The sequence below is a fragment of the Cornus florida genome, unplaced genomic scaffold (assembly GCF_030987335.1).
Source record: "Cornus florida cultivar Cherokee Brave unplaced genomic scaffold, ASM3098733v1 CherokeeBrave_3.0.0_Hap2_Chr02, whole genome shotgun sequence".
Lineage (NCBI taxonomy): Eukaryota > Viridiplantae > Streptophyta > Magnoliopsida > Cornales > Cornaceae > Cornus > Cornus florida.
Window position 1 is genome coordinate 63,065,728 of NW_026775572.1, and position 60,723 is coordinate 63,126,450.

General features: G+C 35.8%; 3 protein-coding genes and 1 pseudogene across 8 annotated transcripts; 3 read left to right on the forward strand and 1 right to left on the reverse strand.

The window, feature by feature from the left end:
- Positions 1–9,452: 9,452 nt before the first annotated feature.
- On the forward strand, positions 9,453–21,583 carry LOC132295141 (uncharacterized). 3 transcript variants are annotated; one of them, XM_059793265.1, is made up of 6 exons: positions 9,453–10,154; positions 10,284–10,412; positions 14,459–14,613; positions 14,808–15,186; positions 15,564–16,459; positions 20,814–21,583. In XM_059793265.1, the coding sequence occupies exons 1-4, from the start codon at positions 10,134–10,136 to the stop codon at positions 14,968–14,970; spliced, it is 468 nt and encodes a 155-aa protein (XP_059649248.1). In that variant the 5' UTR covers positions 9,453–10,133; the 3' UTR covers positions 14,971–15,186; positions 15,564–16,459; positions 20,814–21,583. The 3 variants fall into 3 exon arrangements, with proteins under 3 accessions (XP_059649248.1, XP_059649247.1, XP_059649246.1); XM_059793264.1 differs by having other exon boundaries at positions 15,564–15,674; XM_059793263.1 differs by having other exon boundaries at positions 15,564–21,583.
- A 1,552-nt stretch (positions 21,584–23,135) lies between these two features.
- On the forward strand, positions 23,136–27,310 carry LOC132295142 (protein WHAT'S THIS FACTOR 9, mitochondrial-like). Of its 3 annotated transcripts, XM_059793267.1 has the most exons (3): positions 23,142–24,814; positions 25,990–26,262; positions 27,187–27,310. In XM_059793267.1, the coding sequence occupies exon 1, from the start codon at positions 23,442–23,444 to the stop codon at positions 24,744–24,746; it is 1,305 nt and encodes a 434-aa protein (XP_059649250.1). In that variant the 5' UTR covers positions 23,142–23,441; the 3' UTR covers positions 24,747–24,814; positions 25,990–26,262; positions 27,187–27,310. The 3 variants fall into 3 exon arrangements, with proteins under 3 accessions (XP_059649252.1, XP_059649250.1, XP_059649249.1); XM_059793269.1 differs by lacking the exon at positions 25,990–26,262 and having other exon boundaries at positions 23,136–24,814; positions 27,187–27,299; XM_059793266.1 differs by lacking the exon at positions 27,187–27,310 and having other exon boundaries at positions 25,990–26,542.
- On the forward strand, positions 25,828–30,423 carry LOC132296328 (uncharacterized; annotated as a pseudogene).
- Positions 30,424–33,855: 3,432 nt separating this feature from the next.
- LOC132295143 (flowering time control protein FY) lies at positions 33,856–52,779 on the reverse strand. 2 transcript variants are annotated; one of them, XM_059793271.1, is made up of 18 exons: positions 52,305–52,779; positions 50,625–50,707; positions 47,161–47,229; positions 46,582–46,686; positions 45,383–45,478; positions 45,214–45,296; positions 45,035–45,106; positions 44,829–44,926; positions 42,137–42,196; positions 41,989–42,049; positions 41,816–41,903; positions 41,665–41,728; positions 40,418–40,496; positions 39,733–39,822; positions 36,266–36,354; positions 35,393–35,928; positions 34,587–34,835; positions 33,856–34,130 (listed from the first exon to the last, which is right to left on the reverse strand). In XM_059793271.1, the coding sequence occupies exons 1-18, from the start codon at positions 52,549–52,551 to the stop codon at positions 34,014–34,016; spliced, it is 2,286 nt and encodes a 761-aa protein (XP_059649254.1). In that variant the 5' UTR covers positions 52,552–52,779; the 3' UTR covers positions 33,856–34,013. The 2 variants fall into 2 exon arrangements, with proteins under 2 accessions (XP_059649254.1, XP_059649253.1); XM_059793270.1 differs by having other exon boundaries at positions 50,625–50,716; positions 52,305–52,778.
- Positions 52,780–60,723: the final 7,944 nt, after the last annotated feature.

Here is a 60,723-nt window from a genome sequence, read left to right on the forward strand (position 1 = left end):
TTTAAACCTGTAATTCATCCTGGAACCATTGAGTATGCAAAGAACACGAGTATAAGGGAGAGAGTAAGGTTAGAACTTGCCTTTTGAGATTTTTGTTAAAATCTCTACGTTGTCTTCTACAATCTCCGGCGACTCCCACTGCAACTTCCTCTGTTCCTCGTTTCTAATTCCACAGACGTGTTTTGGTTGTATTATTCTGTTCCCTAAGCAGACTTATCTTCCCTAATAAAAGTCTTACACTAAATGAAAGTAAAATAAAAGATAAAACCCAAATCCAAGATCTGGAAAGAACCCTACATCTTCGGTAGAATGGAAGATCGTCTCTGCTCAGCACGAACAAGCTCAAGCCTGGAACTGACGTACACCTGAAAAAAATAGGAGTGGGTCAGGCCCACGAACAAGTTCTAACCTACTACAATCCAAGCAGAGACTCGATACGCATGTACATACTAAATAGTTCAACAATAACTAATAATCCGTACATAAATATATCCACACTACTGGACTCTCGCTAGGCCATGAAGGGGGTCTCAACCTGGATAGAAGGCATCACACAATACGCACCTGAGTGGGTATGAGTACCTAAACCTAAACAGGGTATACCTCAACCTTCACAGTCAGCTACACATCCAACTGCATATACGCACCCTAACCGTCGACACTGAGACTCAAGCTCATGACACGGTAACATAAAAATATATCTAAACTCCGTTTCTATCCATCCACAAGAAATCCAGTAAGTCACTCGGCGTAGTCAACCGTACCGACTTATATATATAAGGGGGATTGTAGTTTATAATCCGTGCCCTTACTCCAAAATAGGTAGGACTTAGCAATTTGAGCTAATCCAAACCCAGTATGTCACCGTCCCATACCGGTACATACAATCCAATCCGTCCAATAGTTGATAAAGCATCGATAATTATAACAGCAATATCAACAATTCCATACTAAACATAAGAGAATGCATTAGCAACCATTCTTAAAAATACCAATAATTGATTCACATTGAAAATATAAATATCAATGTCAACTACTCCTTACTATGCATATTGACATAGATAACCAACCTGCTTATTTACATTCACAGTTGCCAAAATAATAACCATATAAATGTCAATACCCACAGTTCCAAACTAAACATGTTAGAAAAGATTAACAAACATGCTTAAATAAGCCAATTCAGAATCCATAATTTGATCATACAGGGCTTTATTTATAATGATGACCTATTCCCAGTTTCCATAGAATTAACAGAGCCTAAATAGATATTTTTCCACTCACATCTATCGCATGCAGAATAAATATAAGTAATCTATTATACTTATAGTTTCCTGTCCAACCACTTGCCGCACTAACCGTTAAATTTAATCATCAACTAATTTTCAGTGAAATATAAATTTTTAGCATAGTTTCTATTGTCATGAACATATAATTCGAGTGGACAAGCTCTCACAGAAAATTTCTAATATAATTAAGAAATTAGAAACTCCAAATCTACACAGTCTACAAGACCTTCGTAATTAACTCCATGTAATCCTAATGGTTAACGCTTTGTGTCCAATTTTATATAATCTGGTCTTTGCATATTTATGTTTACCCTAGACCACTCCTAAATCACCCATTACAGTATTCATTCACCAATAAACACATTAACACAATCACTAGGAAGCCTAATCACTGAAAAAATTTGGAAAAACAACCCACAGAATCAAAACTCACGCATAAACAACCGGGAGCCGGCTCCAGAATATTGGAGCCGCCTCCAATGGCCCTGGAGCCGGCTCCTAGACCATTGGAGCCGCCTCCAGTCCAAGGGGAGCCGGCTCCAATCCAATAGGAGCCGGCTCTCCCCCTCCTCTTCTTCGTGTTCTCCTCTCCGGTCGCCGTTTACGCCTCCGACACTTCACAGTAGAAGGTTTCAGAGAGTTTCAATTAATCCTAGAAGATTCCAGTCCTTAACTCAGTCCTTATTATGCTACTAATATGGATTAAACCAAGAATTAAATAAGACAGTTCAAAGTTAAACAGTTTACAAGTTTTAAACCAAATTCAGTTTCAGTTACACTCTAAGCATGACACAGACAACGTCTTTTATTTTTAAACCTGTAATTCATCCTGGAACCATTGAGTATGCAAAGAACACGAGTATAAGGGAGAGAGTAAGGTTAGAACTTGCCTTTTGAGATTTTTGTTAAAATCTCTACGTTGTCTTCTACAATCTCCGGCGACTCCCACTGCAACTTCCTCTGTTCCTCGTTTCTAATTCCACAGACGTGTTTTGGTTGTATTATTCTGTTCCCTAAGCAGACTTATCTTCCCTAATAAAAGTCTTACACTAAATGAAAGTAAAATAAAAGATAAAACCCAAATCCAAGATCTGGAAAGAACCCTACATCTTCGGTAGAATGGAAGATCGTCTCTGCTCAGCACGAACAAGCTCAAGCCTGGAACTGACGTACACCTGAAAAAAATAGGAGTGGGTCAGGCCCACGAACAAGTTCTAACCTACTACAATCCAAGCAGAGACTCGATACGCATGTACATACTAAATAGTTCAACAATAACTAATAATCCGTACATAAATATATCCACACTACTGGACTCTCGCTAGGCCATGAAGGGGGTCTCAACCTGGATAGAAGGCATCACACAATACGCACCTGAGTGGGTATGAGTACCTAAACCTAAACAGGGTATACCTCAACCTTCACAGTCAGCTACACATCCAACTGCATATACGCACCCTAACCGTCGACACTGAGACTCAAGCTCATGACACGGTAACATAAAAATATATCTAAACTCCGTTTCTATCCATCCACAAGAAATCCAGTAAGTCACTCGGCGTAGTCAACCGTACCGACTTATATATATAAGGGGGATTGTAGTTTATAATCCGTGCCCTTACTCCAAAATAGGTAGGACTTAGCAATTTGAGCTAATCCAAACCCAGTATGTCACCGTCCCATACCGGTACATACAATCCAATCCGTCCAATAGTTGATAAAGCATCGATAATTATAACAGCAATATCAACAATTCCATACTAAACATAAGAGAATGCATTAGCAACCATTCTTAAAAATACCAATAATTGATTCACATTGAAAATATAAATATCAATGTCAACTACTCCTTACTATGCATATTGACATAGATAACCAACCTGCTTATTTACATTCACAGTTGCCAAAATAATAACCATATAAATGTCAATACCCACAGTTCCAAACTAAACATGTTAGAAAAGATTAACAAACATGCTTAAATAAGCCAATTCAGAATCCATAATTTGATCATACAGGGCTTTATTTATAATGATGACCTATTCCCAGTTTCCATAGAATTAACAGAGCCTAAATAGATATTTTTCCACTCACATCTATCGCATGCAGAATAAATATAAGTAATCTATTATACTTATAGTTTCCTGTCCAACCACTTGCCGCACTAACCGTTAAATTTAATCATCAACTAATTTTCAGTGAAATATAAATTTTTAGCATAGTTTCTATTGTCATGAACATATAATTCGAGTGGACAAGCTCTCACAGAAAATTTCTAATATAATTAAGAAATTAGAAACTCCAAATCTACACAGTCTACAAGACCTTCGTAATTAACTCCATGTAATCCTAATGGTTAACGCTTTGTGTCCAATTTTATATAATCTGGTCTTTGCATATTTATGTTTACCCTAGACCACTCCTAAATCACCCATTACAGTATTCATTCACCAATAAACACATTAACACAATCACTAGGAAGCCTAATCACTGAAAAAATTTGGAAAAACAACCCACAGAATCAAAACTCACGCATAAACAACTGGGAGCCGGCTCCAGAATATTGGAGCCGCCTCCAATGGCCCTGGAGCCGGCTCCTAGACCATTGGAGCCGCCTCCAGTCCAAGGGGAGCCGGCTCCAATCCAATAGGAGCCGGCTCTCCCCCTCCTCTTCGTCGTGTTCTCCTCTCCGGTCGCCGTTTACGCCTCCGACACTTCACAGTAGAAGGTTTCAGAGAGTTTCAATTAATCCTAGAAGATTCCAGTCCTTAACTCAGTCCTTATTATGCTACTAATATGGATTAAACCAAGAATTAAATAAGACAGTTCAAAGTTAAACAGTTTACAAGTTTTAAACCAAATTCAGTTTCAGTTACACTCTAAGCATGACACAGACAACGTCTTTTATTTTTAAACCTGTAATTCATCCTGGAACCATTGAGTATGCAAAGAACACGAGTATAAGGGAGAGAGTAAGGTTAAAACTTGCCTTTTGAGATTTTTGTTAAAATCTCTACGTTGTCTTCTACAATCTCCGGCGACTCCCACTGCAACTTCCTCTGTTCCTCGTTTCTAATTCCACAGACGTGTTTTGGTTGTATTATTCTGTTCCCTAAGCAGACTTATCTTATATATTTATAGGCAACCAAAACCCTAAGTCCAATTATACCTAAAGTCTGAAACGCGGCCCATAAACACAACCTATTTTATTTTAAACCCTGTCGGCTCATTAAATTAAACCTAGACAGAACTGAAACCCTAACCACACTTTTATACCTAGGCACAAATTAAAACATGTAATTACTAATTCAACAATAAAAATTCCAAGTTACTAATTCAATTAAAGAAACAATAAAAAAATTCCAAGTTAACTGTAAAACAGAAAATAACATACGATTTAGCCAAATAAATAATTAAAACAATTAACTTAAATAATCACAATAATTCAAATAATTAATTAAACCAAAGAAAACACATAAACTAACTAATTAATTCAAGTAACACAAATAAGTCAAGTAAATCAAATAACATATGAAAACATAATTCAAAACAATTAATGAATAAAAACCAAATAACATACGATTTAGCCAAATAAATAATTAAAACAATTAACTTAAATAATCACAATAATTCAAATAATTAATTAAACCAAAGAAAACACATAAACTAACTAATTAATTCAAGTAACACAAATAAGTCAAGTAAATCAAATAACATATGAAAACATAATTCAAAACAATTAATGAATAAAAACCAATTAATGAACAGAAAACAATTAAACAAAATACCGAGACTATCCGTTTGAAAATTAGGGGTATTACAAAATTTGAGGTTTGATAGGTCGTATTTTGTATTGGGCATATTTGGGGCCGTAGGTCATTGTCGCACGCTTAAAAACACCTATTACGTTTGCGTACATGTTCACTTTGCACAAAATTTCACAATTGTATGAAATGAACACTTGGAGAGAGTCACATGCATTTTAAGGTTTTATGCAAAATCTGATCTAAGGAACATTTTGGGTATTTCACTTGAACAATAAAAACTTCTGTTGACATGGTCACTTAGAAAATGTGATTTTGGAGGGGTCACTTCATAAACTTTTTCCAAAAAAGTCCATCTTGGTCCTCAAGACAGTGTTTTTCTCTAGCATTTTCTGGCTGTCAGACCCATCTAATCGGTTAGATGAACTATCTAATTGATTAGATGAGGTCATCTGATCGATCAGATGGAGCATCTAATCGATTAGATGGTCTCTTACATTTTTCTAACTCTTTGTTTTGTCATCTAATCGATTAGATGGTCATGTGTTGCTCCTTTTGACCATTTTTCTTGATTTGATCATAACTTTGTCATCCAGACTTCGAATCAAATGATTCTTGAGTCAAAATTTATTAATTTTTCATTTTCTATCCAATGGTGTACCCTGTAGCACCCACTTTTTATTTTAAAATGACCATTTTACCCCTAGTGTTGCATTTGTCTCTTTTTAAAACGTCGCTTCTGCATCTTGTTATCTTTTGAGTTTTGTAGCTTCGTGGGAAGTTAAGTTGGCATCTTAGGGATGACGTGCATCCCTAGAGACTTTGTTTCTGGGTAAAAAGACCATTTTGTCCTTGGGGCCTTACTTGTTCTATTTTTAACCCTAGCTTCTATTCTCGTCCCCGTTGAGTTGCGTGACCACATGGAAGGTCATTTTAGCATCTTAGAGATGTGTTATATCTCAAGAGACATTGGTTTTGTCTTTCGCTTCCGCATTTGGCTTGTAAAACCAGGGCTGTTACAGGAATGGTGAGGGGAAGTGGTGCAAGGCAAGGTCTAAGCCTAGGGTTTTAAGCTTCACAATGGTGGCAAGAGATGAAAGGTGAGGAAGAATGTGAAGTTAGTGAAAAATCTAGAGATTTTCCACTAACTAAGGCATTTGTTGGCCAATAACACACACACACTATCACAACCTATGACACACACACTATCTACTCCCTCCACTTGTCAAAATCTCTCACACCCTCATAAGATGCAATCCTAAGCTTACACTTGTCACAATCTTAGGCCTCATCACAAGACCACATCTAAGCCTTACACTTGCCCTCATCTTAAGCCAACAAGTGTACCAATCATAGGCCATCAAGTGGGTGAATCTTCACCCTACACATGTCACCATCCAATGGTTTCTCACAAGGTTAAATCTCAAGCCTACACTTGTCATTATCCTAAGCCTCCAAGTGCTTCACCCAAAATATGACGAGTGTCCCCAAAGAAAATGTGACACTTGTCACATATTTTCAAAAATTGTAACTCAATCTTTCCTCTAAATAACGTCCAAAAATATTTGTAAAATGGTCCTTCTCCAAAATAATTTGCAAAATGATCCCTAAGACAAAAATATTTAAAAAGCATAATTACACAAAGCACCCCCAAAAGTGAAAATGTTTCCGAAGAAACTATGCATTGAAAAGTAAACAAGTAGCATGCTTTTATACAAAAGTAAAGCTACATTTCATTAAAATAGCATAAGATGTATACACGTGATGCCGGAAATCAAATCCAAACTTAAAACCCTAAGGTTATGCAAAAAAGAAATAACCAAATAATTAAATAATAAAAAAATGAATGATGGAAAATCGGAAAAGGAAAAAAGAAGACACAGTCTTCACAATAATAATAATAATAATAATAATAATAAAACTATTACTAATATCCATATATATATATATATATATATATAAACCAATGCCCGTGGGTTATTATCCATACTCCTTTAGGTTTTCCTATCCAAGTAGTTCATGTGACCCATTTGGTTGGTCCATTACTACTATCTAAATACAATCCTTTAAAAATAAAACAATAAAATAAAACAAATAAATTATTTAATCCTAGCAATTAAATATAAATCGGTACACAACATTTAAACAAACAATCATACAAAATCAATTAATTAAAACACACAATTAATCCAAACAAATTAAATGAACACATAAATAATTAGCCACGAAATCAAATAATCAATTAAAAATGCAATAAAACAAATAATTAAATCTCAATTATATCATTTGAAAATTTGGGGTATTACAAGAGAGATTTTGGCTACCGATTATGGGGGTTGGGGTGGTGGTGGTAGTGGCGCCGATATGGGGTGGTGGTGGTGGCCCCGTCAACTATGATTTTGATGGTTTCAACGACGATTTGGGTTTGTTTGTGGGAATAGTTGTTTAAGATAAAACCTTGTCAAATCATTGCTGATCTTCGTCATTTCTGGAGTAGTCACTAGTCGTCACCAGAGTAATTTGCTCATCCTCGTCGTCCGCTGTTGCTCTTCGTCATTGTTGTTGGAAGGCCCGCCGAGCCTAGATATATTTATATACATACCGGTATATTTTAGAGAGAGAGAAACTACATATTTTAGAGAGAAAAACAAATGGGTGTGACTTTGTCTTTTTATATTATTGATATTTTGGCTTAAAAAGTATTTAAAAAATGAAGGTAATATTGCTTTTTCGCACATTTTTAAAGGTGTTATTGACAAAAAAAGTAAAATTAGACCTACGTGATAGTAATTTTTGAAAGATAATTTCAATGTAATATTTGATTAAACATGAAAAGGTGTCAATGAAATTAATAAAAAAAAAAATTTAAATATTCAATCTGAGAAGAGATGGTGTGTATGATATAATAGGATTGAGGAATAGAGTCTATGTAGCTAACCCATACATTTGAAAAAAATGTAAGAATGGTGATCATCCCGACTGACTCAAAGTAAAAGAGATTAAAAATAATAATTTAATTGAACATTTTAATAAGAATTCAATTATTGATAGGTGTATTTTTAAAATTAAGACTATTTTTTCTATTGGAATTTGTGTAGAAGATATATACTATTTATAAGCGAAGTCGAGAAAAAATGTTATGCCCATTAAAGAAAGAAAGAAAGGGGGTAAGAAAGGATTAGACACTGATCTTAAATTCACCTAAAGAAAAAAAAAATGAGATTTTCGGGAGGTCCGAATTGATTCAGTCCTTTAAAAATATTATCCACAGAGATTGGCAAGTAAACATTATACAATTGATAATATGCACGAAAAATAATTAAAAAAAAATAAAAACATTATTAACTCTATATTTAATGATAAGTTAACGCTAAAGGATTAAACTTAAAGTGGGTAAGAACCTGATGTCTTAAAAAAAAAATAGATCTAACATTAGACTCTTTTTAAGGACAAACAATTCGGTGAGAGAGTTACGTGTATCAATGTAATAAGAGATATGATTTTGATCCTTAAAATTGCTAGAGGGATGAAGCAATTAGAAGTACTCGTATCATATGTGTATGGCGTTTTGGATAATTTTTTTTTTAAAAAAAGATTAATGTTTAGAGAGAGAGAGGGCAGAGTACGTGGGGTAGAAAATTTTTGGTCATTAAACATGGTTTTATGAACCGAAAACAAAAGTGTCCACCGATTTAGTTGTTGGACTTTGGAGGTTAAGTAAGTTCAAGTTTAGGGTTTGAATTTCGTTAAGTGTTTTTTGTGGCTAATATTTATTGTCCATACAATGACTTACTTGGCCCAGGTGAAGGGGTGCCCTTCCGAGTTTTAGAAAATTAGTCGGATTATTGAAGGGCTCAAAGGGTTCGTACCATTCCGAATATCCGGGTTAACTAAAAAAAAAAACAAAAGCCATATTACCACAACTTCCCAAAAATAAAAAAATGAATTTAAAAAAAAAAAAAAATTCAAATGAAGTTCAGTGAACACAGAGTAGTTATTAGTATAATAAAAAACTGCCCGAGCTGTTTACTTGGTTAAAAGTCTAGGTGATATTAGTAGAGGAATATAGAGAGAGAGGAGTCCATTAGAGTATATATTTTGGTATTAACTAGGGAAAAGTTGTGAGCGTCTGAAAAAGGGTTTTACACGTCGCCAACAGACCCCTGACTTCTTTATCAAACGGAGTCGTTTGGTTGGTCCAGAAACTTCTTCCCAACGAAAAGGGAAATCTTGTCAGGGTTTACGTGTAGTACGTGCCAGCTATATGACGGAACAGTAGTGCAGGTTACCCAAAATCGTGAGCAATAAGGCTGTAACCGGAGGCACCAAAACGATAGTTGCTCGCAAGGTATTCGACAATATCACCAAACGAGAAAGTTTTTCAACTTTTTCTTCTCCAAGAAGCCAAACGATGAAGCCAAGAGCTGCTGATCAAGTTGTGGATTCTTCTTCTTCTTCAATGATTAGGAACGAATTGAATCCAGCATTCAAGGCGCGTGGAGATCACAAAGAATATCTGATGATGGTCAAAGAGGTATGCAATAGACATGATCGTTCTGGACTGGCTTATCGTGTTCAAGCTTCGGTGTACTTGTATATCGCGTCCAAACTCGACGACGACGACAGTACCAGCAGATTCGAGAAAGAAGCAGCGATGGGGAATGCAATTGAGTTGGCTAAGCGAGCAGTCTCACTGTCAAAGAATTCGTTTCTGTTCGCTCTTCTCTACGCAAGAATTCTTTACGCTACTGAATAATATGAGGAAGTTGTAGTAGAGTGTGAAAGGGCATTGGCCATTGAAGATCCAATTGATCCGCTCAATGATACTGTACGAGGAGAGGGTTCTTGCTGGACAAGTGCTGAAGAACGACTAGAATATTCCAGGAAGGAGTTTCAGAAACTTATAGCCAACTCAAAGACTGATTCTGAGAAGAAGAAGAAGATTAAGCAGGAAGAGGGAATATTCAGTTTAGGTAGTACTTCACTTGATGGAAATAAAATTGACGAAGGAATTGCTTATATTGGGGAATCATCTGGTCATGATAATCGGTATCCATATGAGGATACAATTCAAAAGAAAATGGATTGGCTCTCTACACAGGTTATTACTTGATTTAATATTGTAAATTCAGTTATATTGTTTATTTTTCCAGCAGTGATTTATCATGAATCCTCCTGAAATTTGTAATTCCCGGCCTAGATGCTTGTCTCATTGTGTGAAGTCTTGCAGCGTAGTAAAATCGATGCTTTGATCTTGGAGGGAATTGCTGATATGAGGCAGCTAAAGAATGAACTTGCTCAAGCATCTGCTCATGACTATCGGTCCATTATGTTGCCCGTGTTGAGTACATTTGGCCAGGTTCGTGTTGTTCTGTTTTTTTAGTCAAAACCAAGATAGTTGATTTTATATGAGTTATAGTGATTTATTAGATTTTATGGTGAAAATGCAACTTTTGATTTCCTCATCAGTGGGAATAGTGCTCAGCATGCTGAGCATGTCTTTACTGATGCTTTTGGTAATGAAGGGGCAAGAGCAGTTATACCTAGGTAAGAATGTGAGTCATTTCCAATGAGATTCTTGAAATAGAAGATGAACTCATGTTTAATTAGTTGAGGATCTTGAGTGGAGGATCCATCACTAGTTGAGATATGAGTGAGTCTTTTCCTATTTAATCTGTTCTTAATAGATTTGTGTAAAAACTTGGTGTTCTGATCTCCTTCACCTAGCCAGTGTACTATGGATTTTTGTTTGACTAGGCTTTCTTAGTTTCTTCAATCTTGCTTAGGCTAGTGTATATCTTAATGAGTTCACCCTCCCTTTTTCTGAGTTCTGAGTTACTGGGATCTGAGTCAAGGTCTGTTTGGCAGCAATGGAGGTCTGATTTGGCAAATTGGACTTTCTCTGCCAAATTTCCAGAAGGTTTCTTTGTTTAGTGTCTTCAGTGCTTCCTTAAGCAGCTTCGGTTTAGTCACAATTCTGAATTTGGAAATTCCAGATATCTGAGTGCTCCAAATTCTAGATACAATGGCATGAAACTTAGGGTGATCACACCAGAAATTGAAAATTTTGAAGGATATTGCCTTCTTCAGCTTACTATTCCCAAATTGTAGCTTCCCTAGAGAGTGATCAGATATGTGGGGTGGAAGAAAAAGGAAAGAAGAGTAGGGAAAGTTGGACAACCAATTGTTGTTTACCACCACTCTGTTTAGTTTTTTTGAGATGTTTCCACTTTCAGGAGTTTTGTTAGACCAAGTATGCAACAATCCAGAGAATTTAAGATCTTCAAGGTTAGCTTCCATTAGGTATGCTCCTAGGTCATCCATGGTAGGAGTCCATTGGTCAGTGCCACTATGTCTCTCATTAGGGATTATCACAGCAATAAAAACTCCTAGTAAGATCCAAGGGTTACGGGAGATTGAAGAAGAGAGGTTGGCAATGTCTTCCCATAGAGATTTCCTTTCCTCAGCACAGTTAGACTTATAGATGAATGTTACAAAAAAGCTAGGTATGCTAGTATCAAAATAAGAATCTTTATGTTCAATTCTGCAGATGGTTTTGGGAGTTCAGTCAGAATTGTAAGGCGTCCAGATTGACATTCCTGTTATTTGGGGAATTTGGCAAGAAAGAAATTAAAGACTTCACAGTGGGGTCATGAGACATGCCTCTATGGTGGCTACATCTATTTTGTTGATGTTCTTGATGTTGCTTCTATGTCTTCGCTTGGATTGCTGGAGTGAGGCAGTTTCTCTTTTTGATGTCTTGGAAGTGGGCTTACTCACTTCATTGTTTATTTTTGTTTATGTATTAGAGTTGTTGATCAGAGGCCATTGAGAAATAGCTTCATGCACTGCCTTTTCATTCTGACTTCTATTTTTTGTTTCCAGCAAACTAAAAAAATCCAATTGATTTTCCTGAATCTCTTACTTGGAAGGGGTTTGTAAGTCAGCAAAGAACCTTGCAATGGTTTCCTTCTTGGCTTGCATGGTTTCCCTCGGGGCCTCTTTTAATTCTTTTGCTGGCTATCTTCATTGTTAGTATGTCACTCCATGAATTTGAATAAACTTGATTGTCAGCAGATTTTTGCTGGCTATCTTCATTGTTGGTATGTCACTCCATGAATTTGAATCCACTTGATTGTCAGCAGAGATTTTCTCTGGCAGTTGAAGTTTTCTTCAACATAATTCTTTTTTTTGGACTTGATCATTGGCCTTAAGAACCTGTACATCTTGAGATACTTCCCACTACCTCGCTGTTGATTTCTTCGTCATCTTCAAGATTAGATAGTACTTTGAATCTGTTGGTGGATTGGGAAGAGTGGGAGCTTTCTCTGTCTTGTGGTGAACATGGTGGAAGGACTACTCGAAGTTTGAATTTGTTGACATAAGTGAATGTGATAGTTTTTGTTTGAGATGCTTGGTCAGGGAGGTTATTGCAGAAGGTTTTGGTGTTTGGGGTTGGGTTTTCAGTTGGATCATTGGGTTTTTTTTGGTCATGTCATGGTGGTATCAGGTTGATGGGTCTGGGGGGTGTGTTTGTGGGTTGGGTGGAGTTGGCTTTGGGAAGCTTGGTGAGTAGGAGATAGAGAGTGTTTTCCCTTGATCTACTGGATGTCCATTCCAATTGCTCTTGATTGGTGAATGGTTGAGCAGTTTTATCCTTCGGTTTGATCACCCAGGTTTTGTTGTTCTCACTACAGTTCTTGTCAGAATGACCAAAGCATTTTCATGTGTGGCTTCCATTTGTACTCATCCCTGATAGTTACAAACTCATTCTCACCAATTTTTAGTTTGAAAGATTGAAGAAACTCTTTTGAGGCATCAACTTCAACACAAATTCTAGAAAAGGATATTTTCTTTTTGTTTTCAGTCAACTCATCAGCAAATAGAGGTAGTCCAGCGGCACTTGCAATGATGCTCAAACCCTTGCTATTAAAGAATTCGAGAGGAATGTTGTAGAATTTGATCCACAGGGCTATGGTAATGCAGGTGTTCTCATTAAACTGTAGTTTAGGGTGCCATTTCCTTAGCATAATAGGTCTGTTTGAGAACATCCACAGTCCTCCTTCAGTTATTCTGTTGCACTTCCTTTCAGTATGTTCATTCCCCAAAACTTGAGAGAGGCCCTTATGTGACAATACTTTTTTGGCAACGGATGAGACCATTCCAAATGGAATTTTCTTCTGGATGAGAATCCAATAAGGCTGGGTTTCCATTCACCGCAGCCGTCTGTGCTGCTGCATGGAGGTGGGTCAACAATTACAACACCTTCACTTTTGGATGGTTCAAGGAATTTAAAGTTCGTTCTTGGTCCTGTTCTTTGTGCTGTGGTTGACCAAAGTAGTGTTTGGCTATTCTGTGGTTATGTAGGACTAGGTTGGTTGTTTGGTTGGGTTGAAATGTTGGTGTTGGTGTTGCTTTTTTGGTTAGCTGGATGTGAACTAGGTTGGTAGGCTGTGAGAATTTGGGTGGAGTTCGTCAGATAATGTAGGATGGGAAAGTTCTGTTGGTTGACAGCTAGGGGATGTGACTCTATGTTTTGGTTCTTTTTTGGTGAAGTCAGCTTGGGAATTAGAGGGATGGGAAAGGTGACTTCACCCATTGCCTTTTGGGCATAGTTGAAATTCAAATTACTGGGGTAATTTGAGGAGACTTACTTGCGCCTGGCGTGTGGGTTGAGCTTTGAGAGGTTACTGGGACAATCCTCTGGTCCTCCACGGGCTTGTCTGAGCTTCGAAGCTTGAGGTCCCTTGGTACTGTAGTGCTTGTGGATGTAGTAGAGTGGTTAGGGACCTTTCACTTTTTTGTTTCATCCGTGCTTGAGTTTCTTCTCTTCTAAGAAGATTTATGCCCTCCTGGATTATGGATTGGCTTACACCTTTGTACTTCGCCAGTTCCCTCTTCAAGAATTTGATTTCCTTCCTCAGGTACATAGTGACTTCTTCTTGAGTTCATTCCCATATGATCAAGTGCAGGGTTGATTTGTTTCCTCAAGAGTGTATTATCCCTGTAGAGCAAATCTACCACCCGCTGGATGGCCGAGAGTTCTCTAGCCAGTACATTTTGGGCTATGTTGTGTTGGATAGCCTGGGTGATTTCCTTATATTATTCTTCATCATCATTGATATCTGTTTCCTCCTTGTTGGTTGTGGATGTTGCAAGGAGTTATGGTTGGATGGTTAGGTTGTGGTTGGTTGTGGGTAGTTGGGGTGACATGGGAGAATAGGAAGCTTGAGGTGGTGTGGTGGTGGTGGTGGTGGGAGAGGAGGAGGAGGGGAGGGAGGAGAGAGCAATGGAGGGAGGAAGATCCATTTTGAGTGCTAGAAACTAAACAATTCTCTGTTTTTCTTTTATATTCTCCAACTTAAATGGACTAAATTTGACAATGTCAGTGTTTCTCCCTTCCAGGCAATAATGGAAGATCTTGTGGCCAGAGATGCATTTGAGAAGGCAAAGGCTGGAGGAGAAGCACTTTTAGCAGAGCTTACAACACTTGATACAGAGAAGAATAATAAAGGTGGCAATCCAACAAAACATACACAGGAGAAGGTTAGAGAACAAGCGTAAGTCTTCCTTTTGCTTCCACCAGCAGATTTATACCTAATTTATTTTAGACTTTCTTTTCCTTTTTTGCTATTTATTACTAGCCGTGTGTAGAGTTAATGTTATTTTGACTTTTGTCTTCATCCACTCACTTCCCTGTCACCTATCATGGTGATTATTCAAATGCTGACAGTGATATTCTTGTAAATGCCAGTATATTAAAACAATGGAAGGAACTTGAGCATATAATTAAGGTTGAAGCAGAGCTCAAAGACGCTTTTGAGTATCTCAGCCAACAGAAGCAGCTTGCGGAGAATATAAATGGAAGTGGAAATATAACAGCAAAGGAGCAGAGACCTCAACAACTAGCACTTTGACAGGGCCTATTGTTACCTCAGAACATAGTAGTGGTGGTGGTACCAGAATAGATAAAGCTTTAGAATTGGATTGCTATTTTCCATATATAATTTTTTTGTATAGTTCTGTTGTTGCAAACTTTTTACCAAACTATGGTTTGTAATGTGAAGGTTTCCATACTCCAAGGACTCCTGAGTATAGTGCTTTGCCATCTGTTCAACAGACTGGTCTTCAAGGTAAGTGGCTGAACAGCTTTTGCGATCACTCATGGAGCCTTTGCAGTTGTTTCTTTACATATGCTTTGAACCATTAAACCTGCTTTAATATATCAAGATATTCGTCAGATTGTTTATCTTTCTTGTATCTTCCCCTTCGGTAGAGTTAACATTTATGGAATCTATATAATTGTGAAAAAATGACTCATATTCGTACAATAACGGCCACATGATGTTATTAGCAAATTATAGATCCTATTCAAATTTGCTTTTATAATCCATCATTCCCTAACCCCACGCGACTTCAGATGAAATGAGTTGACATTAATGGGAAGACACTAAATGTTGAAACTACTAGGGGATTCACACTCACCTTTTGGTTTGGTTACTTTTTTCAGAGACGTCACAAGCACAGGAGAACTTCCCCTCCACAGTTAAGAAAATAATGGATCAAAAGGTTTCCTCTAAAGAAGATGTCGGGGTCATATCAGATGATGCTAGAGCCAAAGGTATGAATCCATTAGATGTATCTCATCAGGACTGACAATTTCCCTTCTCTCCTATCTTCCTTCAACCAAAGTATTTCTTTTATTTTTAACTCAAAATCTTTCACCTAACTTGTACACAACATTGAAATTACTAGATTTTTCTCTATAATGCAACAAATAATTGATAAGGAAACTATCTGAACTAGTAGTCAAAATACACAACAATACATACACATTTATCTCCTTCAAAAGTAGAACAAGTTCTTGTGATGTTCTGAATTTTTAAAATGTATTTAATTAGTACAATGGACTGAGTTTTACCTAAATTAAATTCTAATTGTTAATAATCTTTGATTAATATAGAAATGAAAATATAAGAGGTTGATGGTTAAATGTGAATTATTATTAAAAAATAAAAATAAAAGAGGGTCAAAGCATGGAGCGACATGTGTCCACTCCATTCAAGAAAACATGTGGATGTAAATACATACACGTGGCTGAATAAAACAAAGAACGAAAGGAAAAAAAAATAAAAAAGAAGAAGAAGAAGAAGAAGAAGAAGAAGAAGAAAATAATATGGTTAAAACCTTGCCATATGTCATTGACAAGCATTTGAGGTGAACAAGTATGGATATGAGTATATACACGTGTGGTGCATCCCCAGGCTATATGTACATTTATATGCATAAGTGAATGAGGAGCAAGGGGAAGGCTTCTCAAGGAAGTTTTATCAGATAAGATATAATAGCTCTGGCTGTTGCTAGAGAGAGAGAATTCTATTGGGATTTCGCAGGACAACTCTAAAGGTAGGGAATTTCCAACTTTTACTCACTTGGGCTTGTTTTCTCTTCCTGCGAAAATGGGTTTGATTAACTTTAAAATCTGTCTCTATTTTCTGATATCTTCCTTTCATTTCTACTAAATGAGTTTGAAAGCGCTATTATTTGTGGTTTTGCACTTGAACACTTTCTATTATCAGTTTTAAAAGTATGATAATCTCCAGAAGCTTTTTATAAATTGTTATGCACCTACTCTCCATGCTTTAACAGTTTAACTCTTGTTAACTTGTGAAAATTACCTATGGTACTCTGCTGCTGGATCTTTGAATTGGGATTGTAATATGAAAACTCTTGAATTGCCATGGGTTTTGTTAAAAGTGTAAGCTCAATCTTAGAGAGAGAAGAATTGATTATGTATTATTATTATTCAAAGGATGATTACAATGTATATAATGTTCTCAAGAACATAAAATAAGGAAAGCAATGATTATGGAAAGCAGTGATTATGCCCCTAATTAAGGAATAACTAATCATGCCCCTAATTAAGGAATGGTTGACTATGAGTTGTATTCTTGACAATTCAACTCAAGCTAGAGAGTAGATGTCAACAACTCCCAACTTGCTGCAGATAGAATCGAATGCATGCTTTGGAAGAGCCTTAGTAATTATACCTGATTATAAGAACAAAGTCACAATTACTTTAGAGGTCACCTTAGATCGAATGCAATGACAATCAACCTCATTATGTCTGGTTTGCCCATGGAAATCCTGGTTACTAGTGTTATGACACGCGCAACAGAAGAAGCGTGAACCAATTACCATAACGCGAACCAGGCAAGTGCGACCAGCTGCACTCTGCAGAACATCATGTGCCGAGAAAGTCATACCGGTTGGACTCTTCTGAATTCCAGTCCGCAGCAACAAGAACATATGCAACCGCATAGAAGATCCAACCACAAAACATTACACAACACAAAATATATGTGGTTAACCCAAACTCTAGGCTACGCCCACGGATGAGGAGATATTACAATTTGTAGAGAATTACCTGCATGAAATAACTTGTACACTCACTCTCACCTAGAGCCTTTCCTGTGTAACTGTCTGCCTGGGCAGAGGTCGAGATACTCAAGCATTACACTATGTACTGTGAGACGCCCTTTCACTACGACACACCCTCTCATCTTCAGTGTCCACTATACCAAACCTAACTCTCTCCACCCATTAACACATAACTCACTCCCTCGTGATGTTGCCCTTATGGGCTACATGTCTCTCCACTCCTACCCCTCAACAATACCCTAGGTATCTATTTATAGAGTTCCATATCTAATTCCTTGGTGGACAAGGATTACAATTCCTTAGTGACCAAAACTTGCCTTACATAAGGACTCCTTAGAGGCCAAGACTTGCCTTACAAGAAATTACCATAATAAAATAACTCTAAAATGGAAACCAACTATAATAGACACCTAGGGTAATGTTTTAATTCTCTTTCTTGTTTCCTTATTTTCTCATGTTCTGGGCCGGAACAGGTTTTGGGGCATGACAAATTTTGGTATCAGAGCCTAGTTAGTAGTTTCTTTGGCAGTTTAGGTGCACTGGAGATACGATATGTATTCGAGGATAAAATTGATTACTTCTTTAAGAACAAATCCTTCACGGGTAGTGTTTTTTTTTAATTACGGGAATGGGGGACTCAAACACGGGCACATCCGCTCGGGGAGCTAGCCGCTCTACCAACTTGGCCACTGGGCAATGCCCTTCATAGGCAGGGTTACATATTGGAACTTGAAACCTACTTCGCAATTTAAGAATGCAATAGAAATTGCATGTTCAAGGAGTGAAGGTCAACTTTTCTGTTTGATTGAGGTCATGGAAAGAGTTACACGATTATTTAATTTGCTCATCTATAACAATCAATTACAAAGGAATATCACGAGTAGATAATGAAGACAATGGGGTAAATGCCAGGTCTAAGTAAATAGATGAGCAAAGACTTGTTCTAAATTCCTAGGCTGTAAAACAGTTGCAACATTCTAGTATATTAGAACATGAGGGTTAGACTTGTTTGAAATTTGATAAGTTTATATTCAAACTTAATGATGTGCTTCGTTAGAAGTTTATATTCGTGCCAGGAAATGACACCTACCTGTGGATTTAAATATGGTGGGACATAGTTGAATATTAATTTGAAGTCTAGACATATATATTATTGAATGATGAATCTAGGGTCTTGGGAAATAATTGGTTTGCCTATAAGGAAGGTGATTTGGGGCTAATGGATCTTATTCCATGGAACCAGTCTGCAATAGCTAAACACTTGGTGGGAATTTCTCCAATCTCTTTAAGCTGCTTAGTTTAGAAGCAACTAATTTAAAGACATGAATTTTCGGTCTTTTAGTCTCTTATCAATAAATTGACTTTTGGCTGATCTACACTATTTGGAAGGAAGAAACTTGATAAATTTCCAAAATGATTGTAAACATGTCATGACTTTGAAATAGAAGTTATGGATTTGATTTGACACAAAGCTTTTTTTAAAATAAAGTTTAAGAAGTCCCAATCAATTTTGTGGTAGTTAAAGAGTGAAAATCTCCAAGAGTCAAATTTGGAAGAGTGTTACTCATTTAGATGACAAAAGATAAAGTTTCTATTGGTGATTTTACTGTGTTATTTACATATGGAAATTCAATCAGCTAAAGCAGACAAGAGTTCTTCAGCTATTGATTCCAAAAAAAATTTGATTTAGCATTTATAGTAGTTGATCATGTTTTGTCCTCGACTTGCATATAGTAAGGGAATCAGTAGAGTCTTATGATAATTCATATCGTAGTGTTGAAATATATTATATATATATATGTATATATATATATATATATATATATGTATATTGTAGTGGTTGAGTGGCCACTTAATATATATTTCAACACGTAGGATTGAGTGTCTTTAGTGAGAAATTGCATGCTGAAGAATCTCAACTCAGTAGAGGTTTATCCTTGGCATAAACTCCATTTCGTTTTACTAATTCAGTTTAGTAGACTTGGTAATGTCTATGAACTGCCTGCTCTAATGTCCTTTTTGTAATAAAATTCTAAAACTATTGCATTTGCCTTTGGTGTCGCTTTTCTCTGCTCCTTAATCTTGACTGGCTTAGTGATGATTTTAAATCCATTATTCCCTTTGAAGTGTAGAGGTTTCTATTGAAAAAGAGAGTGAAGCTTACTAACTTGTTGAAGACGTATAACGCAGTTACATTCATTGTATCCTTAATTAAATGCTTTCTCAAACTATGAGAGTACTTTTATGTTTCGCTAGATAAAGAAGCCTAACTTGTTCAAATAACGGTAGAGAGAACTTGATGGTGCATAAACGTGTTTATATTGATTAGGTAGAGGAGAACTTGTTCTATTTTTGAAGGTGCGTAAACGTGTATATATTGTTGTGCATATTGACATCTTGTTCACATAGTATCCTTAACAATTACTTGTTGCATTGTAAAGGAGTATCCTAGTAAAATTTTAACGTTGTGCATAAGTCAAGCAAAAGAATTGTGTTGATCACGGAAGGAAGATAGACAAGAAGGGAAATTATCAGTGATTTGGCTTTTGACTATAAGATGATTGCAATAAATTAAAATTTTGAGGACGAAATCTATTTTAAGGGTAGTAGAATGTGATGTGTTGAATTTCTAAATAATGTATTTAATTAGTATTGTGGACAGAGCGTTACCTAAATTAAATTCTAATTGTTAATATTCTTTGATTAATATAGAAAGGAACATATAAGGGGATGATGGTTAAATATGAACTATTATAAAAAAAAAAAAAATGTAAATAAATAAAATTGGGTTAAAGCATGGAGTGACATGTGTCCACTCCATTCAAGAAAACAAGTGGATAACACTTGTGACTGGCAAAACAAAGAAAGAAAGAAGAAAGAACATGGTTAAAAGCCTTCCCATATGTCATGGACATGCATTTGAAGTGAATGAGTATGGACATGATTGTATATATATACTTGTTGCTAAATGGGTTTTTTTTATAAACATAGAAAGAGGAGAGAGAGGGGGAAGGGAGTTTTATTAGACATAAGATATTTAATAGAAGAACATGTGATAATTCTATTGGGACAATTTTAAAGGTTGTGAAAATGGGTTTGATTAACTTTAAAATCTGTCTTTATTTTCTGATTTCTTCATTTCATGCCTTGAAAGCATATGATTATTTGTGGATCTGCACTTGGAACACTTTCTATAGCGAGTTTTGAAAGTATGATAATCTGCAGAAACTTGTTTTAAATTGTTATGCACCTATTATCCAATTTTAACACTTCATTTATTGTTAAATTGTGTAAATGTCTCACCCTTCTACATTTTCAGGTAATGATACCCCTCCGAGGGGACCAAATGTAGATGCTTAATGAAGAATGTGGGAACTTGCCATGGATTGATTGCCTTGTTATTATATACTACCCTTCAGAAGAATGTTTTTTTGATGAATGTTGTTTGGCATTTCCATATTGAAATAACCTGGGAAATGAATAGTGCTTGTTTGTAAACCTGTAAATGCATGGAACTTGCATGATAAATGACCTATATTTTGTACGTATGGAAAACTTGTGTATTGCATTTGCAATGCAAGCAGCCAAGGTCGGCTATAAATCACGTATTTGACAAGAATTGTACAAGTAGCTGGAACATGTTAGCTTTCATTTCCTATGCTTGAAGATGGGGAGGTTGGTTCATTTTATTGGCATTTAAAAGTTGGGATGAAATAATTGATATGCTGCTTATATTCCCTTAATTTTAGAGGATAAAACAGGTTGTGTACCCCCATTGACATGTTGAACGATGTTCATAAACATTTTCCTGTGTGCGGTTGATATTTATAATTAATTAATTTAGGAGACTTGTATGGTTAGAAAGGTACATGTTCATAATCTGACTTGTGTGTCTTAACTTGAGTTGTACATTGAATTTTCAGATGATTTCAATTGGGTTTGAAACTAGACTTATTATTGTATGTTGCCCATTTAAAATTTCAGGTCATTTGGACTTGTGATTTGAGAGAAACAGTGATTTGAATGCAGCACATGAAGCCAGAAACATCATAATGCATTGTTAATAAAGCAATTCACACTTATACTTTTTGGGTAATAAACGTTTTAATTCTCTCCCTTATTTTACTTGTTTCTCATGTTTTATGAGTATATATACATATATACTTTTCCCCCCTTATTCCTTTTCTGATTTGCATAGCATACTCAATTTTCAGCTAGGCTGCAATTGGACTCATTGTGGTTTTAAGCACAATTAGATATCAGTAATGATGAAGCAAGGTCCAAAGTTGTACCAAGTGAAATGTTTGCATATCTTTTCAATTGTTACCAAGGCTGCTAGGCCACTGGCCCGTCGGTGTTACTTTCTATTTTGATAGGAAGGGTCATTCGATATTTCAATCGTGATCTTAGGATGCTTTTTTCGGTTCACACAAGTCATTACTACTACACTAATGAATTAATAACGTACTCGGGTAGCTCAATGGTTAAGGGATCTCAAGGGGCAAACTCAGATGTCCTGAGTTTGACTAATAACTAAGCACAAAAACACCCGAATTTGAATATGTCCTGGGTTTGACTATCAAAAAGCACAAAAACACCCGAATTTGAATAGCATGTGTGATTTGTGGGTATATCCCGTGACCGAGGTTTACTAGTTGAATGGGTCCCGTTTTCTATAATAAATAAAATAAAATAAGATGAGTGAGTTTTAATATCTTCCAGCTTGGTTTCGCAAACTAAACCATGTTGTTTATGCTACTCAGGCTGAGAGTTTTTTAAATGGACCATAGCTTTATAGTTTGTTTTGACTTTCATATCTATTGGACTCCTCTACTTAAAGGCCAATTTTATAGGACTTGGTTGTCTGTAGATTATACTTGTTGGGTTTTGGACCAAGGTCTCCTCCTGAGTCCTGAGCAGTGGCGTTGTCCACACAAGGCTTTATATAATATCATCTCAAGCTGTACGAGTTTTGGACCCACTCATTCATTGCAACACAAGTGTCTGTAGTGACACTATATTTTTCAAAGGAAGAACAAGAAGATTATTGGAGAAAAGCAGTTAAAGATGAGAAATTAGATTTAGAGGAATAACAAGAATATATATATATATATATATATATATATATAGAGAGAGAGAGAGAGAGAGAGAGAGAGAGAGAGAGAGAGAGAGAGGTGCCAATGGAACATCATTAGACTCCCTACATGGAAGGAACATCATTAATCCTAAGGCTAATATGGTCAGCTGGTTCAAGATGCTATGGTTCAAAGGCCATATTCCAAGGCCCACTCTCAACACTCTGAATGGGAACCATGAGCTGTGTATTCTGCAAAATTCAACCAGAAAACCACATACATCTATTCTATGAATGCTCATTTACATTAACTAGCAGAATTTGAGATACTTGAGCTCTAAATGTTTCATGCATGCAGTTGTCTACTACCAATTACTTAAGAGTTACATCAATTGGGGAGTTAGTTCATAACTTGCATAGGGAGTCTCTAAAAAGGTCACCTCTAAATTGGTATTTGTTGCATCAATATATGTATGTCATTTGGAAGGAGAGAAACCGGTGTATCTTTGCCAACAATTACAAGGATCGATGTCGCGACCATCCAGAGAGAAGTAGTGACAATCCAACAACCCAAATAAAAGGAGTCCTATACTGTAAAAGTGGACCCTACCACAAAACCATTGGCTTATGAAAGTATCATTAGTTGGCTTAATGATACTTCCATAGCCACCGAGCGCACACAAAAGATACAACAAGAGAAATCGACTCAATTCCGAAGCTTCAAACATTCTGCAGAAAATGGCTATTTTCCAGAAATTAGAATCATTTCTCCCCTGCCTCTGATACAGTCACATCTCTCTCAATTCCGAAGCCCTGCTCGCGCGCGCGCGCGCACACACACATATATATCATATCATATGCGTATGCATACCCATGAACTTCAGAACCAAGGGATTGTTCTCGATACTGCGTTTCAACCCAACACCATGTGAGACCTTCTCCAACCACCACCATCAACAATGTCGAACCCTAGTCAGGGTTCGTCTCAAATGGGTCAAGAATCGAAGCCTAGACCACATCATCGACACCCACACCGACCTCAAAGCTGCTTGCCTCCTCAAGGACGCCATCAATCGCTCCTCAACCGGTTTTCTCACCTCCAAATCCATCAACGACTGGCAAAAACTCCTCGGACTCACCGTCCCAACCCTCCGTTTCATTCGCCGATACCCAACTCTATTCGAAGAGTTTCCTCACCCCAGGTACCCCAGCTTGCCCTGTTTTCGCCTCACAAACATTGCCAACAATCTGCACAGTGAAGAACAACGCATATTCCAGACCCACGAAGCCGACACGGTCCAACGGCTTTGTCGTGTACTCATGATGATGAAGAACAAGATGGTACCTTTCCAATCACTTAACCCTTTGAAATGGGATTTGGGTTTGCCTGATGATTTCGATAGAACCCTAATAAGGAAGTACCCGGATTGTTTCCGGGTCGTCAAGGGTCCGAATGGGTTGTGTTTGAAGCTCGAGCAATGGCGCGAAGAGTTTTCAGTTTCTGAGTTGCAGAAGAGTCATGAGAATGCTGAATTGGGTGGTGGTAGTGGTGGTAGTGGAGGGTATAGGCAATTCAAGAGGGGATACTCAGCATTGGGATTTCCAATGAGTTTTCCAAGGGGTTATGGGGCGCAGAATAAGGTGAAGGCCTGGATGGAGGAGTTTCAGAAGCTGCCATACATTTCACCATATGAGGACTCTAGGGGAATTGACCCAAATAGTGATCTTATGGAGAAGAGGGTTGTTGGGGTTCTACATGAATTTTTGAGTTTGACTATTTATAAGAAGACTAAGAGGAATTACTTGAGAAGCTTGAGAGAAGAATTGAATCTTCCTCACAAGTTTACGCGAATTTTTACTAGGTACCCTGGGATATTCTATCTTTCATTGAAGTGTAAGACCACAACTGTGGCAATAAGAGAAGGGTACCGGCGGGGAAAATTAACGAACCCTCATCCACTCTCTTGTTTAAGAGAAAAGTTTTATCATGTGATGAGAACTGGATTGCTTTATCGGGGTAAAGGTGTGGGCATGATACCTCAGCCAGACAATTTAGGTAATGTTGAGGAGGATGGCACACAACAAGAAGAGCTCGAGGAGGAAGAATATGAAAGTGGGGATGAATTCTGTGAGGATGAAGAAGATTCAGAGGTCGAGGTGGATTCTGATGAAGATTAGAGTTTTGTCCCCCAAAAAAACTAGAATTGCTGCTTGCAAAAAAAGTGGAAAGAACTTCAGTTCTTGAGGTAATGATAATTAGTTTATGGCAGTTAACTTACAGCTTATCTGAATGTCAGTGTTGATAGCTATGCAAGGTTATGTTAGTTGTTTGCTGCTGAATCTGAACACTGAATGTTACATTGATGTTACATTTTACATCTATTCATAGGAGCATACGATTTACAGCTTATTACTGCATTTTAGCAGGAAAAGTGTGTAACACTAAATTGTTGGTATTGTATGAGTCTATCATGTTCTTTAGCAATATGCACCATTTTTGGCAAACAATTTGTGCTTTTAGCAGAATCTAATCCACAAAAATGCTGAACTCGTGCCGTGTTGATCACTAAGTAAATTATGTTGAAGCTTCCATTGTATGTCATATTCTTCGGTAATTTATGTTATTAGTTTGGAAGGATACCAATTTGGGCCAAAAAAAAATTGACTATTGTGTTTACGAATGAAATTGATGTGCCTCATCCTGGAACAAATTAGCATCAAGCTTGAAATGAAGGGGGACTTTAGTTTATAGACTTCAGACATGAAGGTCCAATTTACTTCAAACCTACACGGTTTCTTGTCAGCATGGAGCACTTAATTCAGTGACTATCAAATGTTGCCTAGTAAAGGTTGACTAGTTTGCTAAAAGGATGTTTGTCCGCATGCAGCAGTAAATTTTATAACTGTCAAAATTTTGTCCATGAAGATTTCCAACTCTTCTCTTATGAATGAATCGTGGGAAGCTTCACGAGGGGTGATTGTTCAAGAGAAGTATTAATTCCAAGTTTGTTTTCATCATTAAGAAGGCGTGCTGTTGAAGTAAGGGATATCTAGCTTGTTCTCCTGCTTTGTTTATAAAATTATAGCTAAGGTCGTAGCCAGGAGATTGAAAGAGGTGGCAAGAAAGTCACTATCTTTTGGTCCTGGCTAGCATGCATCCATTAAAATGAAAAACGAGATTCGCATTTCTAATTGCTAATGAATGTTTGAATAGATCTAAAGTATTAAGTCCGAAATCTTGTGCTAGCTATACACAGAGATGATGCATGATCATGTGTCCATGTACAAAGGTTTGGTGGAGACTTTAAGCATTTTTTGTAAATTGATTGATGTGTTCTTTGAAGGCTGTGATTCAGTATTCAACCTTCATTTTAAAGGTATAGGACTCTGACCAGTTATTTTTTTCTTTTCTGGATTGTAGGTAGTTCACTATGTGACTCAAAGGGTCTGATTGGAAGATGGTTTATAAGAACATGTGAATAAGTCAGTCGACTACAAAGAGGCTTCATTTGTTGTCTGAAACATTTCCGATGGGGTGCTTTTAGCATTATGTGTTTAGGCGACCGCCATTTAGAGATCCAATTCCCTGATCTTTTCGCAGAGGCTTGGGGGAGGACATGCAATGGAGTATTTGAGGTGCTGAATGACCGGGAATTAGAGGTTGCTTCTACCTTGGTTACTTTTCTTGGTATTGGTGAGCATCCTTTGAGTTGGAGAAGTAGTTGTGATTGGATTTTCTCACTGGAGTTGTTTAATGTGCTTGGAAAAATAGTTGCAAGCAGTTGGCCAGCTGAATAGTTTATCTAGTAGATAATTTATTGATGTTGTATGTGCAAATTTGAGACAGAATCCGTTTCTCGTGCCTTTATTCATTGCATGGATGCTTAATTTCACATCTATTCATAAGAGCATAAGATTTACAGCTTGTTACCATGTTTTAGCAGGAAAAGTTGGTAACACTAAATTGTTGAAAATCTGTATGAGTTTATCATGTCCTATAGTATTGTTATTTCAAAGGGAAAGGACAATATGCACCCATCTTGGCAAACAATTTGTGATTTTATTAGAATCTAATCCACAAAATAAGAGGATTTAAGTGCGTTTTAATTGGATTTTAGTTCGTGATGTGAATCAGATCCAGTTCTATTGCATTTGCGGTTCATAGTTAGAATCTTTTGTCTGATATATGTGAACTTGTCGCTGGGTTACTATATTTCAAAGTATAGATTACTTACCAATCTTAAATACAAGATGGGCATACGACACTATTAGGAATTGTTAACTTGTGATGCCTGGAAATATACCATTTTATGCCTTTTACCGAAAACAAGTATACCATTTATGCAAATATGTTTAGAAGAAAATTTTGCTGTGTTTTAGCATCTATGCATTACCTTGTATTTTGTACTGATAGTTTCTATATTAGCAACCCAATGATTCTACTCTTTCTCTATATATTTTAATGAATGTCACGAGGATAAAAGTAGCAAGTTATTGTGGTTGTTTTGATTCGAGTTTGGAACAGATTGGGTTGCATTTCTATTGATATTTATATTCAATGGATAACTAATGGAAATGTGACTGGTTGGTGGTAAAATGCTATGTGCTTGTGATGTAGTTCTAGAGTGAGGCGTTTCCCCAAGCCTGGAGGGAGCTTCTGAGGATTGACAAACAAACCCTCTTTGAGCAAGCTCGTAAGAACATGTACTGCTCTAGGTGCAATGGGTTACTGCTCGAGGGTTTTTTGCAGATTGTTATGTATGGAAAGTCTTTGCAGCAGGATGGACCAGGCAGGCACCTTATTTGCAATAGACTAGGAGCCTCAAAAAATCAAAATGATGGGAATTCTGGTGTGAATCCTGGCTGCCGAGATGACATTCAAGATCCATCTGTCCACCCTTGGGAAGGTCTGACCACAACTCGAGATGGGACATTGACCCTCCTGGATTGCTATCTGTACTCTGAATCTCTCAAGGGACTCCAAAATGTATGTCCCTTTTATTGTTTCATTGTGCAATGCTTCCTTTTTCCTTTTTCCATGGTAGCTCAAGTTTCACCTGAATCAGGTTTTTGACTGTGCACGAGCGAGGGAACGGGAACGCGAAATGCTTTATCCTGATGCTTGTTGTGGGGGAGGTCGAGGGTGGATAAGCCAAGGAATGTCAGGGTATGGCAGAGGGCATGGAACCAGGGAAACATGTGCTCTACACACTGCCAGACTCTCCGTTGACACATTGGTGGATTTTTGGTCCGCTCTCAGAGAAGAAAACCGGCAATCCCTTCTAAGGATGAAAGAAGAGGATTTTATAGAAAGGCTCATGTACAGGTGTGTGTTTGATTATCTTTCTTTTCCCTTTGTGCTTATATCTAGCTGTTAGTTTAAATAGGTGGAAGAATTGTATGGATGGCTGTTGTGCAAGCCTGATGTTATTGTGAAGCGGCTAAATGTGATGATCCAGACAGTAATACATCTTAGAGGAAAAGAGATATATGGTTAATATTTCTTGCAAAGTGAAAAAGCATTCTGAGCTTTTGATGTTTTCAGTACAAACAATGTAGGTCAGTAAAGTAGGATCAACTATCTTCTGATGGACCACATCAAAACAGAACAAATTGATAAATAAACAGTTAGGTAGTGGATGACTGCATAAATCCATTTGGACTAAGATAATGGAGCCGTTTCATAACAATGGACAAAGTTAATTTAGTAAATCTTTTATGTAAAAAGAAGAAGATTGTCAAAAACATGTCATTAAGAAAATTTTCATTGCAATCAGAAATTTTACATGTAAACAAAATTTCTTATGAAATGGCATTTTTATGATATATCCATGTGCATATTTAATATGCATATTGTTTTAAGAAAAATGAACTGTAATTGGCTGTAAATTGATTGTGAATGTTGAGATGGATGTGCGGTAAGACTAAAAATGGTAGTATTAAAAATGACCACATTCGGGAGATGGTTGGAGTAGCACCAATTGAAGATGAAATGAGAGAGAATGGGTTATGATGGTTTGGACATGTGCAAAGAAGACCTTTAAGTGTGCCAATTAGGAAAGGTGACATAGTCCACATTGAGGGTAATACTTGGGGAAGAGGAAGACCAAAGTTAATGTGGGTAGAGTTAGTAAATAAAGATATAGTTGATGAATTGTGGCCTTCTCATGCAGTAAAGCAATTTACTGTTGACTTCTTATAATTCTTATACTCAAAGTAGAACAAATTATGTTATGAAACCTTTACATTATTAAGTTAAAGATAAAAAAAAACAAATTATGTTATGAAACCTTTACATTATTAAGTTAAAGATAATATTGTTATCTAGTTTATTCACGTTTGGAAGTGGCCGATATAGCAGTTATCTATCCTGAGATCTTTCCAGTGCCCTTCAAGATCGAGTACCCTAATCCATCTACTCTTTCTCTCATGAGTCATGATTAGAAATATGCATTTTAATTTGAAAAAGATCGCATGCTTGATTATTCTAATTTTCTGAAAAAAATTGTGTCCATGTCACAGGTTTGACAGCAAAAGATTTTGTAGAGACTGCAGAAGGAATGTTATTCGCGAGTTCAAGGAGCTGAAGGAACTGAAGCGCATGCGGAAGGAAACCCACTGCACCAGTTGGTTTTGTGTAGCCGATGCAGCCTTCCAATATGAGTGTGGGTTTTTAACATTCCTAGTATGTCCACAATAATGCGCTTCTCTCTGTAGTGTATGTTCTGAATTGTCTCTGTTGAAGCTACATGTAATTCTCTGTATAGCTGTTCAAACTGTAAACTACTAGACATGTGATTTTTTTATGAATCAGTTGCATGTTAAGGAACATTTTCTTTTACCTCAGTATAGATGTTGCACCAATGTGATGCGATTTTAGTTTCTCCTCTTCTCAGGTATCTCATGACACAGTCCAAGTGGATTGGCACCAAACTTTCTCTGATACCGTTGGAACATACCACCATTTTGAATGGGCAGTTGGCACAGGGGAAGGAAAATCTGATATTGTGGAGTTCCAAAATGTTGGCGCAAGCGGAAGTGTTCAAAAGTCTGGTCTAGATCTTGGTGGTCTGAATGCATGCTATATTACCATAAGGGCTTGGAAAATGGATGACCGGTGCACTGAAATTTCTGTAAAAGCTCATGCACTGAAGGGTCGACAATGTGTACATTGCAGGCTTTTGGTTGGTGATGGTTTTGTTACAAACTTACAATCACAAGAGGGGAAAGTATCAGAAGGTTTTTTGAGCATGCCGAGGAGGCTGAGGAAGAAGAGGTAGTCAAGTTCTGTATTATTTACTACCCTTTTCCATGGTGTTAAAAAGTTGGATTACTTTGTTTGACGTGTTCCATCATCATCTTTCTTCTTATTTTACACAACTCTAATGCCGTTTGCTGTTTTCACTCTTCTTTTACACAACTCTAATGCTGTTTTCACTTTTAGGATGATGAGTCCATGGACAAGGACGGAAATGAGCTGGATGGAGAATGCTCATGTCCCCAGAAACATGCAAAGAGTCCTGAACTAGCTCGAGAATTCCTTTTAGATGCTGCAACTATTATTTTCAAGGAACAGGCACGTTTAGTCTACTGACTGTTGTTTTTTGTGGACAATTATTCATTTTTTGTTTTTGGTTTGCTCTTTAATATGCTCTGGTGGCATCCTGATTACCTTGGAACCAATAAGAATGGTGACAATGCTGCTCATGTTCCTGAATATTGGCTTTGTGCTCCAGTATGCTAAAATTTACAATCCTCCGGATGACAGTTCTAATAATTGGTTGGTTGTGTATGTTACGTCCTTGTTGCAAATGGAAACTTGGAGTAAGGATGGAATGAACAATCCTTGGCCACAAGAAAGTGTTAGTGGGATGCATACATGATGTCATGTGCAGATTGGCGAGTCAATTGAAATTTCTACTATTTAGCAATAATCAAATTGAAACAAAATTAAAATTACCAATGGCTTCCACAATATGACATAAAAAGTAGTTACTTATAAGAAAATTAGATATTGGAGTGCCAAATGATATCGGTGGAGGGCCACTATCAACTCCATTTGAGTAATGGGGAGGAGAAATTGTGGGGGTTAAAAGTTTAGAGTTCGTAACAAGGCATATTACTACTCCATTTTACCACCAACATTTAATACTCTACCAAAGCACATTGAACTCCTGTCTTCCCTCGAAATTTTCTTTTCACTTCACATGCATCGTTTAATTTTTTTATCCTTCTTTGTATCGTAATTGATATTTTCATATTTATTGCCTGCCATTATTGGTTGTATTAAGGAACAATTAAATTATACGAGGGAGTAATTAATTCATAAATAAGAGAAATACTTTATTGTTCCGTTATATTAATGATTTATTCAATTGATTAAATACTATTATGTAGTGATTATATGTTTCATTAAAATAAATTATTTTTAAATAATATGTTTTACTAAAAGAAAATATTTTTACTTATATAACAAAATATAATTAATTGAGTAATGTGAAATGAATGCAATGGACAAAAAAACAAACAAGGGAAAAAACAATTAATGTGGGTTTTTTTTTTTTGGTCGCAATGTGTAATGCTATTTTCCAATGTCATAGTCACGTGTTTCACACCAACTTTTGCACCAGATAATATAATTTACTAAAAAGGACCGTGGTGTGAGTAGGTGAAGACTTGAGTTTGAAAGGATACTTCGGACAAGTATCCTTTCCAGTGCTAGAAAGGTGTAATACATAATTTAGTGGTTGAGTTTGAATTGATAAATGAGATTTATTAATGATGATACAATCCTAATCACTGAATTGGCTCGATCCTTCTTCAACTTCCCGTGAAGACACACTATAGGCTTCCAATTAGGACTAGACATTGGGCCGGGCTAGTGAGCTAGACTAGTGGACCGGGCTGCAATGTGGCCTGCAAATTGTGCCTACTATCAGTTTTATTTTGGGCTTAATTGGATTCATCAGTTCGAATTATAGTAGTTGGAATAAAATTGAGCTCTTGTTGGTGCTATAATTGTGGACTTGAGCCCCATATACCCGGTCCCTCTGACAAAACTTAATGGACTGGATTAGACCGGCCCACCAATGGACTCATATTGAGCAAAAGCCCAATGTGTTAGAGACAACGCTGTCCCAGTCAGTGTCTTGATAATGTAAAGTAATGGCTTCCCGCAGGCTTCCTCTGAATCGAAACTCAGTGTCTTGGTTCACTAAGAGAGATTTTCAAATTAGTCCGATCTGAGATTCCAGTGTTATATAGAAATATATACATACATACATTGTTAGAGAGCGAGAGAGAGAGCGGAGAGAGAAAACTGTAATCGTCTTACATCTAGTGATGGTTTGTCGAAGGCTTCCTCTGATTCGAAGCTCAGTGTGTTCTTCACTGTGAGAGTATGTGTGAGAGAGACGGTGTCCTAGAAGGGGCATAAAAAGATTTATGGGCCAGTGGGCTTCATTTAGAACTGGAAACAATTTGGAGGGACTCGGCTCCTCTCCTCAGCCGGTCCAAGGACTGCAACTTGGGCGGGTTCTTTAAGAGTGAAGGGTTGGGCTTGGTCGAAAGTTTTAATCTTAATTCAAGTTGGGCAACAAACTCTTTATATTTGATTACAATACTCACACTCCTCTTCTTTTTTTTTCTTTTTTCTTTTTTTTTTTTTTGTTATTCATTTTTTTAATTCTTTTAGTTGAAAAAAATATATTTTATAAACCTAAACCGATCAGTCCTATCAATCCAACCAACATGGTCGTGTTGATCTCAGGTTAGGCTCTTTGGATTGTAAGTCAGGTTTGATATTGGGTTCTATCTAACTTTTTAACATTTAATAGTTGGGTTTGGATTACAGATCTATGTGAGGCCCAATCTTCTTCCTTCTTTTTTTTTCTTTGCGTTTTTCATATTTTGTGTATTTTATATTTGTATGTGTGTGGAGATACGTGTCATAAATTTTTGAGATTCATGTAGGGATTTTTTCACTCATTTCGGATTTGTGAAGAAATTATTAGATGGTCCTGGTCCATTAACACTTGGTGGACTAGTTATATATAAACTCTTGGATTGAAAAAATGGCCTTACAAGACTGTATTAATACATTACAAAGTTTTATGATAGGAGGATTTTCATTGAATTAGTCCACCAAATATCAAATAATTTCTTGAATTTATGACCATGGAACTATAGGAGGTTTTCGTGTAGCCCTGGTTGGTTTCCGTGTTTGGAAAATTTTATGACTTAGTATTATTTTATTTTCATGTGGTGCACTTAGAATTTTAATTGGGTGGTCTTACACGTGTATGTATGCTTGTGTGGAGACATTAGGGGCATAGGGAAAAATTCCCAATATTAATTGGAGAGTGGGACCATCCACCCACTCACCTTTTGTACAAGGAGAGAGTATACTTTTGGGGGACACTTCTAGTCCCCTACTCTGCTGAGAATCCAGCCCCTGCCTCTCATTTATCTTCTTTTTTCTTTGTTTAACAATTTTGTTACCTTCAACCAAGGGATATTCTTTTCTTTTCTTTTCTTTCTCCATACTTTATGAATAGGTGATAGGTGGTGTGATTGGGGAAAAAAAAAATTTCTTGATCTTTGTTATTGTCAGAAGTAAATCCTATTTCATTTTAGGGTTCTCAATCACAACAAAAATTGAGATGGTGTGAATTCATTGTATCGTAGGGAGGCATTTAAGTCATTTCGATTTTAAGTTTATTTTATTATCATTTGGTTAGAAGTATGTAAACTTTTCCACGTCTACCATATATCCGTAATTAATGCACCCCCTGATAGAAGGAAAAGAAAAATAGATGGAAGGGAAGGGAAGGAGCAACTCTAGAGAAGGGATGCTCTAACAAAGCATAATGAATGCCATTTAAAAATTGAACATGCATGATTTCAAGGGCTTTGTATCAGCAAATAAGATATGAGCATAATGTAAGAGAAAAGGATAGACAAGCAAGCAAAGAATATCAATTCATATAATTAGGAAATCAAAAAAGGTTTCATCCAAACATCATCAAGTTTCATAATGTCCTATGGTACTTCCCATTAGAGTGTATACTCGTAGTGGAAAGCACGTATCGATTCACCGTGGAATCGGCAGTTTAGAGAGAGCCTGATTTAAAGAAAGAAAGAGAGCATGAAAAGACTGAGAGTATTGAATTTCAAGTGAATTCGGAAATCTCAAATCAACTTTTTGAAATTACATTTGTAGAATTGAGATTTCTGAATTTCAAAGTAAATTCTAATTTCATACACATAACCAGTCAACAAAGAAACATATCCACATCACAATATGCAACATTTTGATATATAAAGACAAAAAATGAAAGCTGCTTAGTTTTTAAAATAAGTTGCACAAGCAAAACAACTGAGTAAAGAATTTTCCACCTAGGATGAACAGGAGGGGGGAGAGGGGGGAACTAATATACATGGTCTCTACTGCTGTGTTTGGCCATGTGGTGGGGGACCTGGAGGGAGCGGGGGCGGAACCCCAGATGGAAGACCGAAATTTGATGGCATTGTCCCCATGCCAGTGGCATTTGGATTCCCAGACTGCAACAAGAAACATTATGACCCATTAGCTTCAGCTGAATAAATGTAGTTGCAAACGCAACCATGAAATAAAATGTAAAAATTGATAAAATAGTTCTGTATATGCACCAATATAATATATTCAACACTGCCAACAATGGAAGCTCAGTGAAAAGGATGTAGATAATATTCATACTGGCAAGTATCACTGACAAGAAAACACATAGTTTTGAAACTGCTAGCACAGACAAAACAAGCCCATGCACATGAAATATACATGATACATAATAAAAATAAAAATTCCACAAAGAAAACAATCTAATGAATTGCGGACATAAATAAAAACATAGTGTTAAACATGATGCAAACTAGTCCAGTCACCATATAAGTATGGAATTGGTAGTGCCCAACAACTGAACCCTCGTACTTGCGGATTCTGTTAAGTAATTTAATTACATATAAAAAAAATTATCTCACCTGGTAAGGATTAAGTCCTGGCATTGACGGCATCTGTCCACCTTGTGGCCGGTTGAAAGCACCCCCTGGCGGATACATTTGGTTCCCACTTGCATTTGAAGGGCCCTGCATATTTGGCAATCCATTTGGAATTCCTCCAACTTGAGGACCACCACCATGAGGTAGGGATCCCGAGTGCATGGGATTCATGCCCATAAAATGGCCCTGCGGCAATGGACGAATCATCTGATTCATTGTACTTTGCATCCCCTGAAAGTGAAGAGAAATATATATATATATATATATATATATATATATATATGTCAATAGCGGTTAATAAATATCGTTTATCCAAGAAAGATGGGAAAGGGTTTCTTCCAGTTCCTTTTACAGTTCGGTTCCTAATCAATAAAAAACACGGGTGGATGTGCCTGTCATTCCATGAAAAACCTACAAGAATTACTAAGGTTCCAATAAAGCAACCATCCCAGCCATGAATGTCAAGCATATCCCTTGTCACCTTTGCACAAAGAAAACTGTGCAAGCTGTAATATGGAGATTGTCTGAGGTGTGATAGCCCAAGGTTCATCTCCAATTTGTCATGGTATTCCAGACACAGCTTGCAGCAGCATAATATCAAGGGATATGCCCTTAATATCACCGTGAAATATTGCAACTGAATCTCCAAACATGTGTTTTCTAAAATTATCAGTCTGGCCCTATGTGGGGGAAAAGAAAATGTAAAACGAGATACTAGAATTGACACCCAACCAAGTGAATAGCACTATGAAAAATTGATACAAGTAGAATTAAAAGCAAATTAGTACCATTGGACCAGGCATCTGCATTTGAAGTGAAGTGGGCATTGATGAAGGCATAGATCCAGGCACTGAAGATGGCATGCTTGAAGGCATACCATGTGGGGGTAGCTGGGGCGGAGGGCGGGGTAAATGAGGATGTGGAAGCAGGGGTAAATGGGATGGTGGTTGTAGCTGTGGCAAATTTTGAGGTGGCAGAGGCATTGAGGACATTTGCTGTGGGAGTGCCTGGTGCTGTTGTTGGACTTGCTGAGCATTTTGTTGATATGCTTGCTGTTGATTGGCAACGAGAAGAGATGGATGTGGACCAGGCGGGAGAGGAGGTGCTCCTGAAGGCATTGAGACTTGTAGAAACGGCTTCTGCTCTCCCTGGGCTGATGAATCAAGAGATGGAATAGATAAAGGCATTGCAACTCCAACACCCGGAATGGTTCCCTCATTTCGTGTCAACCCAGCTGCAAATGGTCCAGGAGTTGTAGGGGTCTCTGGTCCGGGGAAATTACCAGGCATGCGACCAGCAAGAGCAGGGTTTTGCTCACCATAACCTGGTAACAAGAAAAACAGCTTATAAAATGAAAGAAGTTCACTATTATTCTGCTTATTTGTCTCAGTTCAGAAGCTCATTTTCAACACTCTTTGCAATGTAACATGCAGGTAGTACTGCAAGGGGTACACTGATGCATGCAAAAAACAAGAGGAAAACGGATCCAGCTCATTTATATAAATTACACCAAGTTTTCCATGAAACAGAATACTGTGCTTAAGACTCCACAGGTCTACAGAATCCTACAAGTTGGAGCTGCAGAAAATTTAAACTTGACAGCTTTATGGAGACGGAAAAATAAAAAAAGAAAACTAATAACACAACGAAATAATAAAAACCTTGGATGTGGCCCATGTTAAATTTATCGCGAGATGGATCCCCAGGCCTATTTCTGCACCAAAACTTTGTTGTGTGATCATTGCTACCGCTGCACGAGAACAATACAGTTTCAGTGGCCTAATCTATATAGACGCTAAGAAAAATAGACCACTCCAAACACTTTCCTATTCCATACATAGTAGAGCCAAAATAGTACATCTGATTCAAAATACAAACTAAAAATTCTCTAGGGAAAGGGACAACCTGCAGGACTGCAAGGATGCTATAAACAGCCAAAAGAACAGAAAAACTAGAATGCAATGCTGCTCCACTTATGCCGCTAATGAAAAATGTAATTGGCAATGGTAATAAAATCTGTTGCTGTTGATACCAACTTTTCAAGATTCGACGGAGTCACAATGTATCAGCCTAGTCATAACAGACTCGGCCAGAGACGATATCAAGTCCCAACGATATATCAGTGCAACTCTTTTTCAAGTGAAACTCAGAGTCTCAGCCAATAAAGCGCACTAATGGCAATGTTGCACCTAGGGTTTAAAACCCTAATTTCTCCCTCACTTTTCTGTCTTCCTTCTTCAAACCGTTACACTCCCACCAAACAGTCTAAAGGTATGATCTAACGTCCAATGCTTAAGATTCACAAGCTGTGAGCCCAAATCTTGAATCAAAACCTTCCGATACTTGGAATAATCTGTGTAAGCTTTTAAGTTTTTTTTTTTTTTTTTCTTTTTTCTTTTCTTTTCTTTTTAACTGTTTTCCGCTTTTCCAATTAAATCTGACATAAATGAGAAAGTTTAGCTGGTTTATGTATGCTAGGGTTTTGTTTCTCCCATTTATGACATTGATATGCTAGAACAATGTCTCGGTGAGTTTTTATTTGGTAACTCTTCATATATACGTAAGTGCAATTGTGACAATAAATTTAGTAAAAAGTACAAATTAGTAAGTTTTTATTGCTGAGACTTGAGAATTCTATATAGAGGCCATTAATCATATTAAATCACCTTTAGCATTCAACAAAATTTAATAAAAATTATTAAAATCCATGTTCATAGGATTGTGAAGTTAAAAGTTGGGTATCAAAGTGCACTGAACCAAGACATGAGAGGTCAAAAAACAAAAATTCACGATGTAATGACTATGATTGAAATGCAACCCTCGAATACCCCCTGTTCGTTATACCACAACCATGTCAGCGGCTCTGTCCTTGATTGAAACTTCATCATCATTAACTGTTAAATAACGACGCCAAAAAAAATATAGAAGAAAAGAAAAAAATCTTATTCTTGCTATAGCATGGGCATTTTTGCTCCTAACACGATGCAACCTGGATCAACATTGGAACAACTGTCGTGAGGGAGAAGTATAAAATGTGAATAAGACAGAACGTAGACTTGATGCTCCCTACAGAGGGATCTTCAAGTCCAATATGTAATCATAATCACTTGGTCAATGAAGGAAATCAAATTTCATTATCCGATCTTTTGACACCCCAATTCAAACTCAAAAAAACTAATGTGCACACCATTTTTCAGGTTGATGCCCTATGTGTGACCATGTGAGTGCACACATATGCATGTGTATAAGGACGAAAGGTCATCAAATAGAAGCAGGCAGAGAATCCTTCTTGAGATGCAAGAAGGTACACAGCCTATAAGACTACAGCTCTAAGGTAGCTACACAAAGAAGGGGAGAAAAAGAAATGAAATCAATATCCAGCAGGCTTTAAGTTGACTGATTTCTCAAACAAAATAAAATTCCTCGAGGAATCTTAGGGAGAAGATATAGTTTTTAATCATGTATACTCTTTAATCACAATCAAACCAACATTTACTTTAAATTCAGCGTGTGCCATGAAGTTAATTGTACTCCAAAGGGAATTTAAAAATAAATAAATAAATGAATAGGAAACAAAAGACAGACCAAACTATGCTGGAAAGTTGGATTTCTTTGCAAACAAACATAACTTTGAGCCAACCAAAAACTAAGATAAAAGAAGATGGATGAAATGAGGAAATGCTATGAAACAAGACAGGAAATGTCAAGGTGCCAAGGGCATCAAGTCTCAGCTTATTAGAAACCTCTAAAGAAAGGAACCAAGGACATGTGGATGGGATATATTTCAGAAAGAAAAGAAATTGTTAAAAAGTATAAAATAGATTTCTTGTATTTTTATAGTGCTCAATGACATGTTAACTAAGGCCGTGTTTGGCAGCCGCTGTTGCTTCGTGTTTTTGTTTTGACCCGAAACAGAAATAACATTTCTGTTGTGGAGTGTGTTCAATAGTAATTGGAAGCGTGTTTGGTAACATTATATTTGTTGCAAGATTTTTGCTCATGAAAACATGTCTTGGTAAAGAAGTGTTGCAAGTTTGAAAAATAAAATGGCTAGTTTAAAAGGTCATTTAAGAGGTAATTTTTTGTGTGTATGTATGTGGGTGTTTTGGGTGTGGGTGTGGGTGGGGGGAACTGTTCATCATTACATTGTTTTGCTATAGTGCGGAAGCAACCGGAAACACCAATTTGGTGCTTCCAGGTTTGGCCTCTTTTTTGGAAACGTTTTGATACTATTCAAATCGCAGCAAATGTTACCAAGCACGCTTCCATGTTTTGCTTCGCTACAATGCATAGTCCGAAGCAAAAAACACTGATTTTATGTTTCTTTTTTTTGATGAGTAAGATATCATTAAAAGTGCCCAAAAGCGGAGTAAACCCAAAAGTATATAGGTTGTATACTTGTACCTGGCATGTAGAGATAAAAATGAAGCACCTATGTATCAGTATCGTCACCTCAACCAGTGACCACTGATTATATTTAATCCCACTCATGCATAAGAAAGGTGGAAATTAGGTCACCAAGGTGATAAACAAATCAGATGATGGAGGCAGAAGATATCCACATCTCCCAACAGCTAATGGCTGGCAAAATAATATAGGTTGTAATACGATCATTATATAATCCCAAAAGTTTCTGTTCTTCTATTCATAAAACAACTCCATCCGAAGACTTGGACACAGAACCTCACACTTAACTGGACCAGACTCGTACTAAAAACGCAAGAGCTTATTGGTGAGTTCTCTTGGTCATGGGTTCTTACATATCAATTTTTCCAACTCTTTCTTTTTCAGGTTATGATAATGATGAACAGAACTTCAGAAAAATAAATAAATAAAAAGAAAAACACAGATACACAAAAATGGGCAGCAGTTTTGTTCTTGCTACTCAATGCAAGGCAGCAAACTTTACCTATTAAAATTTAGTTAACTAGCTTCAAAACAATAGCAAGATTGTAGCATTAACACAAACTAGGGGCGAGTTCATAAATTAAACGGTAAAGTGACCAGTTAACAAAGTAGGCGATCACAAAATAACATTTACTTATAAAATTGTATAAAGCAATAACTCAACAAGTTTTTTTTCTTAAAAATAGAAAATTTATCATAGAGATTAAGAAGACTAATTTACCTGCAAAGAATGTATCCAATGGGATGCCATGCAAGATCCCAAACACTATTATCATGAGCATTGGGAATTTCAACCTGGGGATTTTCATGCCTGTGCAGTAGAATATCATTTAGTGGTCAAAATGAATAACAGAGAACCCAACATAAAAAATGCAATGTTTTCTTTAATTTTTTTTCTTTTCTTTTTCTGAAGAATTCGCCATGATCCATGCATAATATCATGAAAAATGGATACAAATTTTTGACTACTACTTAGTATCAGCAATAGGTCTGAAAAAGTATATAAAAATATCAAATTTAGATATTTGTACCCTGTCGAAATAAGGAACCATGGCATATATGTTTGGAATAAACTCCATTATGAGAGAGTTGAAAAAACACTGTCTCGTTGAAAGGTTCTATACAATAAACTTCAACCAATTTCATTTTTATGATATACTGGATTCTACGGATATAGATTTGAATGAGAAAGAATGAGAAATAAAGATACCAATCAGTGTGTGTGTGTCTGTGTGTGTGTGTGTTTTATTTCTTTTTGGTGCATAATGGTAAATAATAATTTCAACAGCTGCTTAAGTGGAACAAGATGCAATGTGTAATATGAAATTTATTAAATGAAATAGGAAATACTTCTAATATGTTGCACCAAAGTAAACAAAGCCAATTGAATCAGAAAGAGAAATTACCCGACTAGCCAATGGAAAATTGATCCATCAAAACTACCACTCACAAAATATTCTTCATGGAATGGATGCCATGCCAATGCTAAAAATAAAAGGTAACATAAGTATCAGAATCTGGAAACAAAATCATAGCAGAATTAGATCCGGCATAAACAAGTGACTTTGTAATTTTGGTCCGCACATTACCAAGATCGAACTATATACGAAGGGAAAACATGAGAAATTGCTGATGAAATATACATAGAAAGAAAGCTATTCCTTTCAAAAGAATTCAGAAACAAAATCATAGCGGAATAAGATCCGGCATATACAAGTGACTTTGTAATTTTGGTCCACACATTACCAAGATTGAATTATATATAAAGGGGAAACATGAGAAATTTGCTGATGAAATATATATAAAAAGAAAGCTATTCCTTTCGGAAGTTCCTTGACGCACTTTTTGGGCTACATGTAGCACACCTGCTCTGTTCTATGTGCCAAAGCAAGCTACATTATAGGTTGTAATGTTGGCATCATCTTTTGGATTCTATGGTATATCAACTCTATGATAATTAATTTTATTAACTATAAAAGTCCTATTGTAGGCCAACCAATGTTGGAAATTGTAATCAAGTATGAGTCTGGGTTTATATATAGTTTACAAGCCCATCAGATTGATTCATTCTTCACTTTTTAACAGAGGCGCTCTATTTATCCTTGCTCTAGGATGCAGTCCCTACCATATCAAACCAAGTAGATTGGAATATGCTGTTACTGTTCCCTTGTCAGTTTTTTTCTCTTGCTTTCACAATGTTATAGACCATAAATGTGCATTTCTGAATGATGGAAACAGTAGTTTTTAGTTGGAACCGAATTTGATTTACCAAAAAATAAAGAGATTTAGCCATTTTGAATTCTTTCCTGTATCAATTTCCTTTATATTTCTTGTTTTTTTCTTCGTTTGAGAAATAATGGTTACTTGTATTAAAGTTTGTAGAAGGATAAAGTCCATACATCAAATATCTTAGAAAGTTTGCAATCAGCAAATTAATTATTACATCAATAATATTTTAAGGTGTATGGTGTGACTAGAATGCAAGAAAGGAAAGAATGAATGCAGCGATCTTAAATTCCTCTATCCAAACTGCATATCAAATTTGATCCATTACCTTGAAACACAATTCAATATGAACAATAAATTAAAACTACATATTTATCTACAGTCTCCATCTCAAATAAAGCACAATTGTTAATAAGATATCACAAACCAGTCACATCCTTCCGGTGCCCACGAAAAGATTCAAGCTCCTTCATAGCCCTTATGTCATAAAGCTGAACATGCAGTGAATACCATGAACATATAGAATAAACAGTTTCAATTTGAATGACAGATTGAAAGGAAGGCATTAAGTTGCCCACCTTGATGATTTGATCCTTTGAAGCAGTGAGCACCCAGTTACCATTCTGATTCCATTTGACGCAAAGAACAGTATTCTTGTGCCCATGACTGCAAGCAGCAGAATAACTTGTTAAAAAGGTTAAAATAACAAAAAGGAAACTACAAGTTTGAAAAGTTGAAGTTTTGTACTAACAATGAAGAAAGCTCTCTCCCAGACTTTGCATCCCAAAGTTTCACAAGGTTGTCTTTCCCACCTAAGGCGACCAATGCAAGTAGCAATAAGTATGGCACTGACAACTTATTAGAAAAGAAGCTAACAAAATAGACGCAGAACCACACACCTGAAACTAGTAAAGACTTTGTAGGATGCCAGTCAACACTTTTCACATCCCAACCATGGCCTGCCTGAGTACAAACCACATATCATGGACCCTTAGGTTAGCTGATTCACACTTTAGCCATTGTAAAACTAATAAAGGCCGCTATCAACTCCCTCAATTTGTAAAAGATTTGAGTAACAAAATTTTATATACAATAGTGACTTTCTTGTATAACCAAAGATTATAATTTACGCCAAAAGGGAAAGGACAAGTTAAGAAAGAGTAAAATACTAACATGCTACATGTAACTTTATTATGACAATGATATTTTATTCACTTTTGAAGAAATAAGCCGGAAGAATTATTAAAAAGAAAAGTTTCAGGATTGCTGTGAATAGGCATGCTGTGGTTGTTGACTATTATTGACTCGATAATGGGAGGGTGACTTGGGATGTGCAGCTCCGTAGACAGTTCCATGACTGGAAACTTTTGGAGGTTACAGACTTCCTAGCCTTATTTATTGCCAGGTGGTGGTTGGGGTGGGCATGGACGAGATGGTGTGGATGGGCACCTTGCCACCTCCAAAGGGGTGTTTGAGCTTCCTGGCCTCACTTTCCCTTGGAAAGCCATCTGAAGGACGAAAGCTCCCTTGAAAGTGGCATTCTTTTCGCGGACTACTGCCCTGGGAAGTATCCTTACTATTAACAACCTTAGAAGGAAACGTCAGATTATGGTTAACTGGTGCTGCGTGTGTAAGAAGTCAGGTGAATCTGTGAACCATCTTCTCCTTCATTGCTCGGTGGCAAGAGATGTTTGGTCAATGTTTTTGGTGGCTTATGGTCTACCATGGGTTTTTCCAAAATCCACAGTGGACATGTTAGAGGCTTGGAAAGGGTGTATAGTGGAGAAACGAGTCAAAGCTACTTGGAGGACTACTCCCCCTTGTATTTGGTGGGGGCTGTGTCGCGAGAGGAATAGGAGATCCTTTGAGGGAGAGGAGTCTCCTATTTGGTCTCTTAAATACAATATTCTGTCTTCTTTATTCTTTTGGGTCAATGGGTGGGATTGTAATTCTATGGATTGTCTTTTGGACTTTGTGAATAGCTTAAAGTTATAGTGTCTTCCTGGACGGCTTTTGTATCCTGTGGGAGCACCCCCCTTTTGAGCGTCTTTTATGAAATCTTTCTTACTTATCAAAAAATAATAATAAGCTCACCAAGCATATAACAAAAACATACACTTCTTAAAAAAGAAAATCCCCAGAAGAAGTATACCCTCTTAAAATCCTACGGACCACCCACACCAATATATAAAAAGCTTGCAAGAATCTCCTTCAAGTTCTATACAAGAAGCTCCATACTATTAAATCAAACTAGGTGTTTTTAGGAAGTGATACAATGTGGTATGCAGAACTTTACCAGAAGGTAAACCACTTACCATTGAACGTAAAAAAAGTGTAGGCTCATGCAGCACAAATAGAATATATTTTCAGGAGTCAGAATAAAATAGGTAGTTATAAATACATAACATGTTATTTTGAAAACGTTTTCATCCGAACTATGATATATCAAACTTCCTTTCAAAATATAATTGTATTATTTTTTACGGATGCATTTTCTGTTTAAATTAACCATGCAAGGACAAAAAAACATATGTATATCCTATTTTGGGTAGCTCCTTTAATGTGTTACGATTATCGCTCCATTTAGCCCAGAGATCAACAAAATGATATCTTATTCGCAATCAATGTGTTATGACTATTGCTCCATTTAGCCCAGGGATTGACGATGTAATATGTCTTATCTGCCATCAATGTACACATTCTATTTAGCCTTGCATAGAGAGAGTAGTTCCAGAAATAAGAAAACTTCAATTTGGCAAATTCCTATGTTACATGGACTCAGTCATTTATGTCGAGAGTGGTTATGAGCATTGTAGAATGAAAGTGTACCGTTTTTTAGATCATGTGATCCAGATTGTTGATTGAGGGGGAATTAGAAAAGCAACCTGACAAGCTAACAGTCTCCACAAATAGACCCCACAAAGTTGGAATCACATAAACCTTTACCATTGTATGATTACAATATTTTTTTTCACAGTATTTCTGGTTGAGTTCCAATTTCCAACCCATAAAGCTATTAGCCTCACAGAACTGCCCAAGAAGTTGTTGCCAGAGACGCACTCATTTATTTGTTTGAAACCAATTTCTTGATCCATGAAATATTGTACTAATTCAATTTAGTACGTAAAATGCTTAGTGAATATAACAATTACATAAGGAAATACGATGGCACGAGTAAACAATCCCTATATCCCCCGCCACCCCAAAAAAGAATATAATGATAATAACAAATAAATAAATAAATAAGAGAGAAAGAGAGATAAATTTGAATTGAAAAAAGGAAATTAAGAAGCCAACTGAACCTCAACCAACTGAGATAACTATGCATATGTTGACATATTTCCACTGACACATACTGAAACCATATTTAGAATTGCCAAGTCAATTACACTATAACATTGACAAAGAAACCAAACACAACCAACCCTTTGTGTTCCATATTTATCTGAGTTTAAAATAAAAATTAAAAATAAATAAAAAAGAAAAATATGACATGTAAATTCTGAATAACATTGTTGGTATCAGGTACCAATAGAGATTAGGGGAAACAAATTTATTCTCAAACCAATTTGACTATTCAGGGAACATTACCAGCCAATGAGCGCTCTTCTTGACACCGAGCGAAGTCCCAAACCTTTACAGTAGTATCATCGGAGCAAGAACAAAATTTCAAATCTGTCCTACAGAAGCTGTTCAGAAAATTTATATTTATATATGAAATGCTTCGTGGAGTAAGTTCACAAAAGGATCTAAATATGCACCCTTAAGCCACTTCCATCAGAAATAATAATATTTACCTTAAGTCACGGACTGATTCTTTATGAGCGGTTTTATTGGCCTTCACATTATTCATGTTGTTTTGCCAGTACCTACCAATTGCCGCCATACACACATTATTAAAATAAATTGATTTGCTAATCAAAACAAAAGGAAATGCTAAATAAAGTTGACCAAAAATATATAGAATCATTTTTACTTTATTGAGCCCCCATCATCACCAGTGACCATCCAGTTCTCATTGTAACTCCAAACCATAGACCTGATTGCTTGATCATGAGCCTGCAAATTGATACATATTCTAACATATAACAATTTAAATTCTCAGTATTGAAGAAATGAAGAAGGTACCATGTGGTACTGCATACCTGCAGAATCATTTCAAAATTAAATGACTGACCATTCCAAAGAGTGAATTCCCCACTTTGAGAGCCTGTAATAAGACGCCTCCCAGAGGGAGTCCACTTTGTTTTAACAAAGACAAGATAGCACACGTTAGAATAATAGAAATCAGATTAAGGCATGCCCTGAAATAATTTCCACAGTAACAAATACTACATGAAAATGTAGAAATATAATGTTTCTCATACATAGTAGCAAAAACTAACCACAAAGATCAGACTGTAAATTGATAAAAATGAATACCCAAACACTCAAACTTATCATTATTGAAAACCCACAAGGGGTTGAGTTATTGAACTATTTCATTCCTTATAACAATCTTGAAACCCCCACAGCGGGTTTTTGCCCAGCTCTCTCTCCACAAAATGCAACAGTAGTGCCAACTGGAAAAATTAACTTAAATATTGATGTGATATTAATTTATTTCAAATATTTTATGAAATAAAACTAAGTTAAATGAAAGGGATAGTGCATCACCAGGCTAATTACTTTAATAACTATTTGCCATAGCTCAATTTAAAGACATATCAAAATCATGTATATGGTACAACAGTACAACAATCAATCGATCAACCACAAAGTTACGATTCAAGAAATATTCCCACCTACCATGAAATTGGTCTCATTCAAAGTCATGTTATGTCAGTAGTAAAAACTTCCTATTTGGTCACACGATGTCATGGGTTTAAATAACCAAACAGCATAACAACAATTAATTTTTATTGAATTTGGTAGAGAGTTAATCATGTGGTTTGCGTTGATCATTGGTAGTCCTCTTTCTTGGATATGAAGCCTACCAACAGATAAGTCACATATAGCAACCTTGAGAAGAGTAAATCAGGTTAGAGGCATGACTTTTTACCATCCCACTGCCCTTCCCAACTGTTCTATTACTCTAATATGCAAAATGGCATATTCAAATTTTTTCCAAAACAATCACTAATATGCATCCATGTCATGGCTAAATTTGGCAAATTAAGTCATACTACGAATAAAGAAATAAATAAATAAAAACTCCAGATACACACACAAGCACTTGAATGAGGCAGGCCATGGTAGAAACAACTTGGAAGATTAAGCAGGCGGGGGACTAGAACAGAATACAAGAAAAACAATACACACACACATGCATATACATTGGTCTTAAAATTTTAATCTAACTCACCAAAACCCGATTAATCGAACAACGATTTTTGTTTAGCGATGTATGAACAAACTTTGTGGCAAAGCTTGTAGAAGGATTATCTGAATAGGCAACCGCTGGCAACATCTGCACATATGATCAACATAAAAGAGAGAAACTAAGTCCTCAAAGATACAAAGAATCGCGAAGCTGATCAATGGAAGTGATTAAAATACTACTCCCTCCGTCCCAATTTAGTTGTCCATCTTTCTTTTTTGGGTTGTCCCAAAATACTTGTCCGCACTCCAAATTCAAACAACACATTTCACATCTTTCAATAAAATACCCTAAAACTTTTAAAAAAATTCAAACTTCATGATATATATATTCAAACTTGAAAGGGTAACTTAGTAATTTTCAAAGGAGACAATGCAATAATTAAATGTCCCATTACAAATATACTCCCAAAAAGGGACATCTAATATTGGACAGAGGAAGTACTCTAATTGCAGTTTCCAGCCATAAAAGGATCCATGTACAAGAGAAGAAAATGTTTTATTAAAACTAAAACATTGTCATGTTCTATACAAAATAAAATTGAATATAATGGTGTTAACTAACATCAATTGCTGCTGCTGGAGTAGGTTGCAATACTGTCCTGTCCCTTGCATCCCGCTGCCACATACGAATCTGCAGAAAAATATTGATACAAGATTGTCAAGATTTCAAGTTACCCCCAAGAATACTCACAAGATTACAAGACCAAAAACAAAAAAATTAAAGAAAAGTGGATGCATCTAAAAATTAAAAATCAGAATGAAAATAGAAATGAATGCATATTTTTCTCCGATTGCCAGAAAAGGACTATAATAAGATATTAGAAGATACCAATGGAAAGAGCAAATATTCAATATCATTTTCTAATTAAAAAAAAAAAATGAATAGCTTTAACATGTAATGATTGATGAAAGAAGTTCCAAATAGAAATAACCATCAATTGTAGACACAAGAAGATAAACAGCTTCTAAGTGGGGGATGTAGTAAATAAATAAATGGTAGGAATAACAGCACCAATAACTTTCTAATGGATGCTTGCCAAAAAACTTACATTGGAATATTATTGATAGTTGTTAAAGTTTTAAAAGACTATTAAACTGACTTTGGCTTGTCTTTGCTGCAAGTCAGGATTCAAACTCTTATTTTATTCCTGACAATAAAGAATTTCAGCTTATACTTGATTCTTCAGAACCACTGCCATCTAACACAGACCACCCCAGACGGTAAGACTGATGAGCCACTTGTGACATGTCTACTTTTTCAAAAGTTCTCATGTTTATTAGATAACTTATCATGAAAACCTGCCATAGCCCTTAGTAGAAATTCCAGGTTGCCCATGAACAATTTGACCCGGCAGTTTTGGCAATCATGTGTTAACAATCAGTCATCGGGAGGGCCGGTTTTAGGCGAATTTTCTCCTTTCTCGTTATCGGTGGCAAGAGAGAACCTAAGCCTAGCCCTTTTCCCTTTGAGAGAAAAATAAGGCAGCTGGTGGAGGTAAATTCACTTGACGTTGTGATCGGGCCGTACCAGTTCAAGATCAGGTTGAAGTGCTAATTGTAATTGCGCACTTACTTTGATAAGTAAAATCTCCCTTGATTTAAATTTTACCCCATTTTATGTGAAACCCATTTTTTAAGTGATACACACATTGCATATCAAGCTCACTTAATGCCCTTAATTTATTGAGTAATCCAACAGCACCTTAGGCATCAAAACATTATGTTTACAAATACAAAATTCAAAGCACACTGTACGTGTAACATGACATTAAAGCATATAATTCAAGCATGTATAGGCAATATTATCAAAAGAATTATATATGCATGCAAATGTAAGCATTTTACACACGTAACAAATCAAAGAATTTGCACATATGCATGTAAGACATACACTATACTTTTGAAGTTCTACATCATTCAACAAAAGTATAGGATTAATTTTTTTAAAGTAATATTTTATTTTAACTTTTGCGCAATATGGTAAGTCCTTTTTTGGGTAAGTAAGATACATGCACACAACCACAGTTGCCCATTACAGCGATTTAAACCCTCATCCACGTGGAAAGTAGAGAAGATACCACTAGAACTAACCAGCTATCCATCAACCCAGTCCCTAAGCTGGGACAACATCATATCAAGATCTACTAACCATTTGTTTATTTCAATGGTTATACTTATAAGAAAAAACAGAAAAACATAACAGATCTCTTTCAACTAATGAAATGGCAAAATGTCCTAAAAAATTGACCCGCTGTACTCCTTCCGCTCACCCTAGAAAAAAGACATTAAATTCCCAGAAAGAAGGATTCTCTGATATCCTCGCTGATATTTTTTATAGTAGGTACTTTTTTTAATATCCTCGCTGACAAAAACGCATTCACCAAAGAAGTAGCAAAGGAAAGGGCAAAGATCAATAGGCATTTGGTGATGGTTAAGGCATGTCTCAAACCAATGGTAGTGAGATGATATTGCATTAGTTCATTTTTCCACAAGGCATTATAATTTTATAACATGAACTGAAATAAACCACTCAGAGACAATATGAGGTCATTTTTATCCCGAAATGACAATTGGACTTTGAATTCTTGTTGTGGCAGATGCATATGCTAATAGGATGCAAAAGTCCACAGATAGCCACAATCTCTGTTGCCCCAACAGCAAAAAAAATTAAAGATAAGAATTAAATAATAGTCCACATTGCATTATGTATAACATGTTTGCACAACACATATCAGGTTGCGCATTGCTTGTCGGTATCATTAAACCAAACTAATTAGATAAACTAACGAACAGGGAGTCAAACCCATTTGCCAATAATCATTACAGGTACCAATTTAGCAAACTCATTGTGGCAAAAGTCGAATGAGATTGCACCCCTTTATTCGACTTTATTATAGTCATATAATTTGATTATCGAAAATTCTCGCTCTGTACTTTGTGTACTGGGCTCTGCTTGGAAAGTGAGAAAGTTGAGAAAAGAAAATTAAGACAAGAAAACCATTAAAATATCAAGTCTTTTAGTCTAAATATAGATTTAGCTAGTTTTACTAATATTTGCATAGCTTAATGATGTTGTAATAACAAATGCAGTGAATTATGAGCTACAGGACTTGATTTATCTATCATGAAAATAAAAATAAAATTACAAAGGTCCTCTTATTGTGTTTGTGTGTACAAACAAATATCAATAGCCATATTCTATTATTTTTCTACATGAGAAATAGTGTCAAAAGAAAAATAAAAAGAAAACAGTTCAATATAGGAGAATGTTGAGTTTCCATCTACTTAATTATGTATAATTCAATTTATATGCTTATTTAAATGTTGAATGAGTCACTTGAGCACATGAGTTTGTATAAAATGTTGCTATATGACATTTTTTTTCTTTCACATTCTTCATCAATTATTATTTCACCACATGCATAGCACGTGTATTTTCCTAGTTATATTGAATATGTACATATGCTTAAATCTCTAGAAGGAGACAAAAATTTGCAATTAAAGGCAATTTTTTTATTTTTTGGGGCAAGGCAAATTTTAAGCATTCTCAATTCTTAAGTTAGAAATTTAAATCTAAATGCCATGGTCAAAAATCCCACCTAACATGTTTTATAGTGAACAAAGACAAATGCTTTGTCGAACTTCTAAACCATTATTATTTTCTTTTTAACCATTGAAAATATATATATATATATATATATATATATATATATATATATATTAGAAAATCAAACATTTATAATGGCTGGTTTTCATTAGCTCTAAATTTCATATTATTTCATTTTTTTTTTTGATAAATCCTTTTTCTTTTTATAAATAAAAAACTGGATGTAATAGAAATTTCATATAATTTCTGAAGCAGTGGAAGCCATGTAATATAAAGGAGACCCAGTAAAATATAGCATTGTCTAAAATGGCACTTGCAGCATCAAAAAACAAATATAGGATTTCAAAAGATATGCCACTTCTTACCAACATGTTACAAGAACTAATTGTAGAAACATTTAAAGCAGGGCATGGTATTACCTGCATAAATCGCACCACGGTGCTAGTATAATCAACGGTCCTCCTTTGACCAATCTTTCTCATTCTTTTTGCAGCAAAACTGTCTGCATGAGCTTTAACATGCATTTGAAGGAAAGAAAAAAAAAATAGAAAACACAATTAGCAAGTTCACTGGAGTCTCATAGGATGAAATGCATTACGTGAAATACAATATATACAAGGAGAATGTACCAACTCAAAAATGTCAACCTCTTCCTTCCCTCATATGTATCACACAGTAAATCTACTGCCTTTAACACCCACAATAACAACACTATTAAGAACTCTGGCTCAGGTTATATTACATTAATTAAAGCATAAGATCTAGTGACCTACTGAATTTTATAGTTAACCATGGGACAGTCACCCATGGCTATTTATGAAAGCAGCTATTGCGAGATCTCTATATTTGGCATTTGCTGTTTCTTCTTCCTAAAGTTTCAAACCGACTTTGATTGGGTTGTCTATTATACTCAAATTCAGAGTAATTTCTATCATTATGTCAATCAGTTTGTACAATGGTTAGTCAGCATAGGGTCAAATGGACTATCGAATTCATCAGCCAATTTTTCTTATCCATCGGCATTGACATTCCTAAATCTGAATATCAAACATTTACTGCTTCCTTTTCCTCATATTTCCAATAAACATTGATTGGATTGTGTCCTAATCTTACCATCTTTTATCACATGTAATCTTTACCTTGCATAAGTTAACGATATGCCTCTAATAAGGAACATATCAGGTAACAAGTACCATTTATCATATCTTTTATTAAAAAAAACTGGCATTTAATGAAAGCAAGAGGAAGGGTTGCATTCCACATACATGCAAGTAGTTGAGAGTGCATGGTCAGCTTCTGTTAATGGGTTTCAAACTTTTAATGTAGCAACGCAAAATTGTTATAGCCCTTATTACGAATAACACGTATCATCACAAGAATTCCTACACATGAGATATAAAACATGATACATATCGAGCCCCAAACTACATCAAATCCTCAAAAGAAATCCTAACAGACAATTCATCAAACACTTCATATACATAAACAAGATTGTCTCCAAATAAGCAATTCAACAACTCCGAATTCCCCATTTGATTCTTTGGGTAACTGCAAAATCGTGGCTGAGGCAAAGTCCCGGTAGGAAGAATATAACAACCATCTCTAGAAGGTTTATGCACAAGAAATCATCACAACAAGGGAAAAATTCCAAGTGTTATAAATATGCCATGAAAATCACGGCCAATGTGTAAGATAAATAATTTCATGATCCTTCAACAAAAGTTTCCTATAGTTTCCCTCATTCAATATCTACCTGTTATGTGGGAAATTTTGATCCACGGAGCAGATTTTGTTGAAAACTGGCTTCAACAATAAGATTCAGCATGAAGTTTAAAGTTCGCTCAGTCCCATCTTATCACATAAACTATTTACATTGTCTTCTAAAGTATTCAAATCACATACACATAGAGGTTCTACAAGTTAATGCGTTCAAGCCAAGAACCAATTTTATTAAATTTTTAAATGTACATTCACATTAACACAACAAATGTATTCCCATTAGAATTTGCTCCAAAAATAACCATGCCGTTAGAATGTAGGAAAAGCAAACAAAATTGTGAAATTGTGATTAATACAATACGGAGGAGGAGAGAGATTACCATCGTAAGGGGGTTGAGCAGGCGGCTGGTGGTGATACTCTGGTGCGTTGAGAGTGGTAGAAGAAGCAGAGGGCTGTCGCATCATCGGCGGTGGCGGTGGCTGTTGCGGCCCCCTCGGATACTCGCCCATCATTGGCTGATGCTGCTGCTGCTGCTGCTGCTGCGGCGGCGGCGGCGGTGGATGTTGCGGGTGTGGTGGTTGCTGCTGCTGCTGAAGATGGTGATGATGTTGATCACCGTACATCATCGTTACAGAGAGGACAGAGAAAACCCTAGGAGTAGTAGGATTGAGAATCTCCTGACAGAAAATAGCGGGAATGCGAAAGGTACAGAAGTAGTGTGGTTTTTAGGGTTTTAGATTTATAATCTATGGGAAATTGGGGGTGAATGTAGCTATTGCCAGAGCAGCCGTTAGTGCTGCCAGAACGAGCCCTTTTATAAACTACTATATACCAGTTTCAATGGCTTGGCAATAGAAATACAAATACCATTTTAATTGCTATTCAAGTAGGACGAAAGTATAAGTACTAGATTGACAAAACCGCTTGATACATCATTTTAATTGCTATTCTTCAAATAGTTTTTTAAAAATTCTTTATATATTTATGAAATTTCAACCTTCAAATCATATAAAAATTTTGTGGGTCGGGTTAGAACAAGTTGGTTCAACAAATCATGACCCAATTGACCTTTTTTTATATAAAAATTTGTAAAATCCATTCTTCTGGGCAACATTTTTGGAAATCACTTTTATGAAATTTCAGGGTAAAAGATCAAGTTGGATTGTCCCGTTTATAAAGACACAACCCGTTTACAAAAGACCGAAATCGTTTACACATCTCTAGGACTATAAATAAGCCGAGCTAAGGCAAGCAGAGCTTAGATGTGCTCAGGCTCGGCTCAACTTATTGTTGTAAGTGTTAAAATCACAAAATCCCCATGTATTTTCAAAATTATGCATAAAAATCCCAGTAGATTTAAAAATAAATAAAAATCATGAACTAAAAAAAGTTATCAAGTTGTCCTCATATGAGTGATTGATCTATTAACTTAGTTATGGAATGATAAAATTGACCTTACTATTTAATGTTAAATTAAAATCATAATAATAATTTTTTAAATTATTTTTGTAATTTAAAAATAGCAAGATCAATTTTGCAATTTTATTTTATTTAATGGGCCTTTATTATTTTTATAATTTAAAATAATAATTTTTCAATATTTTAATTTAACATTAAATAATAAGATCAATTTTATCATTTCTCATTGCTAGCTTCCCGCACAAAGACGATGTCCTTTCAATAATGCCCTTCTCTCACTCAATCTGTACCTTTACTTTAGGCATTTTATTCAATTCAACAAATTAAATGGTCACTCACTCTTCCGCCGCGCTTTTTGGGTTCGGTTTGATTCGTATGGCTGGGCCTTCGCCTAGCTACCTCCCTAAAGCTACTAGAAGTCAGTCAAAACCAAGTTAACGGGTCTGATATAGGGTAACTTGATAACTTTTTTTAATTTATGGGGGGAGATTTTATGCAATTTTGAAAGTACAACAGGTTTTGTAATTTTAACCCTTTTTTTGTAATTGTTCAAGCTCGATCTAGCCCGACTAAACCATGATCGAGCTAAGCTCGACCTTATTTAGCCAAGTTTGAACTCGACTCAATAACTCGTTTATGAGCTATCTACTACGATCAACATAATCCCCATATATATATATACACACACGCACACACTGCATATATATTATACACGCACACAATTAAGGCATATCTATTTATATCAATTAGGTATATATATTTAGGATTTTTACGTATAAATGGGGTTAGGGCTCCATATTTACTAAGTGGTTGAGTCAAAGTCCCATACTTTCATGAAAATGAGATTGACTAAAAAGATGACATGGCACATGAACTTTTACTGTTTAAAATATCGTGTTGCCTAAAATACCCTTCTCCCTATTCCAATACGTTTACCTTATTGTCCTTTTTATTTACTCATCCAATTTAAGCAATATATGGCCAATAAACCCTCATTCGTGCGCCCTCTCTCTCTCTCCGCTTCTCTGTAACAGCAAAGCCCAACCCGTTCTCTGTCTATATAACCAGCGAAGCAGCAACCACGTTCCTCTGTCTTCTCCACTTCGTTTCTCTATGATCGACTCTATTCGGTTTTGAATCAAGCTAGACCTAAGGTTTGTCTCTTTCTCCTTCACTCTCTCTCTCTCTCAAAAACAAATCTAGGGTTTGAGGTAATTTTCCATCTAATTTCTGTGCATTATCTGTGATTCGCATATGGGTTTATATGTTTTCTTTTGGGTTTTTCATCTATTTTGCACATTCAATCCAAAATTGCATATTCAATCCAATTTATGAGCATATTTACATATATAATTTTCAATTCACAACTTCTATTCTAGGTATGTGACATTCTATAGATGCAAATTGTTGATATTTGAAATTAATTTTCAAATAAGGTAAATATATGTTTGGGTTGACCAAAGTTTTTAATCTAACTAGGTCCTTACTGTTGTTAGGGTTCTTGTGTCTGCTGTGAGGGTATGCCCTCATTTTTTGCCTTGTACTATACTGTTCCATTTATGTGTGTGTGTAGGGTGCCCGGGGGGGGGGGGGGGGGGGGGGGGAATTACAGACTCAAGCTTTTATACTGAAATTAACCAAAATAAATTCCATTGACTAAACAGTTTTTATTCTTGTATTTTACTTGGAAGCCATATGCCCTAGGGTGTTTACAGTTTTGAGTGCTCATTTATTCTCTTTCAAGTTTTTTTCTTGGATCTATTTTTTCTGAAAAGTAATACTTTGGAATTAGTGGTACGAGTAGTGTGTAAGGTCCACCTCACAAGTTGTTGAGTAACAGTTTAATTTTATACTTATAAATGAGATCGTTATGGAATCATTTTCCTTACTAGCAAGCTATTCGTATCTCATTAAGAGTTTTGAATGTTTAATATTGTAGGAAATCAGAACAAAAATTGTTAGAACGATCTTAGTAATAAGGATTGTTTTATTTTGCGAGTAATAAGAGATAAACTGTAATAACTTGTTATTAAAAAAAAAAAAAACGAAGTAGGGCACTTTCCTAAAATAATAATTCATCAACACTAATGTAATATGTTGACCTTGATCAGTTATGCAACTCTGTGTTTAAGTTAGCAGCTATTTATAGAAACTCAGATGTATCTCGCTAAATTAAAGAAACAGGAATATGGTTGGGTTAGTTGAATTGTTTGATGTGATGCTTCTATATCTTACTATAATATGGTGATTTTAAAATAGCACTCAAGCCTGGGAAGGTTGTTCATTTGGAGCAACCATGTAAGAATTGAACTGTTCTTATGTGTAAATGTATAGTAATCTGAAATTTGAAATAAATGATATGCTTATTGGATGTATATATATGCCTTTGACATGCATACTTCACACTTCTGGAATTTTTACTGGGTAGCAGCCACTAATAGACATCTTATTGTGAACGAACTCTTAGTCTACGATCTGATTACCTAGGGTTTATTATGTGATATTTCATTAATTTTGCACCCTAAACTGGAGCCATATTATCAGTTAATACTTTTGGAATTTTTACTGGGTTGCAGCCACTAATAGACATCTTATTGTGAACGAACTCTTAGTCTACGATCTGATTACCTAGGGTTTATTATGTGATATTTCATCAATTTTGCACCTTAAACTGGAGCCATATTATCAGTTAATTTATAAGCCTGTTATGTGATTTTGAAGACTTTAATAGTGAAAGGTATGTGGCAATATGATAGCAAGACACCTACTATAAGTAATTTTATTTTCTTTTCTGCTTCTAAATGTTTGCATGCTAAGGTCTCTAAATTACATTATTTAATTATGATCTTTATTTGTTTTCTATTTCATTATTTTTTTGAACTTCTTCTTCTTCGTCCTTTTTTTTTTTTTTTTTTTCTCTCTAATGACTCGATTTTAAAACCAGTTGGATAAATAGATGAGAGACAAATTGCATGTTTTTTTTTCGATTTGATGGAAAAATTGACAAAAATGAGAATGGAGAAATTACATACATCGGTGGTGTCATGGACCCTTTTATGATAACAACAACAATAACGTATGAATCATTTATAAATGAGTTATCAGAATGTTCATCTTCAAATATGAATGGTAAAGTCATATGTTATACCATAGAATCTAAGAAGAATGAACTTTTGAGGATGATGAAAGAATCTGGATTTAAAGTGATGCTTCTAGTAAATGATCACATGCCAAATGTATATGTGAAAGATGCAATGCCTGTAATTGCATCTTGCACAATTCCAAGTGATCATAGTGAGAGATAAGACGCATATATATAAAGTAATATAATGCATGCGCTATATAGGTTATACGATTTTTACTATATTTTTTTGTCCACTTGTTCTACACAGTGTTGCGTCAACGTTTTCATTTCCTCAAAGAAATGCGCATCGGGATTCTTTCCGACACATTGATGAAATTCTTTGCGAGGATCAACTTTTTGATAGTCCAAATGATTTAAAAAATGCACTCGTTTTGTTTAGTCTTCGTAACCATTTTTTGATTCAAGTACTTGGATAACAATAGAAAATATTATAGAGTTTTGTGCGAGGTTAATAATTGTCCATGGAAATTGTTGTCTGGTTGTGAAGGCAATAGTGATATAGTGAGAATCAAACGGTTTAATAATGTTCACACTCACATTGCTCAAGACATTTAAGATAATTAAGCCATTTTTCGGTCGAAGGAAATGGGTCGAGCTATTGTGAACAAGGTTAGGGACAATTCTAAATTCACTTCCAAGACTATTTTCACAGACATAAGCAATGGATTTTCTGTTGACATGACTTACATGCAATCATGGAGAGCTAAGGAGTATGCACGTCATATAATTGAGGGTAATCCAGACGATAGCTGTATTTTAGTCCCCTGGTTGTGTGAACGAATAATAAAATATATTACCGGGACAATTACATCATGGGGGTGCACAGATGATAGGAGATTTAAGCAAATGTTTGTAACTTATGGATGCTCCATACGAGGTTTCATCAACTATCGCAGGCCCATATTAGCAACTGATGTTTGCTACTTGAGTGGCAATTATAAAAGCAAAATGCTTGGTGCAACAGGTTTCGATGCTAATGAAGGCTTGTAGCCTTTGGCGTATGCTATGTTTCTTCTATGAATGATGATGATTGGCATTGGTTCTTGAGCAAGGTGAAAAAGATTCTAGATGGTCGCATTGTGACAATTTTAACCGATAGGCATCCGAGCCTAATAAGCTGTATTAGAGATATTTTTGGCTCCCAATACCACCCATGGTGTCTTCGTCACCTAACAATGAACTTTTCTATATCAAAGTTTAGGATTGAGGACTTCGGGTAAAGAGACTACGAAAAAATTACTCGATAAAGTTGCATATGCTCGAACTCTTGATGAGTAAGAGAATGTATTGGCTGCCATGCGGATATTTCAGGGGGAGTTATACGATTGGGTTTTGGAGTATTCACCAGAACATTGGTCAACTGCTAAGTTTACTTCCAAGCGTTGGGATAAATTATACACCAACCAAGTTGAGTCCTTCAATGCATGGGTGAAAGAAGAGAGGGTTTTTTTTTCAATCACAAGGCTCATGGATACACACATGCAAAGACTCAGTAAATTTTTATACTTAAAGAGTTTAGACGTTCAGAAGTGGATGATCCTGGTTAGGAAGCATATTGAGAAGAAAATCCAAAAAGAGTAAAAGTTTGCACTTAGTTTTAGTTTGATGCGTGTTTTAAATACTGAGTGTAAAATATATGATCAACATAAAAGACCATTCAAGGTGGTATTTGGCATTAAAATGTCTTGTAGCTGTTTGAAGTGGATCATAAGTAGGATTCCTTGTCTGCATGCATGTTATGCCATCTATAAATTATCTTTAAATATTTATGAGATGGTTGATCCATGGTTTAGGGTTGAAATATAACAGAAACTATGCGAACATCTCATATCTTTTGTCCCCATGCATGATATGCCAATTCCAGCTGTTGTTGTTATTGCTGATGATGATGAAAGTGTTTCCCATCTTAGACCTCTTGCGATAACACATCCCCCTGGACGACGACGTATTAAACAAATCAAATCACAATTTCAAAATGTAAGGCCATTGCATTATTCGTGATGTGGCGAGACGGGTTATAATCGTCGAAAGTGCAAGGCTCCTATACCTGGATAGAATAGTTATATTATTGCTAATTCTAGTGGAGTTATTTTATAATAATTGCTAAGGCTTTAAAAATAGAATTATTTTGTAATTACTATTAATTTCTTGAAGCTCCGCTATTACATTAGTATAACTATGTTGTAATAGTATTTCTAACTTATTTAGAAAATAATTCCAAGTATGATGTAACTTATTCTAAGTTAAATCTCTATTATTCCTTTGATGGTTTATTTTGGTATTGAAATTATTTTTTTGGGTCCTCATATGAGTCTCTTGTGAAGTGTTATTTATAAATTAAGTATGCGAATTTTCTAGCAGTTGGAGAACTGGTCATTTTATGCATTTCCTTTCTATAACAAGATGAATTTGAATTTTGATTCATTGTTTAATATATATTTTACGCACATCTACATAGTTCGAAATCATATATTACCTCTATATTCACTTCGCCCAGCAACTTTGTTAGAAATGGTATCTCTTCTAGCATCTCCCTTTTTAAGTCCTTCAAATACTGAGTATGGAAGAGTTAGTAAAATACATTTGCACGCAAGGGTGAGATGAGAAAATATTAAAAGAATAAAGGACCACTGAATTATTGGGCTCCTTGTGATTGGAAATCTATTAAGTAGAAAATACTAGTGTATGAGCATATTTATCTCAACGGTGATTGTGATCCCTTTATGATAAAATTGTGGTTTTTATTTTGTCAAGTAGTGATGGTATTACAGTTTAATGAACAAAATGTATAAATTGTTTGTGAAAATGTAAAAGTGATTATAACTAGGAAAATGACGAGATATAAAAGATTTGAATTCTAAAACATGTCAAAGAGTTCCAAACCTAAACAAAGTTAGAGATAATTTTCTTTACGTCTTCATTCTGCAGCTGCACTATTTGCTTAAAATGATGTTAACTAATGCGGATCACCTGAGAAAGCCTCTTACTTCTCACTGTAAAAGTTTATGGAATATTGAAAATTACCCCTCTTTCTCCTACAATATCCCTGGATCCTAACTTCGTAAAAAACTGAAAAGCCAAAAGAATTAGTTAAAAACAATTATTAACAAAGCACATATTCTATAATTTTAATAGACAAATTAGGTTTATCATTTCTTCATTCTTTCCTTTCCTTGTGGAATGTACAATATTAAATAGAATATCATTTTATAAATTGATATATTCCACTTTACTTTATTCTTGTAAGATTCAGTTGACAATTCAAACCTTTTTCTTCCTTTTCTTTTATCATTTTCTGGTTTAAAGATCTAAGGTTGTTTCGTTTATCTTAGCTTGCATGTTTGTTGATTTCGTTTTTAAAAAGGTGTGCAAGGTTGCTCCAATTCCAGTTTTTTCATTATATATGCATTTTCTGTGTTTAGAATTAGTCTTTAGTTAAATTATTTTCATAATAAACAGATTAATATGCAAATTTATTTATGAATTGCTCCTGGCTTTTGACATTGTTTTTTTTCTTGGCAGGCCAAATGCTAAAATGTAGATGGACAACATTTAAACATTTTAGGGCTTTTTGTATCTTTTGTATATAAATATAATCAAAATAGTGGTGCTATGTGCATAAACACATGTAAACTGTTATGGAAAGACACCCCTTTCATGCCAAGTAGAGAGATATGTGAGGTGTTGTCAAATCATCACATGACTAAAGTTTAAAATAGTGGTGCTAGGTGCCATAAACACGTGAACTATTATGGAAAGACACCCCTTTCATACCAAAGAGAGAAATATGGAAGGTGTTTTCAAATCATCGCGTGACTAAAATTCATTCACATGTCTGTGAACTGGGCTCTATAAATAGATATATGACACATGCATAAAACCATAACATTAGCACTAGTAAATCTCAGTTATTGATGTATTGAGCGAAAGTATATAGAGTGAAAGTACTCGTTAAGAGATGTATGGATTGAAATTAGTTGTTATACATTCTCAATGGTTCTCAAAACTATTCCATTTTTAACTCCTCATATCGATGGTTCATTTTTTAATGTAATGACAACTATCCCTCCACTGGGATTTGGTATGTATTTATTTTTCAACGTGTTTAAGTGTGTATTTATTTTTTCTTCAATAAAATAAATGATTATGTTTCTACAAATGTACCCGGTATGAACTTGAGAGAACTTGAGAATTCCCTAATAGAAATATAAATGGATGTGTTGTGCTTACCAAT

Coding starts and splice junctions, on each gene's coding strand:
- LOC132295143 (XM_059793270.1), bottom strand. CDS start 52,551: ATGATGTACGGTGATCAACATCATCACCATCTTCAGCAGCAGCAGCAA. Junction 46,687..47,160: donor CTCCAGCAGCAGCAATTGAT/GTTAGTTAACAC, acceptor TCATATGTGCAG/ATGTTGCCAGCGGTTGCCTA. Junction 45,297..45,382: donor ATTTTGAAATGATTCTGCAG/GTATGCAGTACC, acceptor ATCAATTTGCAG/GCTCATGATCAAGCAATCAG.
- LOC132295142 (XM_059793269.1), top strand. CDS start 23,442: ATGAACTTCAGAACCAAGGGATTGTTCTCGATACTGCGTTTCAACCCA.
- LOC132295141 (XM_059793263.1), top strand. CDS start 10,134: ATGGATTGGCTCTCTACACAG. Junction 10,155..10,283: donor TGGATTGGCTCTCTACACAG/GTTATTACTTGA, acceptor GAAGTCTTGCAG/CGTAGTAAAATCGATGCTTT. Junction 14,614..14,807: donor GAGAAGGTTAGAGAACAAGC/GTAAGTCTTCCT, acceptor TGTAAATGCCAG/TATATTAAAACAATGGAAGG.